The sequence below is a fragment of the Lathyrus oleraceus genome, chromosome 5 (assembly GCF_024323335.1).
Source record: "Lathyrus oleraceus cultivar Zhongwan6 chromosome 5, CAAS_Psat_ZW6_1.0, whole genome shotgun sequence".
Classification (NCBI taxonomy): Eukaryota; Viridiplantae; Streptophyta; class Magnoliopsida; order Fabales; family Fabaceae; genus Lathyrus; species Lathyrus oleraceus.
The window spans coordinates 208,141,271-208,213,359 of NC_066583.1; the positions used below are offsets into that span (position 1 = coordinate 208,141,271).

Here is a 72,089-nt window from a genome sequence, read left to right on the forward strand (position 1 = left end):
GCTGGTGAGCTCTAGTACTTTCTTCCTTTCTGCATTGAACTGAGCTTCGAAAGTATCCCTTTCCTCTCTCAACTGGGTCCATGATCTCTTCAATTCCTCAACATCGGTAGGCATATCTGGATAAGGAATGATCCGAGGAGCACCTCCTTCGACCCCGGATTCAACAATTAATGGTCCAACCGCAAGATAGGGCATGACAAGTTCACGAGCTCTTGCGCGTACCCATCTGAGATAAGGCTCCATAGGAATAGAATTTTTTGGTCCTAAAGTGCTTCTTTTCACCATGCCCCAAGCTCGTACAAACCTGTGACGGGGACCTTGAGAGTCATTGTCATAGTCAAACACTGTACCTTGAATAATCATTTCATGTGGACCATCTCTTCGGGCACAACCAAACTGACGTAGGGCTAAGGTAGGATTATAAGTAATACCTCCTCTTATTCCCATGAGTGGTACATTAGGGAATTCTCCACAACGGTCGATGAGGATAACATTTTCTCTGAGGTTAGAACACCAACGGATGTCTGAATGGGAGAGTGCCATTACCCTTTGAGACCATTTCAGATTTTGATCATTCTTCAAGACTGATTGGGGGAGGTGCGAAATAAACCACCTAGACAACAAAGGTACGCAGCACATGAGAGTCCCTTGCCTTTTCATAGTACGAGTGTGAAGGGAATGCAAAATGTCTCCAAGCAAGGTAGGCACAGGGTTATGAGTGAGGAATATCTTAATAGCATTCATGTCTATGAATTGGTCTGGATTAGGGAATAACACCAAGCCATAGATTAGCAAAGCTAGAACATCTTCAAAAGCATGGACATTCATAACTTTTAAGAATTCTCGGGCCTTATTTATCAGAAACTTGGCAAGTAAACCCTTAACTCCACTTCTTGTTACCCAATTGGTTTCAATGTCGAACTTTGTCATGTGTAAAGCTGCGGCAACTTCTTCAGACTTCGGAATCCTTTCTAAACCACTGAAAGGTGTTTGATCAAGGATAGGTATCCCAAGCAGCCTGGAAAATTCTTCTAATGTGGGTACCAACTGATAATCTGGGAATGTGAAGCAATGATGTTTAGGGTCGAAGAACTGGAATAAAACTCTCATTATATCTTCTTTGAAACCAGTAGTAACCAAATTGAGGAGGGAACCATGCTTCTTAATGAACTGAGCATGATCGGGAAGTTCTGACACTAAATTCTTGAGTTGAGGAGATATTGCTACAAGATTAATCCGGATGGTCTTCCTGGGAGCCATAACCTGTTTAACAGAGCAAAGCTAAATCCCTAAGTCCTTGAAATGGTTAGTATAATGTTATGATGTTATGATGTTATGATGTTATGATGTTATGTAAATAACAAGCACAAACAAGTCACACAACAATCATTTCTAAGTTTTAAGGCTTGCATGAGTTCCATAGGTAAGTACCCTCCCCACTAAAGTTTGGTTGGTTCAACCTGTCCTAGAATAGTAACCGGGTTCTAGAAGGATCTCCAATCATTGACCTTCCTTTAAGTCCACTTCAGTGCAACACCAAGTGGTTGACCAAAGCTTCCCTAAAGTCCAATCTCAAAGAGTGTAGTATCGAGTCTCAACCAACCCCAGTCGGAACCGAAGTCAGTTATCTCACTACTTTCTAATGGCTAGGATGAGTCAATTAGGGTTCTAAAGGTCTGGTTAATGCTTTGATGACACCACGCGAATGCCAAATTTTTCCTCAAGTGAACATGAGGAACATCAGGACATCCAAAGTGTCACATTAACCGTAGCCATCATTTTAACCATTCCAGTATACGCCGGATAGTCGCGATGATCTATTGCTACTTACCTAAGGTACACTAGATCCGGGTGTAGGATCTTTCACTCAAAAAAACCCTTAAAAGAAGGAACAATTCGAAAACATCAATGATTTTTTTAAGGTGACCTCTCTTTGTAGTCCCCAGCAGAGTCGCCAGTTCTGTCATACGGTGAACTGACTTTATGTGTTTTTGATCGCAATGTCGCGGTTAGCAAGAGTCGCCACCGACTTTTCTTTTATCCCATAAGGAAAGGTGGAAAAGAACAGGAAATACCTTAATTTAGATTCTTAGGTTCGGGAGGTACATTATACAAAGGGAAGGTGTTAGCACCCTTTGTATCCATGGTTATCCATGGGCTCTTAATTGCTCAATCATTTATGTTTTCTAGTTTGAAAGAGTGTTTAAGAAATGTGTAGGAAATGTTTTGAAAAAAAAGGAGAATTTAACTTTGTAATGATTCTTGTATGAATATATACAAAGTGACTATCTCGCTTAGTTTTGAAAGTCGTTTAGAAAAATATAACTCGGCAATGATTCTAGTGCGAATGTATGCCAAGTGGTGATTTTCTAATGGAGGTTTCGAAAGGTGTAAGGTGTAAAAAGTAGTTTTAAATTGTGAATAAGCAATTAAGAGTTATACCCATCCGAGGTCTTTCCGGGCATTTCCTATCCTTATGGGGGTAAAATTGTCCTTACTATTGAGAAGTAAGCAGTTTTATCCTTTGGATGTAAAAGGGTCATCGTAGGGTCATCGATTGGTCATTGAAGGCAACAGTTGTGAGGATACCTTAGCGTTCGAAGGGACTATCATCATTTAACCGTAGGCTATACCGAAGGGTCATCGCGGGACAAAGGCAACATTCGAGGGACTATGATGATTTAACCGAAGGGTCTTTGCTAAGGGTATCCCCATATTCGCGGGACATGACCGTAAATGCCGAAATCGTGGGGTAACAAAGAGAGGTCCAAGATCACTTATTTAAAGACAATGTGTTGTAATTACTTAGATAGCCGTAATCAATTAGGTAATTAGGTCCATATTAAAATCAATACATTAAGATCAATTAAGCCATTAGGGTGGATCTTCGCCATGAAATGAATACATTAAAATCAATTGAGTAATTCAGGGTGAATCTCCATAAGGATCTCCCACACATAAAGTGGGATACCTAGTCGGCCGTTTCCTCGGGAATATGTAAACCTTCGCACAATTCAACACACGGGTTAGAGCATCAAAGTAAAGTACAATTGAAAATTGCACTACAACACAACAGTCATAATCTCAGGCCAAATGATGCAGAATTATAATAAGTCTTGGTTAGATAGACATAAGGCATAATAGAAAAGAAACAAAGCAGCCATTGTTCCGTTCGCCTCTGCTTCGCCTGGCGAAGGCTCAGCGAATGCTCGCTACAGGCTCGCTTAGCGATGTGCTAGCGAGCGGCCACGGGTTTGGAGTTTGACAGCAGCATGACCTCCGAAAACCTGAACTTGTATGGCACTTGATTACAGGAATAGCATGGACAAACATTCATGATATTCAAGCATATTTAAATTCGCATGTGAAATCAAATTACATATTCGAAACTTCAATCATGATGCTTTATGTATATAGAGATTACCAATTAAAAGCATAAAACAATAGTGATGCGCAAACCTGCTTGCAACTAAGCTGCTAGGTTGAAGAGACTGATCGCTTTTGGTATCGGATGGAGTTGGGCGGCGGTAGCTTCGGAGCGGAGGAGCGGCCTTCAGGGTTTCTTCACTCGGAACTCTCTAAAGTAGCCTCCAGGGTTTCTGTGCCAGGGTTTCCGTCCGTCTTCCTCTGTTTTTTCCTTTCTTTTCGTGACTGAAGCTTGGCTATTTATAGTGCTCTTGTTGTGACCTAATGGGCTCAGAATGAAGCCCAGAAATTCTGATATTCGCCAGCTTCGCTAGGCGAAGGAATTGCTCGCCTAGCGAGCCAGCTAGTTTGGGCTTTTTCTGGATCTGGTGCTTCGCTGGGGCGAGTGTCATAACGAGGGGTTCGCTAGGCGAAGGAATTGCTCGCCTAGCGAGCGAGCTAGTTCGGGCCATTTTCTGGATTGGGCCTGTTGTGAGCTGGGCTTTTGTTCCTTTAATGTCAGGGCCTTGCAAAATAAGTTGGGGCGCCTCGAGGGTGTTTGGCAAGATTAATGGGCAAATTTTGGGGTATGACACATGGCGTTAGAATTGGTCCAACAAACGTTGTTGAAACCATCGACGCCACACTAGAGTCGGTGTCGGCGGCCTGGGGCGTCATTGTGTCTCCTGCCGAAGACGTTTCTCCGTGGGGTCTAGGAGACGTCATTTTTCCACTGTGCAATCACATACAACTTAACACTGTCGATGTCTCACCGGGTGTGCCAATTTGTTGGTTCGTCAACAATCTCTAGCCTTCCTATAAGAGGGTTACTTGCAGGACCGACTACAAAGTCCTGGACTTAGTGTTTGGATGTATGATTTTTTGGTAAGCAATGTTCTTAAAAGGTTTAAAAGGTGTAGACGTAACTCTTGATGAGTTAGAAACGTAGTAAAAATAAGGTAAAAGTGAAACGTATAAACGATAAAGCAAAAAAGACAAAAGATAAACTTTGTAAGATTAAATGACTTGTAATTATAAAGTGGAGACATAATACATTTTTGTGAGGAGATTGACTCTTTTCTCGTAAACGCTTTGATACTTAAAACTTTACCCCTACTGTAAATGTTCAAAATGCCACCTCTAGAATTTTACCTAACAAATACTAGCTGAAAATAACCGTCTGGAGGTTACAAAACCTTCTCATGATGCCACGCGTCGGTCCACTTCTCCCATCTTGGCAAATAACTACCCATGATCTCTTTGAGTGCCCATGTTTTCCTTCACCACTCAAAACCTTCGACTTCGATCGAGGCTTATAGGTGTCGACCTACGGACTCGTCCATCATCCTGTCGAGGAGGCTCCGACAAGTACCTTAGTCGAAATTGGCCCTCTCCCTTAGCCGAAATTGGTCAGCTAATAGCATGAAGACTGTAAAACTTGGCATGTATTACCCAAAAGTTCCCATTGTTGTTGGCGTCGGTGTTTGTGGCTAACGCGGTGTTAGAATTGGCCCCGCATACGCAGTCGAAACCGTCGGTACAGTGCTGGAACCAACACCGGTCATTTATGACAGCTATGTCTTTTGCCGAAGACGTATCTTCGTGTGGTCGAGGTGACACCATCTTGTCACTGCGTAGTTGCATATAGTTAACACCTTGTGTCCCACCAGGTGTGCCAATTTGTTTCTCGCCAATAATCTCTAGCCTTCCTATTCGAGGTTTACTTGCAGGACCGGCTAGAAGGTCCTAGACTTCGTGTTGAGTATATGACTATTTCGTTTGTAAAGTATTTGGGACATTTAAGGGTAGTGAACTAAAGGTTTCTCAAGTTCAAAATGCAGTAAAATAATGCAGTAAAGGACAAAAGCCTAGTGTAAATGAACAAAATAAACAAAGACAATTTGGTAAATTAAATGACCTGTAAATATAAGTGGAAGAAAAAATACATTTTTGTAAGGAGATGACTCTTTTCTAGTAAACACTTGGGTACTTCAAGTATACTCCTACTGCAATGCTAAAAATGCCCCTCTCTGAAATGATTATTACAACTTGCTTAAATATTAGTAGAAAATAACCGTTAGAATGTTGCAACTTTTTCCCGAGATGACACGTGTCGGCGCACTTCTCCCACGTCTGCAGGTAACTTCCCACGTTTTAGACACCCACGATCACTTTCCATCATGTAGTGTTGGCCTTCGACTTTGACTGGCTTCCTTCCATGTCGACACCGTACTCTGGTGTTCTACCACGTCAGTCCGAGTTTCCAACTGTTTCTGTGGTCGACCAAACACGCATGCCCTGGGACGAAATTTGCCAGCTAACACTAGCTTCAGAGGGATTTCTCCAAATGATGTTTATCAAAAATAGGATTATTTTGAAAACCTTTAACTGGCCATATTTATAAACCATGGCCTTTTCTACACCATAAGTAGTTGCTCATCTTGAAATTCTTCCAATACTTCCTTCTCTTGAATGATCATTTCGTTATTTATCAATTGGGACAAGTGGTAAGCTACTATATTTTCATCTTTTATTTCCACATTAAACTCTTGCAATAAGAGCGTCCATCTGATTAGTCTTGGTTTGGAATCAAGATTAATCATTAAATACTTTATACACGTATGGTCGATGTATATAACAATTTTTTAACCAATCAAGTATGGTTTAAATTTTTCTAATACATGTACTATTGCGAGCAATTTTTTCAAGTTATGGCATAATAACCTTGAGAGACATTCAAAGATTTTCTCACATAGTGTATTGCATGAAAAAGTTTAGATTTTATATGCCTAAGTACTGCACCTATTTCATAATAGTTAGCACCACACATCAATTCAAAATAAATTTCTCAATTGATGCAATTACTAATTTTTGTTTTAAATTATTAAAAGAAATAGGCAAGTTTCATCTAAAAATTAAAGACTTATATTTAATAAGCAGGTTGCTTATTGGATTTTCATTCTTTGAGAATTCTTTGATAAATCTATTATAGAATATTGTGCGGACAAAAAAACTTTTTATTCCTTTCAAATTTATAAGTGGCGATAGTTTTTCGATCACCCATACTTTTGATTTATCCACTTTTATTCCTCTAACATATATTTTGTGTTCAAGCACAATGCACTCCGTTACCATAAAATAGAATTTCTCCTAATTCAAAACCATATTGGTTTTGACACATCTTTTCAACACAGCATCTAGAAGTCATTCAAGAAGACTTCTATACATTTTTAATCATATCAGGAAAAAAAGTAGCATACATGCAATACTGGAAGGTTACAATAGCATTACATAACCCAAATGAAAATCTTTTGTAATCAAAGATTCTTAAAGGACACATGAAGGAAGTATTCTCATATTCCTCAAGGTTTACCCTTATTTTTTATAGCCAGAGTATCCATCCAAAACACAATAAAATGCAAGGCCAACTAATCTTTCCCAACATTTGGTCAATAAAGGATAATGGAAAATGGTATTTTGTTGGTGGGTTGGTTAATCCTTTTGTAGGCTATACACATTATACATCCAGTGATTGTCCAAATTTGAATAAACTATTTTTTTCATTGTGGATCATCGTTATACCTTGTTTCTTAGGGACCACTTATATAAGGTGTATCATTCGTGCCTCAAGTAACTTTACCACTTCTTTCCTAACAAACACTCTCATAGTGAGGTTCAAATTTTGGACCTATATGCTTGTACGTATAGTCAAAAAGTGATCCAAGATGGTGAAGCTTGTGAATAGCAAAATGCAGGTCAACTAGTAGTTGCTTAGTTTTGATGATGACAACAGTTGAAGTCAAGCAACTGGTGAAGATAACTCAAGTGGTCAAATATGCATAAGATGGTTGACCAAGCTATCATTCTAAATCAAGCTATATATTTGTTTAAAGTCAACATACTAGTTCAACGATATTCAAGTGAAGACTTAGGCTTCAAGAATTACTAACCTTTCATGGATTAACATGAAGATATTTAAAGCCTCATCAATAATACTCAAGGTCCTTTTGTGATGCTAAATTTAAAGATAATGATGCCAAGACTTGAAGCTTCGGAGCATGAAAGTGGGGAAGGCTGAAAGCTCGACTAGTTCTGTCAGTTTGAGTGACTAGTGTTTTATAAAGACACAAGGTCATTTATGGAAAAATTATGGTAGATCACACACACACACACACATACACTTGAAAAGCCTCTTATGTTTAATAAAATCACCATAAAATGTTTTTGAGGCTTGGCCAGTTGATTAGGAGAGTGTTAAATTGATTATGAGACTTTTTCTAATTTTTTTAATCAATTAGATCTTTTGCCTAATCGATTAGGTGATTCTTAATGATTGGTAACTACTATATGCAAAACATTCCATTGTAGGCCTCAACAATCAATTATTTGAGGTTCCTAATCTATTAGCCTAATCGATTAGGTGAGTTAAAAAGGCTCATGGATTGTTTCGAAATGTACAGCATGCCTTGACCTATAAATAGAGAGCTTATATATTACTTTTTCACCTTCGGAAAACGTGAAAATGTCACTTTTCATTTTTATCACCACCTCTCTATATCCCTCATATTTTCTCAACTATTTTAGATAATTTGGAAAATACTTCATTTTCAAATTCTCATTGTTTGTAATGTCGCCCGCTTCAATCTGATACCTTGCAACGTGTACGACCGTTGACTCGCTCATGTCACCAGCGAACTTAGTGAACTTGGGTACTTTCCACCCCTTGGGTAACTTTGTTTTTCGAACATATTCGGACAAAGGAGAAATGAAGTTAGGTTTGTGGAGTCTCACATTGAGGCCATTTTGAGCCAAGATCTGCTCGACCACACTTGCTATGTTATTATGCCCAACAAATTTGTTTTACTGAACATGTCGAAGGACTTGATCTGCATCCAGGTTCCTGTGAACCATCAGGGGTCGGGGATTGGCCTGAGCCACGTATTTCACTTCTTCCCTATTTAGGACCGTGTCATGTCGAGGCCCTTGATTCTGGCCTACGTTCGCCTTGACCAATCCATTTTCAGGCGTTTCTACCTACCCCACATTTGATGTTTGGGGAGTTAGTCGAGGTGGGATTTATGGTGTGCCAAAGAAATCAGATATTCACCCCATTTGGTTTGCCAATAATTTATAAGTTTGGTTTGTGTTTGTAATCAAAGGGTTGAAAATAGTTCCCATTTGTTGGGTGGGAGTGTTTACTAATTTTAGATTACTCTCGTCCATTTGCTGCCTCATAGCCATCATGGAAGTAGTATTCAAGGACGGCGTTGTCTGGGGGATATAGCATATACCTCCTGGTCGACCTATACTATTAGTGGTATATGCAGTGGCGTTTTAAGGGTTATACAATGGCGTTATTGCCACTGCATTGTCATTAAACGTTGACATGTTAGTATGCAAGTCAACCAGCATCGGTGTTGGCATGCCATAAGGGTAATCCTTATTGTTCATTGGCATAAAAAAATATAAATAATGGCTTGGTGACCGTAGGGTTAAACAAGACATTTCCTAACATAGGTGGAGGAGTTACCCCTTGTGACGGTACCGATGCGACTGGGGTGTATGACACCACCGGAGCAGTTCTCCTAACAGGTGTTGACACGACTGTGTATTCAACCATCGGTCTGACTGGTTGTTCGGCCACATTATGGAGATTGTTTTGTGCGCTAGTATTGTCTACAAAAGGATGTATCATTTTTGGTAAATACTTATCACTCCTTAAACGCATGCAAACAAGCCAGAAACGCTCATAAATACAAAACAAGTTTTATAGGAAAAATTATGAATATCTACACACACTAGAAATTTTAGATATATCTCACTAGGCGTGTCAATTTGCTTACGCTGGCATTTCGTAAACAATCGTTAGTCTCTTAATTAAATGTTACAAACAGGACCGACTAGTGAATCCTATGACACAATGTTAAAGTTCTTAAGTTATGGTTTTCTTTGAAAAAAGACACGATTTCAACTGGGTCGAAACAGTTGTAATGAAAGTGTATAGATGTAATCTCAACAGAGATAAAACAAAATATTGCAGTAAAATAAAAGTAAAAAGAATGTGTTAAATGATGTATGAATAAAAGTTACTAGACAAGAAAAGTAAATTGAATTGAAAGACTTTTGCATTAAAGTAAAAAATGGTGTTTCATGGCTCATACATTCTCTCAATCTTTTCTCTTAGCGTTGGTACTTCGAGTGTAAGTGGGATTTTGTAATGAAATGAACACACCGAATTCTACAAATGAAATTTCTATATATACTAGTAAGAAATAATTGCTTTCAACGTTCGCATCTTCAGCTTTCGCCACATAGAAGCTTGTATGCCATTCACTTTGCATTTCTTCCACGTGTCTTTTAGAATGTAATTTAAAAATAGTTATCCATATTTGAACATGATATTTGCGCGACCAAATAACCGCTTCCTCGACGTACATAATGTTGTCAAGAACCTCGTTGTCGAAATGTTTCCACAACATTTCCAAAAAATACTAAGTTTCAATTTCTCTCCTCCTGAGACTCCAAACTGCATACATGTCAACAAAAGTCAACATGTCTCTATCCTTGACCTGTTTGTTGAGGTATTTTCCCTAGTCAAAAATTCCAGCTAACACTAGTATGGAAGAGTGATCTTCATCATCGAAGAAATGATCGCTCAGCTGAGTGGGAGAAATGAATTTATCGTAAAAGGATTTTGTACTCTTTTTCCTTCACTAGATTTTTTCCCACTGGAGTTTTTTTCTAGTAAGCTTTTAACGAGGCATATCTTAAACGAACATCCCAAATAATTTTCTTTCTTATTTGCAATAATTTGTATTTATTAGAATCGAGGCAGTTCGTCATCAAAAATGTTTTACTCTTTTTCCTTCACTAGAAGTTTTTCATTGAATTTTTACTAGTAAGATTTTAATGAGACATATTTTGGATGGACAATCAATAGGGAGTGTTATAAATTATATGATTGTAGATGTCCATAAATGGGAATTGGATCCTCTCCAGTTTTATATATTATGTCATCTTTCATGTTCCTAATCTAATGGCTGAAAAATTATAAAGAATAATTTATTAAAAAAATACATTTATGAAGAGAGAAATCAATTATACTATCACTTTTGAGATTTCTAATAAATATATTTTTTTAATAAATTATTTCTTATAATTTTTCCGCCATTAAATTTGAAACAGAAGAGATAACAGAATATATAAAATATGAGAGGATCTAATTCCCCATAAATGAGTGGATTCATTGATTTTTCATTCATTACATATGTCTTATAAATAAGACTTATATATATTTAAAAAAACCTTATATATATATATATATATATATATATATATATATATATATATATATATATATATATATATATTCAAACACTATTATAGATAAATAAATAAATATTACTTTTATGTTAATTAAAATTTTTAATTAAACACAATTAATTCTCTATATTTTATATAAAATATATATCAAATAAATTTAATTGCCTTTTTTAATATTTAGTAGAACAACTCACTTAACACTATATATTGTATAAAAACCGAATGCTCTCGAAAAATTATAAAGACTAATTTTTTAAATAAAATATAATAACTAGTAATATACTACCTCCATTTTTTATTATAAGTCGCTTTGGGAAAATATTTTGTACCATAATATAAGTTGTTTTATAATATCAATGAGTCATTAATGTTATTTTTCCTATTATACCCTTAAATATTTATTATTCTCTCTTCTTTCAATTATATCAATTTATCTTTCCAATATCATTAATGAAAGATAATTTTGTAAAATCCTTCATAATTTCTTTTTTTTATACCACAATTATTATATTTCTTAATATGTATGAAAAGTTAAAAACGAGTTATAATAAAAAACGGGAGGAAATATATTACTCAGCGTTAAATAACTCAACCAAATGACATACTACTAAAAAGATACAGCTAACTAGTTGACTGAATTAATAATTTGTCAGATTTTATTTCTCAAGTAGTAAACATTATCGTGTGTCTTAAAAAACCTCATTTAATAATGTTTGAAATTGGGAGCGACGAGTGAGATAATGAAACTGTGAGACAGCACGTTGAAATATTTTGCTTTGTCCGAAAAAGGACACGTGGTGATCATCGAAGCCATCACATAGAAGACTCTTGGTTAAATTTAAACAAACTAATTTTTCATTTCAAACTCTAATCTATCTATCTCCCATTCTTGAAATTCTAAACATTTTCACATTCATTTCTTCGTTCATTCATTCACACTCAATTCAAGAAAACAATGGCAAGCACGCCGGTGAGAAAGCCACACACCAACACCTCCGATCTACTCACTTGGTCCGAAGTTCCTCCTCCGTCTGACTCCTCCGCCACCGTCTCCGCCGCCCGCTCTCGTCAGGTTACTATTTATTCTCATTCACATTCTTTCTTTCTTTTTTCTTCCAAACTCTCTATGTTTTAATCATTAATTCAATGCATTTAAATCTCAGCCTTCTGATAGAATTAGCAAGGTTCTCAATAGCGACCAGCTCTCCGATGAAGAAGCTCTCACTCTCTCCAAAAGGTACATCAATCAATATCAGATCCGATCTTTCTTTCGTTCTTTCTTTTTTTCCTTTTTTTTTCAACGCTCTTTGATCTGATTAATTCATGCATCTTTTTCCGCATAGATCTGTTTCTTAATTTGTAATTCCGGTAAACTTGTTATTTTATTTATTTCGCTTCATTTTGAACAAATTTCGTTAGTAACATTTGTTTTATGAAATTAAGAAAAAGAAGAAGAAAAAAATTGATGCATGAGCTTGAAATGGAGCACTTATTTTGCGTCTCAAACCTGATTTATGAATTATTGAGTTCAACCTACATTTCTGTTATTAATCTATATTTATGTATGATTGGATGCGATGAATGTTAATTATAGGTAGTGGTTTTCAGGAACATTAGTTTTGTTTTACGTCATGGAAATGTTGAATCTAAGCTAGGAGGAAATGGTTGATTTTCAAATGTTCAATTTTTTTGTTGAACTTATCTTTGTTTCCATTTGGTGCTTTCAGCAAGCCATGTTCAGGGTATAAAATGAAAGAGATGAGTGGAAATGGTATATTTTCGGACAATGCTGATGATTCTGCATCCGAACCTGGTTCTGTAAATTCAAATAACAGAACTAGCATACGCACATATCAGGTTTACTTCACTAATCTACTTGATTTTGGAACCAATTTGAAACCTTATATGAGCATTTCTGAAACATCAAATTGAGCTTCATTCTGATTACAATGTTTTTGTTTTCTTTTGTTTGTCTTGTGATTGCATTGCATCTCAGCAAGCAATAAATGGAGTAAGTCAGATATCGTTCAGCACCGATGAAAGTGTTAGTCCTAAAAGGCCTACCTCTCTACCTGAGGTAGCAAAGCAGCGTGAACTGAGTGGGACCTTGCAAACTGACTTAGACGCAAAGACTCAGAAGCAAACATCGAATGCCAAAACCAAGGAGCTCACTGGAAACGATATATTTGGCCCTCCTCCTGAAATTGTGCCCCGTTCCATGGCCGCTGCGCGGACTTTAGAATCGAAGGGTAGTATGGATATGGGAGAACCTCTTCCTAGAAATCTGCGAACATCGGTGAAAGTTTCTAATGTAAGTGTCTTCTATTCTAGGCATGAAAGTAATGAGTATTTGTCTATCATTTTATATTGGATGAATGTATGGCTGAAGAATTGTTTGTTTTTGTAATACATTCTCTTAAGAGATTTCTAATTGGTTATCGATGTAGACTGAGCTAGGCTTCTGTGTTATTTCTGGGCTAGTAACTTCTACAAGAATCTTATTGGTGATGAATTTTGACCCGACAATCCATCAATGTTACCTCACACTTACCTAGAATGCAAAATTTATCAAATGTAGATCAATTTGTTTATTTTTTCGAGGTGGGAGTTGGGGGGTAAGAATTTATTTAAGATACAACTCAGAGTTGTACTAGAGATAATCATAATACAGTTGCAGCACTTGAGGGTAAATCATGTGGATCTTCAAAATTTATTTTGCCTCTTATTTCTGTTTCTGAACATGTGCCTGTCAAATTGAATTGAAGCCAAACTCCACATGCATTGCATCCAAAAGGTCCATCAGTTTGCTACATTGTCTTTAAAGTTTCTATGATGGTATTGTTCTTTCCTCATCCTGCAGAGTCCCAACTGCATAATTAGCTCAACATTTCATTAACTTTCCCAATTTGTGATAAAACTCATTTCCTCATCATTTCATTTCGCCTTATTTATGACTCGATTTTGGCATTGCTTTTCCTGTATTTGTAGCCTGCGGGTGGGCAAAGTAATATCTTATTTGGTGAATCACCTGTTGAGAAGACATCGAAGAAGATACACGACCAGAAGTTTGCGGAGCTATCAGGAAATAATATTTTCCATGGAGATGTTCCTGCAGGATCAGTAGAAAAATCACTGAGCAGGGCAAAGCTGAGAGAAATAAGTGGTAGTGACATATTTGCCGATGGAAAGCCAGAAATCAAAGAACCTGTTAAAGGTGCCCGCAAACCCCCTGGTGGAGACAGCAGCATTGCATTGCTTTAAAGTAAATTTATGTAAAAACTTAGTCCCTTTGACATAGGCATTCTATAATTCTGTTTGAACTCCCCATGTTTTTCAGTAGAAGGCTCTAAGTGTGTTCGGTTTCAGCATATTATTCAACTATGAACATGTTTCTTAACACGTAGAAGATGATAACAAGATTTCTGAACTGGACTATTTTCTAGCTTTCCCTCAGGGGAGTCATGTAACATATACTGCATTTTTGTTAGCCATAGCCATAAAAAAAGACAAACGACTTCACTGGGGATCGAACCCAGAATCTCTGGTTCCGTAGACCAGCGCCTTATCCATTGGGCCATGAAGTCCTGATGATTTTATAGTTTATTTAATTCACATAAAATTAATAAACTTAAAATCGCAATTAATTAAAATTTAATTACAAATGAGCTAGTCTTGAATCCTGACGAGTGAACAATTTACATTTGTTTTTTTTATCTTGAACTGTTACATTTATTTTTTTTATCTTGAACTGTTACATTTATTTTTTACTAATACAATACTAATCATGGTTTAAACTGTATATATCATAAAATTGAATAATATGGGGTTTTAATGATTTTTTTTATATAAAGATTGTACTATTTTTATGTTTTAATATAAGGTCTGAGATGGTTCTCTAATCTTGTAGGAAATTCTTGATTTATTTTCCTATTGTCTCCCATAAATTAAGAATGCAAATTTATCATTACGAACACTTTCTTCAACATGTAAAACTACTTAATATAGGCAACTTGTTTTTCTATCACCATTCATTTTTAAGAACTAATTCTTGTCCACAAGATAAAACTAAATTTTCAAAATTTTCTTTAACCATATTGCTTACTGGTTCTTAATATATATTTTGTGTTTGTTGTAGAAAGCATGAAAACTTGTTTTCCCTTGTATCCTTAAACGACCATCCTCACTTTGACGAGATCAATTTTTTCATTGGGTTTGTACTTAGTATTGTATACTCTTTTCACTGCTGTAGACTTTTTGTTTGTTGGTAAATCTTTCGACTCTCATCTTTATTCCTCTCAATTTCATTGATTTATTCATCCATGATTTTTATCTAATTTCATTGCTTGAGGTTTATTTAAAATTCATTGGTTCAAAAATATACAATTGTTGTGATATAATCTAACTATCTCTAGTATAAAAGTTAGAATTGTTATTAGTTTGTTACTCCATACTCAAATAAACTACTTGGAGTATATATGTTGAATAGTCTATGGTTTCAATTAATTCAATTCACTAATACATTTTCATATCTTTTCACTCTTGATTATTTCTTTCTCTCAACCAAGTGCAGTTGTGTTTGTATTAATAAATTGATATACAGGGTTTTTTGTTTTGTGGCGAATATTTTTTTCAACTCTAAGACGGTGACTTGCAGTTGTTTCAACGATGAATGGAAGCAATGACATTACACACGTTCTCTTCCGATTCTTGATGGAAAGAATTGGGACAGTTGGATAACTCAAAGAGTTAGTTCTCTGACACAAGCTTCTTAAATCACATGACAGGTCATAGGTCATGGTTGATCAAATTTGATGAGCCAAAGAGAAGTAACATCAGACTTGTTGATACCAGAGCACCGTAGGTAGAAAGAGCAGGGAACATGGTAATTACAATAAGCAATTGTTTGTCAGCAATAGTTGAAGATGAACTATATGTGCCAGGCATGAAGTGTAATTTATTGAGTGTTGGTCAGCTTATTGAGAAAGGATTCTTAGTAACAATGAAGAATGAGGCCCTTGAACTTTTTGATCCAACCAATAAACTAGTCTTAAGGTCTCCTTTGTCAAATAATAGGACCTTCAAGACTCTAATAAGCTTGACAGAAGTTTAATGATTATTGGTTGAGGTTAAAGACAAACAAAGTTGGTTCTGGCATATGAGATTCGTTTATTTTGACATAAGAAATGGTGTTTGGTAAACTATCAATGCCTGAGAAATTGTGTGAAGTTTGCTTGGTGGGAAAGAAATCCATGAATGCTTTCAAGTCTTACTTGCCTATGAGGTCAACAGGAATTCTTAAGGTAGTGCACTCAGATGATTGTGGTCCTTTTGAATATCATATCATTGGTGGAAACATATATTTTCTTTCATTTTTGGATGAGTATGACAATAAACTTTGGGTGTGTTTGATCAAGCATAAAATGGTCTTTGAAATTTTCAAAATATTTAAGTGGTTTGTTGAAAATCAGAGTGAAAAGAAGATCAAGGTGCTCAAAAGAAGATCAAGGTGCTCAGAACAGATAAATATTTGAAAAAATTTGTGCACAACATGACATTGTTCATTAAGTAGCAACTTCTTATACCCCTCAACACAATGATATAGTTGAGAGAATGAATGAAAGTATCATATATATGTATGTTGAAGCAAAAGAGCATGCGTAACTCTTTGAGGGAAAAAGCAGTCACAATTGTTGCTTATGTGTTGAATAGATGTCCTATAAGGAAACTTAAGAACAAGGTTCTAGAAGAAGTGTGGAGTGGCAAGAAATGATCAGTGAATCGCTTTAAAGTATTTAGCTCAATTTGTTACAAATATGTACCTCATGCTAGAAGAAAAAAGTTAGATGACAAAAGTGAGATTATGATTCTTATTGGTTACCACGAGACTGGAGTTTGTAAATTGTTCAATCTAATCAATAAGATCATAATTAGTAGAGACATCATTATTGATGAAAAGGATGCATGGAACTGGACATCAAATGGTACAAGTAGTAAACCTTTGTTGAACTTAGGATTGGAAGAAGAAAAAGAAGAAGAAGAGAATGAGGAGGAGGAGGAGGAGGAGAAGAAGAAAAAGGAGAAGGAGAAGAAGAAGAAGAAGAAGAAGAAGAAGAAGTCCTGACGGATCTCGGGCTTTTTAGGGTCGGTACAAAAAAGTCATAATGTTGTAATATAGACTCAAAAATTACTACCCGAACTCGACCATATGCGAGCTTTAGACCACCCGACACTACGCCAAAAACTGGAATAGACAGCGCACCTTAAAGGGTGCTTTATTACAAAGGCGCTCTCTAAAGTGAAGCGAAAAAATAAGGAGCAATAGACAGCGCACTTTAGAGGGCGCTTTTGTAATAAAGCGCCCTCTAAGGTGAAGCGAAAAAATAAGGAGGAGATAGAGGGACAACAATACATGGCGCTTTTTAGAAAGCGCCCTCTAAGGTTACCCTTAGAGGGCGCTTTTAATAAAGCGCTGTTATAAGTCCATGTGTATTTCCAGCTTATAAAGCGCTTCTGGAAAGCCTTAGAGAGCGCTTCCATAAGCGCCCTCTTAGGCCCCCTTTAGAGGGCGTTTTTTTTTCCACAAGCGCCCTCTAAGGTCCCCTTTAGTAAACATTAAAATTATAACATACTGCGTGTTTTGTTATTTCACTCTCTGTTATTTTCGTTCTTTTTCACGTTAGGGTTCTAAGGCATTCTCCTTCCACCTCTGTTAGATCTACGACGTTTCCTCCTTCTACCAATCAAAGGTACACGATGCATACATTATTACTTGCACTATTGCTTTGTTTTAGCTTTGCCCCATTTCAGTTTTATGTTATTGTTGTCTATGCTACGTTTGTTTCGACCTGTAAAGTTTCAATATTCATAGTCATTTAAATAGTTTGGGTTTATTAGGCAATTGACGGTTGGTTTTTAGTGACCATGATAGCGCATGCAATGGGACTACATTACCCAGTAGTTAGGGTTATACGACCTATGAACATCTGATTTTGTGTCAACACCAGTATCATTAGAAACCTAGGTCCGAATGTGTTTGAATTCTTCATTAACAGCCAACCAGTACATAGCGTAGCTAGTAACTTAAGAAGTTTAGGTATGGATGTTATTTGATAGAGTAAATGGAGACATGAATGCCCTGCACAGAGTATCTTCTGAAATTGGTTTCTCTTCTGAAATTGTTTTTTGTTTATTCTAATTAGTAATGGATAATACATGGATGTCTTCCAATCGATTGTCGAGAGAGTACGAGAATGGGGTATCAGAACTCGTTAAGTTTGCCGTTGCGCACGCCGAAGACCCCAGTAGAATGATATGTCCTTGCTTGGGTTGTTGTTATGGGAAATGGGTTGACGCAGTTCAGTTGACATCGCATCTAATGAGGCATGGAATTGATCGAAGTTATACATGTTGGAATTTGCATGGTGAGAAAAGTAACGAGAATGTTGAACCGGGGGATAGTACGACCTATGCCTCAAACTATAGTGGCGCAGATACATACGATTGTGATCGAGTTGAAGAGATTGCAGAAGCACTTGAAGGAGATCTTAAGGATTGTCCCGAAATGTTTGAGAGGTTGGTAAGTGATGCAGAGAAACCTTTGTATGATGGTTGCACTAAATTCACAAGATTGTCTGCGGTATTAAAGTTGTACAACTTAAAGGCGGGCAATGGATGGTCGGATAAAAGTTTCACAGAGTTATTAGCCCTTTTGAAAGATATGCTTCCTGAGGATAATGTTCTTCCCAATCGAACATATGAGACCAAAAGATGTTGTGCTCTATTGGCATGAGCTATGATAAGATACATGCATGTCCAAACGATTGCGTTTTGTTTCGAAATGAGTATGCATCGTTAAATGAGTGTCCTAAATACGGTGTCTCGCGATATAAGAACAAGTTGTCTCCAGCAAAAGTCTTGTGGTATTTTCCTGTTATTCCGAGATTTAGACGCATGTTTCGTAGTGAAACCGATTCAAGACACTTGACCTGGAATGCAGATGAAAGAATTATAGATGGAAAGTATCGACATCCGGCAGATTCACCACAGTGGTTGAAAATTGATAATGATTATCCTGAATTTGGAGAAGAATCAAGAAACCTTCGCTTGGCATTATCTACTGATGGAATGAACCCACACGGTATCCAGAGTATCTCACACAGTACATGGCCTGTGATTATTATGATTTATAACCTACCTCCATGGCTATGTATGAAGCGTAAGTACATGATGTTGTCTATGTTGATTTCTGGACCTAAACAACCAGGGAATGACATAGACGTGTACTTGAAGCCCTTAATCGAAGATTTAAAGATTTTGTGGGAGACCGGTGTGGAGGTTTATGATGGATATAGGAAAGAAAGTTTCAACTTGAGGGCGATGTTGTTTGGCATAATTAATGATTTTCCAGCATACGGAAATCTATCAGGGTATAGCATAAAAGGTCAATGTGCGTGTCCTATTTGTGAAGATAAAACAGATTGGAAGCGCTTGGAGTTTGGTCAGAAGAATGTCTTTCTCGGTCATCGGAGATTCTTAAATTCAAATCATCACTACCGTGGATGGAGAAAGGCGTTCAATGGAGAGACAGAACAAGGCAGAGCTCCACCTATATTGACGGGTGATCAAATTTTTGAAAAGGTGAAAGATTTGGATACTCAGTTTGGCAAGCCTTTTGCCCACACACTTGTCAAAAGTGGGTGGAAGAAGAGATCAGTTTTTTTTAATTGCCGTATTGGAAGTCCTTGTATGTGAGACATTTTCTTGATGTTATGCATATTGAAAAAAATGTATTTGAAAGTGTTATTGGCACGTTACTCAATATACAAGGAAAGTCTAAGGATGGCCTTAAGGCAAGAAAGGACTTGATAGCGATGGGAATAAGAACTGAATTAGGACCCTTGAAGAAAGGAAAACGAACATATCTACCGCCTGCTGCTTATACTCTATCTAGAAAGGAGAAAAAAACATTGTGTAAGTTTCTAAGTGAAGTTAAAGTTCCAGAAGGGTACTCTTCAGATATTAGAAGACTTGTGTCTATGAAAGACCTCAAGTTAAAGAGTTTAAAGACCCATGATTGCCATGTTATAATGGAACATTTTCTCCCAATAGGTATACGTTCTATTCTTCCAGAAAAAGTAAGAAGCTCTATAACTAAGTTGTGTTCTTTCTTCAAGTCAATTTGCAGTAAGGTGATCAATCCTGCGATCTTACCAATGTTGCAAAAAGAAATCGTTATTACTTTGTGTGAGCTTGAAATGTTTTTTCCTCCATCATTTTTTGACATAATGGTACATCTAGTTGTTCATCTTGTGAAAGAGACACAATTGTGTGGACCAGCTTATATGAGATGGATGTACCCTGTTGAACGTTATATGAAAATATTAAAAGGGTACGTGAAGAACCGAAGTCGACCAGAAGGTTGTATGGTTGAAAGATACATTGTTGAAGAAGCGATTGAGTTTTGTACTGAATATTTGTCTAATGTTCAGTCAATCGGACTCCCCAAGTCTCAGCTTGTCGAAAAGAAAGAAGGAAAAAATCTAATTGGAAATAAAATCGTGGCAGTATCAAGGGTCGAACGGGATCAAGTGCATTTGTATGTTCTGCACAATGAGAATGAGGTTGAGCCGTATGTTGAAATTCACAAGGATGTTCTCCGAGGTTTAAATCCCAATAGAAATGAAAATTGGATAGTACGAGAGCACAATCGATGTTTTATACCTTGGTTTAAGGATCATATTTATTCAAAGTATTATTGAGATCCCGTTTCAATAACAGAAAGGTTGAGATGCTTAGCATATGGTCCAAGTTTCCATGTTTTTTCTTATAGCGCATACGCGATTAATGGATACACATTTTATACCAAAGAACAAGATGATAAAAGTACTATGCAGAATAGTGGTGTCACCGTGGTAGCTGAAGCAATGCACATATCAAGTGTGAAGGACTTAAACCCCAAATTTGCAAATCTGTCGTATTTTGGTGTTATCGAGCGCATTTGGGTGTTTGATTATGAGAAGTTTCAGATTCCTATATTTGGTTGCAAGTGGGTTGAAAATAATAACGGCATTCGAATGGATAAGTCAGGATTTTTGCAAGTGGATCTTAATAGGGTGGGATACAAAGATGAGTCTTTTATTCTAGCCTCTCAAGCTAGACAAGTGTTCTATGTCAATGATCCGAAAAGTACGAAATGGTCTATAGTTCTTTTTTCCAACAAAGTAATTGATGAAAACACTGGAGATCAAGGTGATATTGATGTTGAGATTGAATCGTTTACCAGAAATGATCAAGATGAGAATATTATATCAAATGATTCATATATTAGAAATGATCATAATGAGGGTATTTGGATCAATCCAACCGTCCGTGTTGTTAAGAGACATGTAGAACATATTCCAACCAAGAAAAGAAAGAGAACTTAGTGAAAAAGGTACAGGTCAAATGATTTTAATTGTTTTCTTTATTACAGGTAAAATGACTTTTATGATTTTAATTGTTTTTACATTTGTCATCTGATTTTAATTGTTTTCTTTATTACAGGTAAAATGGCTATTATGAAGTCAATCATTCGTGCAAGGGGCAAGGGATACTTGAAAGTATCAATTGATATTTGTTTAGATGGAGATGTTCCATTGTCGTCAAGCCTCATTCGCGTAGATGATGATGCTGGATATTTGAAAGTATCCCTCTACGACAATGGAACATGTCCATCTAAACAAATATCAATTCTATCTTCAAAAGATAAGGGACCAAAAATATAAGGGGATTACGCAGCAAATCGAGTCAGTTGCATCAAAAAAAAAGGTATAAACACAATTATATGATATTTATGCATAGAAAATGTTAATTCTTGATCTTATACATCACCTAACTAATTTTATGATATTTTAGGTTCATGCTATTGATATTGAACAAAAAGAGGTTGTTGCTAAGAAGACTGCTGCTAGCAAAAAAAACATACATCTCAGAGATGCTTTTGCTACTTAGTTTTATTTCTTTTTAAGTTATGAATTGGTTGTATATTTAGAATCTTTAGAAGTTAAACGATTATATATCAGTGGATTGTTGTATATGTATGGATTGTTGTATATAAGGCTTGTTGAATGCAATGTGTGAAAAAGGGCTTCAAATTATACAGTTTTGGGTGTACTGCTTCAATATACAGGTTGTCTACAATAAATAAATAAATATAGCGCTTTTTAAAAAAAAAAATTAAATAACCACCCACTTTAGAGGGCGCTTCCCAAAATAAGCGCCCTCTAAACCCTTTAAATTTCCACTTTAGAGGGCGCTTTCCAGTAAAAGCGCCCTCTAAGCCCTTAAAAGTTTCCACTTTAGAGGGCGCTTTCCAGTAAAAGCGCCCTCTAAACCCTTAAATGTTTCCACTTTAGAGGGCGCTTTCTTTAAAAAGTGCCCTCTAAAGTGGCCCTTAAAGGGCTTAAAGAGCCACTTTAGACAGCGCTTTCACCAGGAAAAAAAGCGCTGTCTTTACCTATGTCAGCGCCAGATTAGAGGGCGCTTTAAAGCGCTGTTATGGGCCAAAAAAAGCGCCCTCTTTTCCCTTATTTGGCGTAGGGTCGACGAGGCTTCTTTTTAAAATTATTTTTTATACAAAAGTTAAAATAAAAACTTCATAATATTTATTATAAATACAATAAAAAAATTATATTATTTTAAACATAATATATTTTTAAGTACTATATTATTTTTTATAAATATTATAATATATTTTTAAATATAATACATATCTAAATTGTATATGATAATAATCAAATATTTATAATAAAAGAAACTAATAGAATAAGAGAAGATTGTGAATTAAAAACAAATAAATATCAAGGTGCTCAGAACAGATAAATATTTGAAAAAATTTGTGCACAACATGGCATTGTTCATGAAGTAGCAACTTCTTATACCCCTCAACACAATGATATAGTTGAGAGAATGAATGAAAGTATCATATATATGTATGTTGAAGCAAAAGAGCATGCGTAACTCTTTGAGGGAAAAAGCAGTCACAATTGTTGCTTATGTGTTGAACAGATGTCCTATAAGGAAACTTAAGAACAAGGTTCTAGAAGAAGTGTGGAGTGGCAAGAAATGATCAGTGAATCGCTTTAAAGTATTTAGCTCAATTTGTTACAAATATGTACCTCATGCTAGAAGAAAAAAGTTAGATGACAAAAGTGAGATTATGATTCTTATTGGTTACCACGAGACTGGAGTTTGTAAATTGTTCAATCTAATCAATAAGATCATAATTAGTAGAGACATCATTATTGATGAAAATGATGCATGGAACTGGACATCAAATGGTACAAGTAGTAAACCTTTGTTGAACTTAGGATTGGAAGAAAAAAAAGAAGAAGAAGAGAAGGAGGAGGAGGAGGAGGAGAAGAAGAAGGGGAAGGAGAAGAAGAAGAAGAAGAAGAAGAAGAAGAAGAAGAAGAAGTCCTGATGGATCTCGGGCTTTTTAGGGTCGGTGCAAAAAAGTCATAATGTTGTAATATAGACTCAAAAATTACTACCCGAACTCGACCATATGCGGGCTTTAGACCACCCGGCCCTAAAGAGGCTTCTTTTTAAAATTATTTTTTATACAAAAGTTAAAATAAAAACTTCATAATATTTATTATAAATACAATAAAAAAATTATATTATTTTAAACATAATACATTTTTAAGTACTATATTATTTTTTATAAATATTATAATATGTTTTTAAATATAATTCATATCTAAATTGTATATGATAATAATCAAATATTTATAATAAAAGAAACTAATAGAATAAGAGAAGATTGTGAATTAAAAATAAAACAATTGAATATAAATTTGATTATATTAATGTATAATATTTAAAAGATAAAGATTGAATAGAATAGAGATAAAATTTAGTGAGATGAAAAAATTCAATGTGTTATTTTAGAATGAGACAACATAAGTATTAATATAATTTTTTAAAATTTATATTTATGTGGGCCTATCAGACTACCCGCGGCTCATACGGAGTAGATTGCTTTTTAGGGACGGATTAAAAAAGTCCTGAAAAAATAAGGGCTCTAATTTTAAAGGCCTATGCCCTATGAATTTTCGGACTTGACAGACCGGCCCATATCGACTAACCTATTTTGACGGATCTACATATTTCCCATCATTTTTTTACAAGATGGGGAAACCCTAGTATTACGTTGAACCACTTTTCCTGAAATCATATTTGATTTATGATAAGGAGACTCAAATCAATCTCAATGCATATTCTTGCAAATTTATCACAAAACACATCAATCGTTCAAATGTCGACTTTCACATGGCAAATCCACAATTGCTCCTAAATCAAATAGAACACTTTTGTCATAGTATTCCATGTGTAGTCCTAATATTCACACTCAAACAAATGTGTGAACTATACTCTCGGATGTTGGATCAAAGTTTGGCAAACATTCACAAATCAGCAAGTAATAATCGAAGACCATCCAAGGTCCTTCACAAAAAAAATTCCCAGTCTTCGTATAAGTAAAACTTCACGTTGTAGTATTTATGTTCTATATCAATTATATCAATACCAAGAGGGTTTCCAAGTTGCCTTAAGTTTATCCATCATCAAGAGGTAACCATTCGTCTTTCTCAAAAGTTTGATAATCACAACCTCCCGCAATGGTTTTCACAACCCTTTCATTATCATTTTATCCAAGAAATACTTATGTCACAAGCGATTTCACTCTTGTAACACTATTTTGAAAATATTATTCTCCAACAAATTCATCTTCTTCAGCATTGGAAGAGGATTTTGACCTCCCGTGATCTTGTAAAAAAAAGAAATCATGTGTAATATTATATAGTGATTTATGTATTTTTGTCGAGAACTCCATAAGCCCCAGAAGAGCATTTGTTGAGATATGTTATAAAAAATTTATAATAGCTCTCAGATACTCAAGAGATTGTGATGAAGAATAAGAGTATATAACACATAAGTAACAATTTTTTTAGATTCCTCGTTCAACAAGAAAAAAACTCATTCTTTCCCTAAAATTTGAATGTTCGTATTATTTTTGAGTTTACGAAAGACGTGTTGTTGCATTTAAAGAAGGAAATAACTCATTTTTCTCACACATATGATTATAGCTAGTATCCAAATACCAAATATTTTCTTCTTCTAAAAATATATTTGCTTGCTAAAAGTAAATTGTGTAGATTATCGGAAGACTCGCTAGTATTTTGATACAAACTCTCTACCACGTTTGTGTATGCAATTGATGACTTATGTCCCAAATTTCCATAATAAAAAAAAATTATAAAGCATTCTCTCCTAAGTCTAGTTATTTCTTCCTCTATCGAGGTTTGTAGATTCAAAACTACTTCCACATCTTTCTTGATTTGTTTTTGTGAGACAATTGCTTTTCATTTGTAGAAATTGCAACATCGTCTTTCTAAAAAGTTACCTCAAACTTTACCTATAAAATTTCATTTTCCATCAATGTTGAAATTTATACAACTCCTACATCTTCTCATTTTATTAGATTCACCTACATTGTTGAAATTCAAACGAACTCTTTAGAACTTTTTAAATATTTTGTTAATACTAATTTAACAACTTCGTTATTATTAGAGTGTTGTGTCTGTGAGACTCAAATACCAAGGTCATTAATAAATTTCATCGACATCGTACTTATAATGTACACTCCACGAAAAAAAATAGTTTTCTTCAATTTCTAAACTAGACATTTTATACTTTTCTAAACTATACATTTTATATTGTAGTTTGGATTTTTAGACTTTCTCTTCTATTTTATGTTACAATTCAATATCACTCACATTTCTGTAATAATCTTGGCATTCTCTACTCTTACTCTTTTATGTTGACAATTTAAGGCATTCTCTACTCTTTATGTTGACAATTTAAGGCATTTTCTACTCTTTTATCTTGACAATTTAAGGCATTTTCTACTCTTTTATCTTGACAATTTAAATATAAATCACACTTCTATGATAGCCTTAACATTTTTTAATTTGGCAAAAGTTAAATAACTGATTTCTTAATAAATTTGTGATAGTGTCATTGGTCCCTTCTACAAGTACAGAGGGACTTCAACAACTTGTTGTAATATGAGTTCCACAAAACTAAATTTGTTGTCATCAAACAAACATACAAAAGCATGACTTTATCCATGCTTTTTATTCTTCATACCTATGTAATAAATTTCTTCTCATAAGCCAAAAAGAAAAAGAAAAAAAATGACTTTTATTACATTGAACGCAGGCCCAATGGATAAAGTCCAAAACAATGTCCTAGCTCAATAAAAAAAATACGACTTCACTGGGGATCGAACCCAGAATCTCTGGTTCCGTAGACCAGCGCCTTATCCATTGGGCCATGAAGTCTAATTGTGATAGAAATTTAACACTTTACATTACTAAACAAGACTAGTAGTTCACAATAGCAGATTCTTCAACTTTAACCATGGCGTAGAATTGTATGTCAAGTGACCCGGTCAACCTACCTGCCCGACTTTCTGCTCTGCACCGGCATAGTTTCCCCAACAAAGAACACACACCACCATTACTTAGTATCTTGTCTCTTTACCTTGTCGGATAACAATCAAACTAAATATGAAAAAGAAACAATCTTTGCGAAACAAAGCCACCCACTTTGTATCTCTCCTTCTCAACCCCATCTCTGATCCTGATTCTCACCAACATCCTCCATCTTCTTCTTCTGTAAGTTCTCTTTTTCATTTTTATTTATTTATTTCAAACTGAATTTAATCCTTAGCTCCAACTGTACATGTTTTTCTAGATATGTCTTAGGTTCATGTTTTTTTAGATATGTCTTAGGTTGTTTTTGCCATTTTGTTTTCAAACTAAAATTATTGTTTCTTATCAGGAAGAAATAGGTGAGCTTAAAATAAGTGATGAAGAGGGTAATAATAACAATCATGATTTAGTTGATGGACCTGATACTTCGTCCTTCACTGCCTTTCTCTATTCTTTTATGTCTTCTTCAAACTCTAAAGAGAATGCTAACTCAAATGGACTGAAAAATGATGATAAAGGTAAGAATAGCCCTTTAACTGATTCATCTCTGAAGGATAATGGTGGGAGGAAAAGTTTGTTTTCTAGAAGTAAGCAATCAGTTGGTAGTGCTATTCGCCGAGCTGCCAGAATCGGTGGATTTCGCAATCACAATCGAAAGGATAATAATGATAATGATCTTGAAGTGAAACATCAAGATATGAGGAAAGAATCATTGCCTGTGTCTTTGGATGATTTGCCACGAATTTCTGAACCTTCAGTTCTTGTTTCCGAAAGTATGAGGAATGTTCTCTATGCTTCTCTTCCACCTCTTATGCATGGAAGGAAATGGTTGTTGCTATACAGGTATCATCTGAAGATGAAGATTCAGTGCTATTTATGATTAATTTTATTAATTGATAGGATCATTTCTTTAGCAATTTCAATTCATTTTATGTAGCACTTGGAGGAATGGTATATCACTTTCGACTCTTTACCGTAGAAGCGCGATATGGCCTGGATTGAGTTTGTTGGTACAACTTAATTATCCTCAAGTCTATGCTGTCTAACTTTAAGGCCATATCTTGATAATTCCAATGCTTCAATATGGATTGGCACATTCTTCTTTTTTTTTCTAATCATTTTGTTCTTTAAGCTGTTAGGTCAATTTCATTCGTTTCTCAATCATGAATGTGAGTGATTCCATTCTATAGGTTGTTGGAGATAAAAAAGGAGCAGTATTTGGAAGCTTGGTTGAAACACCTCTCAGACCATCCAACAAGAGGAAATACCAGGTCATGCCGAAACTCATTTATTCTATATTCCTAATGATTATCGTATAGACCAGTAGTGTTTTCTGGATAATCATGCAATGATGCTCCTTGTTATTTTATCTTGTTGACAGTAGATTTTGTACAGGGAACAAACAGTACTTTTGTTTTCACAAATATCTCAGGTTATCCTATCATATATAGTCCAACAGGTATGCACCTACTTCTACTTGAGTTTAGATTCAATAGAGTAATTTTTTGAGATTCAGCATCAGCATGAGGCTAGCTTGAGTTTTAATGTACAAAAATATGTGATACTAAAACAATTCATGTCTGGCTTGGTTTGGTTTGGACTTTCAAATGCTGCTTCTCTTGACTAGCTAATAATCTAACAACACAAAAACTGCAGGCGTTAACCGTTATTTCACACTTTGCAACACTGACTACCTAGCTATTGGCGGAGGAGGTCATTTTGCTCTTTATCTAGACAGTGATCTGTAAGGACTTTGTACTTTTATTGTGATCCCTTTAATATTTCATCGAAAAAATTTCACCCTGATTTTGTTATTTTAAAGATTGAATGGCTCAAGTTCGGTATCTGAAACTTTCGGGAATCCTTGCCTTGCAAATTCTCAGGACTTTGAAGTCAAGGAAGTAGAGGTACACAATAAGCTTCCTTCCCTCTCCTCACAGACACACAAACACTCAGTGCTTCGCTTTATCTTTATCTGTTTGTTCCAAATACAAGCTGGTTGTTAAGTTCATGATCCATGCAGTTATGGGGCTTTGTACAGACTTCAAGATATGAAGAAGTGCTTGCATTAAGCAGAACTGAGGCACCAGGGATCTGTCGGTGGTGAACGACTCTGAACATTTACGTAAAGAACAATGTAGTGGCAACTGAGAAAGTTTCATGTACAATGTACTGATAACTGATAAAGTTTCATGTTTCCAACTGTGTTTTAATTAACAAACGTGTCTGTAAATATTTATAAAGCCTGTAAATTTTGCAATATTTATACAGCCCTATAAATTTTGCAATTTCAATAATGATGGAGAGCCAAAAAAAGAAATATTTGTGATGGGAAAATTTAAGCATTGAGCCATGTTAAAAGCCAACTTTTAAGTATCTCATAAAAGCAAACCATAACATTATTACATTATTAGCATGTTGTAAAGCTCTAAAACCTTAACCTTAAAGTTTGGTTGTCCGTTATACTAGGTTCGTGAAAAATGAAAACAACTCCAACTCTCTTTACATTTTTTAAAGTTTACTTAACAACACCATGGCCTTCAGAGGGATCCATTTTCGGGCTCGGCTATTTTGGTATCTGCTGCATCCTTGTATGCATCTGAATGAACCCCAAGCGCTGCACGACCAGAAGGATCCAGATTTTTGGACCATGCTGCATCCCATTCCACAGCTTTTGCAGTACTGCATGCCACACTAGGACCTCCTGGAACTGTTAACCTCGCAGCACTCTGTTTAAATGAAATGGTTCAACAGTCAAGTGGTTTGGCATCGTTGAAATTCGTAAACAAGTACATGTTCTGATGAAAAATGTATTATTATTATTTTTTTATTTTTTTATAAATGTAAAAAAAAAAGGTAAAAGATTCACCTTTGGAAATAACTTCTCAAAAATTGTCCTATAGTAGTATCCCTCTTTTGTGGTAGGAGTGTTTTCAGGGTAAACAAAGTTGGCATGCTTCAACATTGCATCTGTGACCTAGTCATTTATCAAGATATAGAAGGACAGAAACAAGGATGATGTCAGTGAATTCTATAAAATTAGTTATTCAATTCGATGTACGGATTATAACCTACTTGAGCACTAGCATGGTCCTTCAAACCATCAATCCAACTGTATCCGACACCATCACTGAACTGTTCCTTCTGTCTGTACAGTATGTGCTGGAAAAAATACAAGAACAATATTATTTTATAAATTCTTTAAGACTTAGGAATGAGCATAATGGAGAAGTTGATACAAACCTTTGGCAAATATGGATTCTCATCGTCATCAAATGCATTGCGCACTACCCATTTCTCTATCCTTTTAAGATCAGGCCTTATCTGAGCAAATTGTCATTAATTTCACAAGGTGATTAAAATATGATACAAGACGAATCTTAAGATCAGGCCTTATCTGAGCAATTTTTCATAAATTTCACAAGGTGATTAAAGCATGATACAAGAAGAATCTTTAAGATCAAGCCTTATCTGAGCAATTTGTCATAAATTTCACGAGGTGATTAAAACATGATGCAACAAGAATCATGATACATGATCATCAAAAGAAGAAAAGTTGAACATTTAAACTAAAGCAAAAAAGTTAAAATGACATTGAAATTTATTTTACAGCAACTTAACATTAATCTCAATGAACAATGCATGCACCCAATTGGAACTGTTATGCTGCATGACAAGACATGATGAACAATAGGAGAACAAAAAAAAGTAAAGGTAAAGTGTAAAGTACCAATTTCCACTCAGGATCGATGGCCATGGCAGTGCTGATGAAGTCTTTATCCAAGAATGGTACACGTGCCTCTATACCCCAAGCGGAAGTTGATTTATTGGCTCTAAGGCAATCATAAAGATGAAGTGCTTTAATCTGTCAAATCATCAAAACAACCAAAAACATGAATAAACAGGTAAAAAAAGTAATCAAAATATGGGACATAATGGTTATGGTATATTACTTTTCGACATGTTTCTTCATGAAGCTCTTCCTTGTTAGGTGCCTTATGGAAATACAGGTAACCCCCAAATATTTCATCTGAACCTTCTCCGGAAAGAACCATTTTCACTCCCAATGATTTGATTTTCCTAGACATGAGAAACATTGGAGTACTTGCTCTCACAGTTGTCACATCATATGTTTCAGTATGGTAAATGACTTCCTCAAGTGCATCTATACCTTCCTGATACAGCCAAAATTAAATATTACCCGAGTTAGCAATAAGAATCTCATCTGCACAAGGTAAAAAATGATGAGAAAATATGTGAGACGGTTACCTGAACCGTGAAATGAAGTTCGTGGTGACGAGTGCCAAGATAATCTGCTACCTCTTTTGCAGCTTTCAAATCCGGAGAACCCTGAATGATGGAAAAATCATGCCATAAAGCATATGAATGCTAATATACGGCTAGACCTGAACGGTGGATAATACAACTCATTTTCACCAAAAACAGGAAATAAGTCTGACCTTTAAACCAATGCAGAAAGTATGTAACTGTGATCCCCACTGACGAGCAGCATCAGATTGAGCCAAATATCGATTGGCCACCGCAGCAACAAGTGATGAGTCCAATCCTCCAGACAAAAGAACTCCAAAAGGGACATCAGTCATGAGTCTTTTAACTACAGCCTGCATGATATCACAGTTAAAATAAGTAAATAGTTAAAAGGGGTGTCAGTAAGGTTATCAGTTAGTCTGTGGCTCAAGTACATCAAAAGAAGTCACTATATGTAAAAGGAAAACCGGTGTTGTCAATCGTGGATAGCGAAAAATAGATGTCTGTTCAAATTCCGCTATGCAACAGTGCTATAGCAGCACTCTAATCCCCATTTGACAACACTTTACATTAAGTAGACAAATAGTGTATTGCAAAACAATAGTAATCTGTTCAAATTCTGCTATACTACAGTGCCGCTATTTAACAAAGCAGAGTAGAACCGTGACGGAAGTCAATGGATAAGACAGTAATAGCTTACCCTCTCAAAAGTCTCACGCAAAATCGTTGGATCATAGGGTGTTGATGGAATTTGCTCCGAGAACCATGTTGGATTGTACCACCTTCTTAATCCTCCTGCAAATACAACAAATTTTAACAGGATAGGTAAATGTCTATAATATGTTAGTGTAAAATTTAGACCATAAAAGGAGAAACAAATTGGAAATTGAATTACAAGATTAATCATTAACATAATATAGAATAAATGACATTATCTATACCCTGTTTGCTGGAATATATATGCCCCGGAGGAAAACATATTAATCTCTCACAGTCATCAACCAGAGCCTTCATTTCAGATGCAAACCATATTGATCCTGCAAATAAATCAGCACTTCAATCGATAATATATCTACTTCGATCATTTGATAAAGATGCAAGAACAACAAGCATGCCAAGCTACCGCAAAATAAAAAAGCCATTCACATGCCCAAGTGAATATGTTCCACAGCACAAGAAGCATTGAATGACATAACAAAGTAATCCTTATGTTTATACATATATGTAGCAGAATATTCATCCATAATTTATAAGAAATCAGTTTATGCTATTAGTGTTCAATTAAATAGTAAATTGTTGACACAAACAGGGTCCAAGATGAAAATGTAAAATGCTACAAGAAGAAGAAAAAGGAAGATATATAGTATACCATCATGGCCCCAACCCAAGTAAAGAGGGGTAATTCCAATAGCATCACGAGCAGCAATAAAACTTTTATCTTTAGTGTCAAGTAGCACAAATGAGAACATCCCATCCAGCATATCAACAAACTCTTCACCATGTTCTTCATACTAATATAATAATAACTAGTCAGAATAAATAAATAAATAAATAAATAAATAAACAAAAAAAACTTAAATCCTTCATAATTCATGTGAAAAAAAAATATAGTAAAATGATAACAGAAAACGAAACTCATTCCAAAAACTTACAAGATGAGCAATGACTTCACAATCACTACCAGTTCTAAATTGATGAGAAGTCAGATTCTGTTTCAACTTCTTGTGGTTGTAGATCTCCCCATTTACCTAAAACATCAATAAAAAAATTGTTTCACTTTAACCTAACTACTTCTAAAGTTACATGTTAGCTACAAAAATAGGTGCATGCAAAGGAATGTAGTAATATTCTGTAATGAAACATTGAATTTCAAAGAATAAAAAAGAATATACATATAGATAGATAGAAAAACACATACTGTGACGATAACGGTTTTGTCTTCGTTGTAAAGAGGTTGATCTCCAGAAGTAGGGTCAACAATGGCGAGGCGTTGATGAGCAAGGTAACAATCTTGATGAGAATGCAAACCACTCCAATCAGGGCCTCTGTGTTTCAATCTGCGAGAGAGTTCGATGATGCGGGCGCGTTTGGAGATAGAGTTGTCGACTACGCCCAATACTGCTAAGATTCCGCACATGGCGGCTGCAAAGAACAAAACAAGGTCGAATCTGAGGAAATTAATATTTTATAAAGAAAAGTAGTACTAGTAAATGGGATACTGTTTAAGAATTTATATACTCGTTTTCAGGCACGCTTTTAAATAAAAGGAAATGTTTGATTAAAAAAATTGAATGATCCACGTTGGTCGGTGATGTTAAAAAAAACATTTCATTTTAGTCTTAAGAAACTGAGTCTTTAAACAAACTATATATAATCTAGAAACTTTTCGAGAATTTTTTTAATCACACTAAGACTTCATAATCATCATGTAAAATTATTGAAATGATTTTAATTTTTAAAAATGCATCTTTGAACATGTTTATTTATAAATGAACGTTAAAATGTTTTGAAGATATATCTCAAACCATTTTAAACAATCAATACAAATAATTCATAAGTCATTTATATTTGAAATATATCGAAAATGCATATTCGTGGATATTTCGGAGATACATCTCCAGAATGTATCAGAACAGATATTTAATGTTATAAGTTGTTTATCGGTGTTCATATGAAGTATAATATATGGTCGGAAAAAATTGAGGAACATAATAATAAAATACTACTATTGTATGTCGAAAATAAAATAGCAATACATGTCAAAAATATCGTAAGTTGAGATCCAAAAAGTAGTAAGACCCTCAAAATAAAGTACAAACTATAGTACTACAACAAAATAATAAGAGACTACTAATGTGTGTCTGACAACCTCTCATCTACCTCCCCTGTCATCAATCCCCCTATACTTTGGTGATGTCTCCGGTACAACAATGCCTCATGTGCCTCCGCCATGATGTCATGTAGGACTCGCCTGACACCAAACCCATCAGGGAAGACATCATCATCAATGTCTGCCCGCGCAATCTCTAATATGCGATAACACATAGGCAAGACATCAGCATTATGATCTAGTTGATCTTGTTCCTCCTCTAGTATCTCCTGATGAGCTAGTATCGGTGAATCTTCTAGAGCAGCGTGCACCATGTATGCATGTGACACCCTGAATAACCATCTGATGTACCCTTCGACGTAGCTATAGTCACTCTCAGATATGGTATCTCGTGTCTTCTCTGGTACCAAATGACTCTCATAATCATCGAACATATCCTTTATATGTCTACGTGTCAAGGCAGGATGAGAAGAGACGACAGGCTGTCTGGGAATGGTCTGAGTGTAGTCGAACTTCCGCATGACACGCTCGGGCAGATGAGGAGCAGTAAGATGCGATCTGCAGACCAACCATCCAAAGTATATCACTATCTCGTCAAATGGTCGTGTATGACAACGATCAATGTAGTTGTTGAAGTGCATGTCATTAGCAACCAAACAGTCAATATACTTTAAAAGGATCGTCTGTGGTTCCCCCTGGGTGGGATAAAAGCAGTAGCACGCGACATAAGCTTGGTGTACTTATGCACATTCGCCCAGCTAGCGATGCGCGGGAAGTGCTAGAGGATCCAAGCCTGAAATAAAAAAGTTTGAAACACACGAATCATCAGCAATGGGTATGCAAATATGAAGTGAAAATGACAAAAAAACATTCAAAGATCAGGAATTATTACCACTAGTGGTGTCATGCTTCCTGTGACATGTTTCGTCTTCCACAAATAGCCATCTCTCAACTTCGAATACAAGTAGACCAAGCATGTCTCCCCCTAGTTGTACTCATGAGTCCATTGTAGACCTATGAAGTACTATAGGTAGACGACGTCAGTATAAGTGGCACTCTTGTCCATACGAATCAAAGTGCCAACCAAAAACATCATGTATGCTCTCAATGCATACGATTTATGGATCGCCACCTACTCAGCATCACCATAAGCCTGCTCTGCTATATGGATCTCAATCGCATAGATGTTCCTCAGGAACTCAAATTTAGCATGAGCACCCCTGGTTCTATCCACCTCTTTCATCGCCTTCTCTAGATCATCCCTCAGATACTCTACCATCATCTCGATTGCCTCGTCTTTGGTAATCCTCACATGATTGAGGAATCTCCCCCTAATCGAAAGATGTAACAAACACGAGATATCGTCTAGTGTGATAGACATCTCACCATGCGGGAGATAAAACGACAAGGTCTTAGAGTGTCATCTCTTCACAAATGCATTAAGCATCTCGTGGTTGACTAGAGTGTAACTGATCGTACACAAGTCCTTTAAGCAAGATAAGGTCAGAACCGACTGAAACCAATCCTCATTCGACTAAGGCAATGCATCAATCTTCCTTATGTGGTTAACAAACTTCTAGGGACCACACTCCTGAAATTTGTCAGAAATAATCAATATCAGGAATAATCAATGTAAAAAATTATCAATGTTAGAAATTATCAATGTCAGCAATTAAAATTTAGGTTAAAAAAAATACAACTAATGATACCTATATGTCCCAAATATGTATAGTAGTAAGTAAGGACAAATCAATTGAACCTCCTCCAAAAGCCTATGGCTTGACATTTGCAATGGTCTCACCCTCCATAGGTGGCACTAGATCAGCAACATCATTGGTGGGAGGTGGGACTGAAACAGTAGCATCATCCATAAGAGGTGGCACTGGTGAATCCTAGCGCATGCGGAGGGATGGGGGAAGTGACGCGTCAGATGGTGAATCTCGTCTCCTACGGGAATAAGAATGTGAAGTAATTTAAGAAGAAGCACGAGCCCCAAAGGTAGACAGCTCTGCCTAACGAGATGTACCTGGAGCATCCAGAACCTACTGGCTCTGCTCCCACCGAACAGATGCATGTTGAGCAACCCTGTCGTGCCTCAGTATATCATGTATGTAAGCTATTATGCATGTAAGTTAAAGTAAGGCATACCATTATTGCACACAAACAACACATACAAGCAAGAATATATATATATATATATATATATATATATATATATATATATATATATATATATATATATATATATATATATATATATATATATATATATATATATATATATATATATATATATATAAGAAAAATTTGGAGATGCATCTCCGGAATTTCTTTTAATATATGAAACGCTGAACAATTCTGGAGATGCATCTCCGGAATGTTCTGCAACTCAGAAGTTGCGTCAATGACGAATGTACCACATGCAAGTTGAAAAAAATATGTTATGATCATCATTTTCAGCCAACAAACAACTTATATACTATGTCAAAATTATGTTACATGCGATTTCTACACTTTCTAACCCTAATCATTAATTTCTACTCATTTACATTAAAACTCAAATATTATCGAAAACTCGAAAAAGTTACTTGAAATTGTAGCAGTTACTCCTCAGCACAATGTCTCGACCTTGAGTTCAGTCTGCTGCACATATTTCGATGGTGGAGATACATAATTGGTCCTATGAAAACCAACGTTAAGGCTATTTTTGGACCAAAATATGTTCGACCATGTTAGTTATATTATTTCCCCCCAAAGTTGTTTTGTTGGACGTTCCTAAGCACTTGGTCGACATTCTGGTCTCTTTGCACCATAATTATCTCTCGGCCATTTTGGGTTTGGTTGCCTTCGATTAATCTCGATGGAAGTTGTTCGACAAGCACCTGATTATTAGGTAATGGTACAGTTGGCGCTTGAGGCGCACCAAAAAAGTCAACAATTCTACCCATCGGTGGGCAAACTGCTTATAACTTTGGGTTGTGTTCTGAGTTAATGGATGAAACACATTACTTATTTGTTGCATTAACATGTTCACCATCTCGTGAATACTTTCATCCATTTGTTTCCTCGTGAACATAAGAGAGTTTGTATCAAGCCTAACATTCCTGGAGGAACATATCAAAATCCTCCTCTTGGTTGTACCATTCGGCCAGAGTTGCTTATGGTAGATCCTGACGCCAAATGTGGATTTATGGGTGACATCATTGCCGCATCATTCTGCAAACGTCGTAGCTTGAACTTGCAAACCTACCATCATGGCAGTTGACATTCCATATGGGTAATCTCTAGTGACTGGAGGTAGTGTAAAACTTGGAACATAAGGGGCGTAGAAGTTCCCTACAACAGCCAGAATAACCATGGGGGTAGTTAGGATATTCTCTACTAGTGGTAACGAGACTACCACTTTAGGTAATGATGTCGAAGTCGTTACTGGGATCAGAATTGTACATGTGACTCTAGCAGAGTTTGATGTCCATGTGGTACCAACTGTCGGTGTGACTGATGGTTCTGTGTCTGAAGTATCATTTTAGGGACGAAAAGTACTTTTTGGAGGAACCATTTCAACCAAAGTCCTACCACTCCTCAAATGCATAAACTTTCAAACATTGAAAATATTTCATGTAAAAAAACAGAAATAAAAAAGTAATGCAACACTTTCTTGCAAAAAAAAAATTTTTTTGCACAAAAAGGTCTCACTGGGCGTGTCAATTTGTTCACAGGTGTTTTTACCAAACAATCACAAGTTTAATTTGCTTGTGAGATTAACTCGAAAAATCTCTGATGCAATATGTGCAAAATAAATGTACAAGGAAAATGCATGTGAAGTGAATGTGAATGTCAGTGTGAAGATAAAATGGACAGAAACTTTAATAACGAAAAAACTTGAATCAGTGTAATAAATGAAAAGTGCAATAAATGACATTAAACGAAAAATACAGTAAAAGTAAAGTCTTTTAATTAAGAAAACATAAAGAGAACGAAAGAAAGGGACACATACTCATACATGTTACTCACAGATTACTTTGCTATTTGATTTGGGTACTCCAGTTTTATAGAGAAGTATATGAATTTTGCGATCTTAATTACAATGCACGAGCCTATTATTTATACTAAACTAAAGATAATTGTCTCCGACAGTTTATTCCTAAAAAATTGACACGTATTAACGTAAGACTTAGTCTTTTGAAGCACTGTCACATTGTCAAAACTTGCAAACTGCTAAAAACCATTATCTCACGTAACTGCTCCAAGCATATAATTGACCGCTTGTCGAAGGTAGTCTGTGAAGAACAAATGTTGAGATGATCTTTCAAGTCTTTGGATTCCAAAATCTTCTAAGTCTTTGACGTCTGACGAATGCTTCGACCTCGACATGTTGTCGAAGATCAGTTAGATATACTCTTGAAATTCTTGCAAACTATGTTCAAGATCTGGTCTTGAGACTTTTCCAAAGCATGTCCAACATGCTAGTCAAAACACTTCAGTCGATGTGTTTGTTACTGTCAAAGCTTGTCAGTAAATGCTAACACTTATTATTTTCTCAACGTAGTCCTCTTTGTTGACTTTTCTCCAACTTGAAATTCCATGCTAACACGAGAAGCATTGCAGTACATGAGGTGGCGCCGAAACAGGGGTTCCGAGGCCAAATTCGTCATATGCAGTAGTTTATAGTATTTGTATTTTTGATTTATTCTCTGTTGTATTTTATTTTAATTTATTTTGACTTCATCGTGTTCTCGGATTTATTAATTTATATATGTCATTTTCTATATATTCGTTGTATGGTCTAATTTAACATATTATACCTTTACTATATTGTCAATTTCATTTGAGCACCACTAAAACAAACTTAATATTTACTAACCTAGTCTGAATACGAAGATGCATTTTTAAAACAATCTATGATAAAAAGAGGTGTTTCATATACGAATGTATGAGTGTAAATTAAATTATTCTAAAAATGTATCCTCGGATTAAGATTTATAAAATATATTGAGTATGACTCAGTTTTAACGTTTTGATCGGTACATCCGAAATTACATCTCCGAAATTTGAAAGATAATTTTAAATTTTCATAGAATGTTTTTCCATCACATAGTATGACTCAGTTTTGACTGTTTTGTCTAGAACTACAACACCAGATCACTTTGAAAATGATGAATGGTTTAGTGGATGGTTTACCAGGACCAATCGACTCTAAACATTGAATCTGGTTACAACAATGATAAGTTGAGATTCGTGATTCTTTGCTACATGGTATTGTAATCCAATACTTCTATTAAGTTGAGCTCTACTGTGTACATGTGATTGTACAGCATAATAAAAAAACACACAGTTCATGTCATTTTCACCATAATTTTTATAAAGTAAAGAAACAAAAATTAACAAAATAGTTACACTCAAATTATATCCAACTTGTTGCCGTATGGCAAACTGAAATTTCATCCTGAATAACATCCAACTTGTACAAAAAAAAAAAAACAGAGCCAGTGACAAATTACTCCAATCTTGAACGTATTTTAATTTTATAAGTCTCTTCAAGATTTAACAGTTAATCAAAAAATCATTTAGCAGAGAAAAGCAAGAACTTTGGCATTCAAACAAAAGGAAGCAATGCAAAGCAAGCTTTTTTCCGAAAATTGGTAAGGATAAAAGAAAAGAAACGGAAGATTATTACACATTTGCATTTGACATTGTTGTACAAAAGAAGAACTATGGATCTCTGAAATATGAACCAGTTCTTTAACTTTTTTAGTTTAGTTCCAAACCAGGGTCCATGCTACAGAATCCAGACTCCACTCGACACCTGAGAATTTATTAACTAAGAGAGCATATGTCTTGCAAAACAGCATACATAAATCAATGTTTAGATTACATCAAAACACAAACCACAGTGACATCTTTTCTACTACTTGGTTGCAGGTTGATTTCCAAACTTCCTCTCCTCTGGTTTAGTGAATGGGTCCTGGAAAGTACAATAGAAGAAGTTTAATCTCAAGCAACAATATTTTGAAAAAAATAAAGCAATGATATCAGTGGATAGGAGAAACTAACAAAGAAAATCTTGCACACTTCAACGGGTCAAAGATTCAGATACCAACACGACACTTCTTAAATTCGGATTGAGTCAAACTCGGTCTTACAAAATCAACTTCTTAAAATTTTAATTTGACCTAATTCAATTCTACAAAAATAGGTTTGACCTAACTCAATCATACGAAAGTGTCTTGTAAATTTAATTTTAGGTCATATCTCATCGATCGTGAGCCTCTTATAATACTCGCTTATGACCAAGTGACTCTAGCGGCACATAACAAGTGGCCCAACAGATCTAGACCCATCAGCTTATTACAAACCAATTCTGTAGGGTTGGATTAGACACATCACAAATTTAAGAACACTCACCGGTCACCACAAAACAGTAGAACACACATGCTACATCTAATATAGGAGCTCAATGACCCCAAGGGTGCAAAGGAATGAAGAAATTTGAATTCAAGTCCTTGCATTGGACATTCATAACTAAGGTAGACAAAACTTTCAAAAGAAAAGGATAGAATTGAACAACATAAAATCAAGAACTAAATCAAACACGGTTCTTTTTGTATAATCAACAAGACCTAAAATTTCAGTTTCATTCAAAAACCATGGCAAAAAAATTCACTATATAATCAATAGCAGACAACATAATGAAAACTACCCAAATTACACAAAAGTCTCTAAATCCCTCCCCACTATCCCAAATGAAATTGATTAAATTCCTGAAAACCCAGATCATAAATCAGCATTTAAATCCATAAAAACCAATCCTTTTCGACAAATATATAACGGGAGTGGATTAACAGCACAAAAGGAGTCGGAAAGAAGGGAGAGAAAGGGAATTACATTCTTGACCAAGATGAAGTTAGCGACGGCGACTGTAGCAACTACGCCAGCGAGGATAGCCGTCGGACCTGTAAGGAGACTCCACTTCCGATAGATCATCTTTTTCTTCTTCTTAATTCTTCCTCCGATTTCGTTCTATTCCCCAAATGAAATTGAATTGGGGCTTTTGTTGTTCTATTTTATTTGTCTGACCCAAAATATTTGTATTTAGAAATTAAGTAAAATATTTCTCAATTATTCTTTAGTTATTAATTAATTAGAAATGACTAAAGTGATGCAACACGTTGCTTTCAATATTTTTTTTTTTTTTATTTTATTAGTTATTTATTAAAAACTAATTTTTTCCATTAATTTTTATATTTATTTAATTTTATTTATTATTGTCTACCCACTAACTACATTAACATAAATAATTTCTCAAGTTGCTTTTAGTAATTTTGTATTTTTATTTTATTTATTTTATTAGTTATTTATTGTAAACTAATTTTGCCCATTAACTTTTATATTTATTTAATTTTATTTATTATAATTCAGTCTTATATATAAAAATTATTAAATCTCTTAAATAATTTTTGGAACCAAAACTAAGGTTATTTTAGTAATTTTGTATTTATATTTTATTTATTTTATTATTTATTTATTAAAAATTAATTTTTTTTCACTAACTTTTATATTTATTTAATTTTATTTATGAGTTTAATTGAAATACACTGACAGTGTAAAAGGATTTTACACCGTCAGTTAATCATAGACGTTGGATATTAAAAGAAGTTTGACTTTTATTTTAAAAATCTATAAAATAATACAAACGGACGATGGTGATAAATCGACGGTGTAAAATTTTTTATACTAAAAATGTATAATAATTAATCTCTTTATTTATTATAATTCATCCACTAACTACATTAATTTAAATAATTTCTCAATTATTCTTTAGTTATTAATTAACTAGAAATGGCTAACTTAACTATCTACTAAATAAATTAATTAATTAAAAATGTTTCTCACTCCAATGATTCCATTAGCTTAACTCATAAAATAAAAACCACCTATTATATTTATTTTACTATATTAAAACCAACCATAACTCACTAAGGCGGTTAATATAATTGATTTTGATAGAAAATTCTTTTTCCAATAAAAAGCATCTGTAATTACTTAATTTCAATAAATTAGTTACATAAAAAATTAATTGAAAATACCATCTATCATATTTATTCTAATATATATATATATATATATATAGAGATATTAATTACTATACACTGTCAGTGTAAAAAGTTTTACACCGTCGGTTCATCACCATCACCCGTTTGTATTATTTTATAGATTTTTAAAATAAAAGTCAAACTTCTTTTAATATCCAGTGTCTATAATTAACTGATGGTGTAAAACCATTTTACACTGACAGTGTATTTCAATTAATCTCATATATATATATATATATATATATATATATATATATATATATATATTATATATATATATATATATATATATATATATATATATATATATATATATATATATATATATATATATATATATATATATATATATATATATATATATATATATATATATATATATATATATATAAATAAGTGACAAACAAAATGAAAGAGTTTTTTGTTATTAAATAAATTGGTTTGCACTTTTTTATTTGCTCATGCCATGAATTCTTATTAATGTGCTTTTCCAGACATAAATAGGTATTTAAGCAAAAGAATAAAAAAATGATAAGAAGTTGTACCAATATTTTCAATAATCTTAATTGTAATTAGGGATTGACGGGTCTCTAACAATCACACACCTATCCATTTTGTTGTTCATCTTTACTTTTTATTGATGTTTAATATGTTAGATTAATATATAAATTGATCTTATATTTTTGATAACAAAAGATAACAAAATCAATAAAATAAAATATGGAAATAGAATTAAAAGTTTTATCTTCAACCATTGTTGCATTGTTGCATTGTTGTGAGTGCATTGTCTTTGATTTTTCCAAGCTTTTGCTCTCTCAATATAGATGGTGTATTTCTTTTTGTTATGAGAGAAAGCTTTGGGGACCAAAGACTATTTATAGGTTTGATTCTACAATCAAGAATTTAAAGTCATTAAAACTCATTACCACTCAATTAAATGGTCATATCAATTTACATTAAAACCAAAATAAATCATACCATTTTCAGAACCAAAATCCCAAAACTATGGACCACATTAAATTGGTTTTTTTATTATTAATACTTATTATAATAAAAATAAGAAACAGTTACATTCATCCACTTAGTCCATAGAACTGATTATTGGCATAAATGAATCATGGAAAACTTACTCAAGAAATAAATATGTGAATCATAGAGATAGTCCCTCTTAAAGCTAGTAGTCTCATCTATGTATTACAACATGTCTATTTTCAGTACTAATGTGATTAATAACTACTATTTTATCTTTAACTCTTTATCTAATGGCTAAATACTTTATGTCGATGTGCTTGCTTCGACTTCCACTTTTATTGTTCTTAGCCATAAAGACAGCTGCTGAATTATCGCAAAAAATCTTCAGAGATTTAGAAACAGAATCCATGATTCTAAGCCCAGAAATAAAACTCTTAAGCCACACACCATGAGAAGTAGTCTCAAAACAAGAGACAAACTCGGCTTCCATAGTAGAAGTATCAACCAACGTTTGCTTAGTACTTCTCCATGAAATAGCTCCATCAGCCATCATAAAAATATATCCTGATGTTGATTTGCGAGAATCAACACAACCAGCAAAGTCGGAGTCTGAATAGCCGATCACATCAAGATTGTCCGTCTGCCTATACATTAGCATGTAATCTTTTGTTCCTTTAAGATATCTCAACACCTTCTTTGCAGCTTTCCAATGATCCATACCTGGATTACTCGGATATCTTCCTAAGATTCCAACAGCAAATGCAATGTTGGGCCTTGTGCATACTTAAGCATACATAAGACTTCCAACAACAGAAGCATATGGAATGTTCTTCATTTGTTCCCGCTCAAAATCATTCTTAGGGCATTGATTCAAATTAAATCTATCGCCCTTGACAATGGGTGCAACACTTGGTGAACAATCTTTCATTCTAAATCTCTCTAAAAATTTATTGATGTAGGTTTCTTGTGATAGACCCAAAATTCCTCGAAGTCTATCTCTGTGGATCTTAATGCCAATTACATAAGATGCCTCACCCATATCCTTCATATCAAAGTTTTTAGAGAGGAATTGTTTCACCTCATGTAGAAAACCTTTATCATTGGTTGCAAGTAGTATGTCATCCACATACAAAATGAGAAAACAAATTTTACTCCCAGTGACCTTCTGGTATATACATTGATCCATGGGATTTTTAATAAACCCAAATGAAGATATAGTTTCATGGAATTTAAGATACCATTGACGAGAGGCTTGTTTTAAACCATATATGAATCTCTTAAGCTTGCAAACCAATTGCTCACCACTATTAGAAGAGAAACCTTCAGGTTGTTTCATATAAACCTCCTCCTCTAAATCACCATTAAGAAAGGCTATTTTCACATCCATTTGATGCAACTCAAGGTCAAAATGTGCAACTAATGCCAAGATGACACGAAGAGAATCTTTCTTAGATACAGGAGAAAAAGTATCAATGTAATCGATTCCTTCCTTTTGAGTAAATCCCTTAGCAACGAGTCTGGCCTTGTATCTCTCAATGTTGCCTAATGAATCTTTCTTGGTTTTAAAGACCCATTTACAACCAATGGCATTTGCCCCATTAGGTAACTCTACAAGATCCCATATGTCATTGTTTTTCATGGAATTCATTTCATCATTCATGGCATCATACCACAAATTTGACTCTTTGCAACTCATGGCTTGTCTAAAGCTCTCAGGATCATTCTCAACTCTAATATTATAGTCAGATTCTTGTAGATACATAATGTAATCATTAGGAATAACTTATTTTCTTGTCCTAGTAGATCTTTTTAATATTTGATCAATATTTTCTTGTGGATCTTGCTGTTAAACTAATTGTTCATCATCTTGATGACCAACTTGATTTACTGGATCATCAGTAGCTTATGGAGTCTCGATGATTGGTTGATCAACATCCATTTGAACTTGAGGGATGTTGTAAATAGTAATCAATCTATTACTTGAAATGGAAGGGTCATACTCTATATGATCATGCACAGAAATTGAATTTTTGATTTGATCGCTCCCACTAGTCAAATGATTTTCAAGAAACTTTGCATTTCTTGACTCCACAATCCTAGTTGTATGAGATGGACAGTAAAATCTATAACCTTTAGACCTTTCGGCATATCCAATGAAATACCCACTAATGGTCCTCGGATCTAGTTTCTTTTCTTGTGGGTTATAAATCCTCACCTCAGACGGACATCCCCAAACGCGCATATGTCGTAAACTCGGCTTCCATCCTTTAAATAACTCAAATGGTGTCTTTGGGACAGCCTTGGATGAAATCCGAATTAGAATATACACAGCCGTCTTTAGTGGTTCTTTCTTGATATCACCTTGCGGTGGTATTTTGAATTTCCCTTTCTGATTGGCTTGTGACTTGTCAATTTTGAAAGCTTTGTTCTTCCCGCGAGTGCTTGTCAGCAATGCACTCTCACTTTGTTCCATTATAAGCCTTTCTTCTTCCTGAACACACATGGTCATTAATTCATTGATTGACCATTTGTCTTTATGTGTATTGTAGGAGATCTTGAAAGGCTCATACTCAGACGGAAGAAAGTTCAGAATATAGTGCACCAGGAAGGAGTCAGACATATCAACCTCAAGTTTCTTAAGTTGAGCTGAAATGTCACGCATTTTCATTATGTGCTCACGCACACCTTTCACACTGGTGAGTCGGTAGGAGGAAAATTTCATAATTAATGTGCTTGTCAAAGCCTTTTCAGAAGTGACGAACTGATCGTCAATGACTTTCAGCAAATCACAGACATTCTCATGCTGATCGACAGAACCACGTATTCCACCTGTGATCCTAGTCTTAATGAACATCACACTGAGCCGGTTGGATCTCTCTCACCGCTCATATAGTGTGATTGCAGCTGGAGTACTTTCATCTGTAATTGCAGGTGGTTCGTCTTTCCTAATAGTATAATCTATGTCCATCCATCCTAGATGGAGGGGAATTCTTTCCTTCCACACCTTATAGTTATCTCCTTTGAGCTCGGGAATATCACATCGGATATCAGAAAAATTAGCAGGTTGAGAAGCTAAAAAGATAAACAAAATTGATGTCAAAATTTGAGGCATAAATATTATCCAAATTGTATGTATTATCAATATAAACATACCATAAAATAAATCTTGCAACATAAAAATTACCTGTGGGCTAAATTTTAATGTAATAAGATTTAAAAAAAATTGCGATAGATTTTTCAAACCTCACACTTTACGTGCATGATATAATTTTGTTTTTCTATCCAAAATTAATACTTTATGATAAAACTATCAAATTATGTACCCATTCATAATTCCTGTTGGCAAGTTATGAAAATATTTTGACATTTTATCCCAATTAATCATATAAATATGATAAAATTCATTATATCACGTATAATTAATTATAATTTTATGTCTAATAATTTATGTGATCTCAAAACTTTAAAAAAATAATCTCAATTAATTGTTTTTCATGAGTTATTTTCTAAAATTCTCATTTTTGAAATATAAGAGGAATATGATACCTAACATTCATTTAAACTATTGTGTTTATAATTTTATCATTTGTTGTAAAATTATTTAAATCCTTGGTTAAGAAAAGGCTTAAATTTCATTGTAACAACAGCAATCACAATTCAATAAGAACAGTATGAAACATTATAAATAAAACTTATTTTGATTTTATTTGTCAATTGTTTGATTGTTATGTATGTCAAAAATTATATATAATCACATAATATAAAATAAAACAGATATACAATCAAGCATACTTAAAAAGCGGACAGAAAAATATGTTAGTGTGTGTTTTTCCACTGATAAAACAGTAAAACATAAAGTATAAGCAAATAAAGGAGAAATTTCATAACAGTTTCATATTGCATGATACCCATTATTCTCCTTGGCAAATTTTGTATAAAGTATGTTCTTTAAATAAGAAAGCAAGAGCTTTAAGTCAATCCTTGTAGATTTGTGGCTACGTCCTAAAAATATTGCATGCTTTTCAAACTCTATTTCAAAAATAAAATCAATGTGTGTGCACTTTTCAAACTCTATTTCAAAAATAAAATCAATGTGTGTGCTCATATCAAAATAATTTTGGTTAAGCCAACAAAGCTACAATGACAAGAATTCGTTCCAAGAATTTTACTTTCCAGATAGATACTTAAGAGTATAAATCACCTAAGAGTTCACAAAGCTTAAACAATCTTCATCTTTCAAGATCTAATACTAAGTAGTAGTAAACCATTTGGCTACAACAGATTTTTCACCTACAACATATTACTATTGACAATAAACTAGTTAACATAGTATCTAATTTTAAATTGGGCTTTACAAACAATGGCTTCTTCGCAGAATGCGCAGCAACAATGATTTTTCACTATTAGCGTCGTGCCATGCTCTCACCAAGGTCTTCCTATCCCGGTAAGCCTGCGCGTTAACTCAATATCCTTTTTCACTGAGATAGCCAAAAAAAATCAAATAACAGATATTAGTAAGGTAGGTGTGCTAAAAATTACTATTCGTGAGGGAAAGTTATAATAAGCAACTTATTCGCAGGAATAAAATGATCTTCCGCAAAATATCCACTATACTAGATAAACAAACAACTACACCGCTGCAATTTTCCTCTTTCTGGCTGTAGAATATTGTTTGAGAATAATATGTCGTTGACGAAAAGAAAATTAGAGGAAAGAAATAGAAAATTGAATCAACTTACTAAGGGTAACACGCTTTGCATGAAGTGTACAGAGCCATCCAGCTTCAAACATTCGAACTAGACAATCCTCAGCTGCCTACAGGATTTTCAACAAAGGATTTTCATTTTTAAGAGCTAGTTAAGATAATAGCACACGAATTAAGAATTGCAATTAATATAAAATTCTTCATTAAATTCTTACTATTCCCTTTTCCTCTTTAACCAATTCTTCTCACACTCTTCTTCCCTTCCAATTATCAGAATTATACGGCAGAGAGAAAAGAGTGATGAGTGTGAAAATAATGTGTATTGTGTTCTAATCACTAGAGCTAAAGCCCATCTATATATCAAGGAGCAATGTTTAAAATAGTAACAGAATCTGATATAATTTGTGTACAGAATCAGATATAATTTCTGACAAGCACCTATCTGTCACTTAGCTATTGAACTTAGATTATCACAGTATAGAAGTGGATACAGAAGCTATATCATAATGTTTGAGTCAAAGGGATCTTGGTAGTTACATGGGGTAGATTTATATCCAGTTTATTTGTTTTCTGACTTCCGGTTTTATCTCTAATTCTTTGTATTTTAATTTCTAATTGTGACAAATTGATTAGCATATCTTCCTACCTCAATTCTACCTTGAATTGTGAGGATAAGATCATATTTTCTTCTCCCAAAACTACATATAGGAAAACAAATAAGAAACACCTGTACACTCACTACAAACACTAAATTAAATTAAACTAAACAAATTCAAAATCCATAAAATACACAATCCATAACTCAAAACTTAACAACTTAAGATAAAGTATTAACAAGAAATTAACAACTTCAAATATGCAAAACACGAAAAGCAAATTCTTGAACAAGTGCTGAGACATAAACACTAAAATTAAGTAGTCAAATTCTAGACATCTAATCAATCATCAACAAAGTATTCGCTAATCCCACCAATCTTACAAGCAATATCGTCAACCCTGCTACCAGATTGTGATTCTGCCTATGAATAAGATAACATAGCTTGTAAGATCACAATTTTAACTATCTTGCCTGCCAGCCATATCACTTCTCTCATATTTGATATTTTCCCAAAAATGTCACCTCAGCTCTTGTAAACCTTGTCGAAATGAGCTTGCTCACAACCATTAACCCGCATACTACATCCATGAGCAATAGTAAGTAGTAGCTTATTCCTACAATCTCCAAACACTAATATCCTCTAACAAGACACTCAAAGAGTTAAAAGAGACCTATTTAGCATACTACCATTGCTCTTCGATCACTTCAAAAACTTGACCACCTTCAAGAATCATACACCCTATCTTTAACTCCCACTCATATCAACATTTTTCCACATCTCACAAACAACTCTTTAATTATTTTCACATGTACTTCAAGAAGCTATGTGAAACGTGAACATTGAAAAATTTCACTGAGGCTAAATTGCTAGCTCTAGAGAAGAATCAAGCATTGGTCCCCCCGTTCTCTTCCACAGGTTAAGAGAGCAATAGGCTATAAATGGTTGTTCCATGGAACCATTGGAAGATCCAGTGTGAAGCTTTTGCTATAGGATTTAACCAAACAACTAGATATTTACTTGGAGATTTTCAGGTCATTGGTGAAAATGGCTACTGTTAGGGTACTGACCGATTATGAAAGTGATGAGAATTGTGAAGCAAAGCTCCTGTGGAAGGAGCTCTGATAGGATGAGGAAGATAAGCATAAAGGAAAACGCTTTTAACAGATGGAGAGTTCCTTCTTGGAGAAAATTTGATTGCAAGTGCTGTAAGAATGTCTTTTCAGATACAAGGGAAGTTAAGGGTATAACTCATTACAATCATGCAACTGCCATGACTGAACATCAACTAACTAGAACTGTGTTAACCAACCCATCTATCGTTCAGGCGTGCCTGTGACCAAAAAAGTATAATGAAGTTTCCATTCTTAAATATTCTTAAAATGATTCTACATCAATAAATCAGTTTTTCCTCTTTTATTATCAAGTCCCCTTTTCACAACTTAGGTGGAAAAGTTCTGGGACATCGAAACAAAGTGCAAAGTTTAAACCCCGGAATTTACTCCATTTTTGTCTTTCTACGGTTACGTGCCAAGTATGCATATAGAATTCCTAATGATCCATGAATAATAATCGCGTGATTCTTTATGATTTAAAACATATAGTAGAGCTTTCAAAGAAAGTCTTTATCTCTTGGATGTTGGTCAATGCTTGTTAAGAAACAGAAATAACAAGTTACTTTATATCACAATTCTACTGCATTAGGAATAAAAATCTCAATCTTTGATAATCAATGCATAGTTTGTAAAATCTCAATCTTCAATACTCTTGAACTAATTATATAACCATATAAGAATGCACATAAAGTAATTAGAATCAAATGAATAACTATACTAAATAACAAAATTTTAATATGTCAAGAGCAAATAAATTGAAACAATGTCTATGTGGGAGAAGTTAAAACTAACTTTAGCCAAAACTAAAATGAATATGAAAAAAGACACCTACCTCTTGAAGTGATAGCAACGCTTCAGGCGTCCAGCGTGTAACCAATGAAGATACTTGATTTGTAATTTCCCTGACCTGCAAAATCATCGTTGTAGTCGCAATTTCACAATATTTTATAGCTTAGTAATAGTAAAACCTAATTCACACAATATTACAAATACTTCTAACATTTAGACTTACGCATCTTACAAACGGAGCATATGGTATAAGTAATTGGAAAGTTTTTTGCAATTTCTTGATCTCACGAAGCGCTACGGTTCCAGGTTTATTACGTCTTTTCTTCCTTTCCTGATTCTCACGGGCTGCATAATTTTTAAGTGATTAAACAAAGAATCAACTGATAAAGAAAATATAACAGTAAATTTGCAAAATTGAAGAGGAATTAATGGATGAGCGTTTTGGAGGATGACGAAGAAGGGTATTTTTTTTGAATTTGGAACTTACCGTGACGTGGTGTTTGTTTAACTCTCGCCATTTGATTCTGCTGCACGCAATGAACTTGAAGCAACCGCGAATTTCAGATTTTGCTTTTTTTTTAGCTTTTTAGCTTTAAGTTTGTGTACACAGAGAGCGACTTTGTTTTGTTTTATGTCTGAATATTAGAGAAAGGATGGAGAGCTATAACGGTTACTTTGAAGGGCTAGTTTGGTCATTACGAAGGCAAAAACTAAAAGTGTAAACAACTTCCGCTAAAAACACTTTTTCTATATGTATTAAAAAAATAATTTTTTTATAGTTTGAAAAAAATAAAATAACATTACTAATTTAAATCAAGTTTTTATTTTTAAACTTCTGATATAACATAGTTGAATGATAAACTTTTATTAGGCGATGGTATATAATTATAGTATCAGTTTACTATCTTTAAACTTAAATTTAATTTATACTTTTAGAAAAACATTTGTTCCGAAATTATTTTTATCACTATTATTAATATTTTACTACATTATCGTATTTTATTTAATTTTTATAAATAAATTTGATAATATTATACTATTTTAAAGTTTGAAATTGTTATTATTGTTTAAAATGTCTTAATATAGTTAATTTAAAATCTTAAATTAGTCTAATAAAAAATAAAAGTATTAATTTAATCTTAGGTAACAAACAAAGTACTATCGGTTAGTCCTAACAAAAACAAAACAAATATTATATTGGTTCCTTGAAAAAACAACATTTTCTATGTGAGAGAAAATGTATAAGTTTTTAATTTAATTTTTTTTAAGGACTAGATTGTCTTTCAATTATTTTTAAAGGTAATGCTAAGGCCCAAGCTAAAAACCAAATGAATAAATATTATTTAATAAAATTATCAAATTAATTTTTTAATTATCTTTTATAGTAAAATTTTATTATAAATAATACAAATTAACATTATTTTTTTAAATATTTAAATATCTCACTTAAATCATGTGTACTATTACATGACACCTTGATTCCCAAGCCATGGTTAAAAAATGAGAGGAAAAAATAATTGTAAAAAACTAATTTCTTTTTCTTTAAAAACTAAATTGGACTCCGAAATATTTGTAAGGAGCAAAGTAGATTTTCACTCTAAAATAATAAACAAAGCCAAATATTAAATGTTTTTTATTTATAAATAAAATATAATATAATAATATTAAAATATTTTTTTATTCACTTTTTAATAGATTAAATATATTTTCTTTTGTTTATGGATAAAGTGACAATGACTTTGTAAGATCTCATAATAAGAATGAGTGTAAATTTGCAGGGCTAATGAAAAATAAGTCAAGGAGTTTTACAAAATCTTTAAATGATTATCAAAGAAATTCGGGACAATTCATAAACCTTAAAAAATCAGCTATGATATTCAAAAATAAAGTCAAGAAGAGTATAAAGAATTGTTTTGCTAACTATTTTGCTATTAGGACAGTGGATAAGATTCGTAATTATCTTGGTCTCCCAACCAAAATAGGAAAATCTAAAAGACATGTTTTTCAATTTCTTATGGTACAAAACCAGAAGTATAGTAAATGGGTGGAAAGAAAAGTATATCTCATATGCAGGAAAAAAATCCGAATAAAAGCGGTTGCGCAAGCCATTCTAACCTATGCCACGAGTGTTTTTAAGATTCCTAAGGCTACATGTCAAGATATAGATCGGATTATCAGAGATTATTGGTGGCCACAATGAGAGTCACAAAGGTATGTGTTGGAAGAGTTGACATAAGGTTTTTCAAACTAAGGAAAGGGGTGGCCTAGGGTTCGGAATTATGGAATTGTTCAATAAAACGCTACTAACAAAACAACTGCGGAAACTCGTGATCAACAAAGAGTCTTTGTTGCATAAGTGCCTTAAAACAAAGTACATTCCTAATAACAATATTTTGGATACTAGACAAACTCGAAAGGACAACTATGTTTGACAAAGTATTATCAAAACAAATGACAATATTCTAAATGGGTGTTGTTGGAGGATAAGAGATGGTAGGAACATTAAGATGTGGACGGATCAACGGATCCCGTATCAAGGATGGTTTAAAGTCCTAACTTGGAAACCATTGGATTCCAATGCGTTTTGGGTTATGGACCTACTTGAGGAAGGGGTCCAAAAATGGAACATCCCTCATATTGAAAAAACCTTCAACCCATATGACAAAGATGGGATCATTTAAATCCCTCTAGATGACAATAAGGAGGACACCCTTATGTGGATGGCTAGTAGGCAACGAATATATACTATCAAAACTGATTATTATTGGTGTCATACCCCTAAATTTTCCCTCCCATCTTTATTTTTCATCTGACTTTTGGATTGTGATTCATCTACATATGCATTAGTATCATAGTACATTCATCCTACCATTTGCATTAAGCATCTTTGATTTATAGATTCTTGTCACTTATGGTTGACAAGAAACCAGGGTTTTTGACAGAAATCAAGTTTAAGGATCTTTGGTGGTGCACTTAAGTTAAAAAGATAAAACCCTAATTTGCTGACTTTTTGGCATTTGTGGATCATGTGTGTTGTATTTTGGTTTTAGGGTTTGATCAAGGCTTGCAGGGATTATAGTGATCATGTGTGTTAGACTTCCAATGGATTCAGTGGCCATACATTTAGTTCTTCAGTCCATTCATTGAGATTCATGCATTTCAAGTTTGGTTTACACAAGATTTATTCAAAAGTCACATAATTTGGAGGAGAATTCATTTGGGAATTAAACCATAGATTCATACCATTTTTCATTCATATAGCTCATTCAGAAATCCAATTACAAAGTCATTTTCATTTACAAACCTACACAAGTTATACATTTTCAAATATCCAAGCCATCACAAATCATTACACAAAATCCAAAATTACACAAAAAATACAACTTTAACTTGCAGTTGATTTTGGTCAAATGTTGACTTTTTGATCAACCAATTGACCAAAGTCAACTACATACCCTAACCGTGACCCTAAACCTAAACTTCTCTGTGATATTCACTCATCCATCTTCTTGATTGGCTTTGTATCCAAGTTTTCTTCATGGTCAAGTAACCCATGTTATATTTCTTCATATGACAACCTTGCCAAGACATTGTCCTAACATCCATGTAGCAAATGGAAGTGGATTAGTATCGTGCACAAAATCTAAAACAACCATTCAAGTCATGAAAACATAATCCGTACACACATACACATAAGCATACCATATCATTTAGATTAACCTCTACCATCATTCCAAACCAACACCAATTACAAATAATTCACTAAATCAAAGTGCAAAGCATAGAATTTGAAAGGTTTACCTGGTTTTCTTTTTCCTCCAGTCTTCTATCTTCATCAGCATCTTCATCTTCATCTTCAGTCGCTCCAACAGTATTCAAGGAAAGCCTCCTCCTTGTAGGTAGATCCTTCAAATCTTCACTTCCTTGCTCCAATATTGTTACCATGATGTAGTGCTTGAGTAGGAAAGTGAAACCCCTAAGGTTTAAGTTCGGATTAGTGGACCAAGGTGATTTAATTTTGGATTTAGGAATTAGGGTTCTAATCTTTGTTTTAAGGATAAGGGACTTAAGTGATTTTTAGTAGAAATTGATACAAGAAGTGGAAATAGGAAAATGAGGTGGTCCTAATGGTGGTGGTTATGGATAAGGTTGGGTTGCTCCGCCGCCTCCGGCGCGACGAAGCGATTTCCGATGAGGAAGTATGTATGAGAGAAAGAGAGTGACTGAACATGTGAGTTTAGAATGAAGAATTTGATCCTTCTCTCACTTTGCATTGCATTGTGGGCCTTTGTGAGGCCTCAGGCCCAAATTTATGTTGCATACACCCCCAGGTTCACTTTGACACCCAAAACCTGAGCATATTTCTTTGCATTGGGCTTTTGATCCTAAGCCCATACAGAATTACTTTTTACACCCTACAAGGCGCTTGAACCCCATGGTTCTCCTCCTTTATTTTCTTATGCTTTCTTTTTTATTCTTTAATATTTTTAATTCCAAATTTCCTAGTTGTTTTAATACATGTTTTATATCATGAAAATTAGGAAAGTAAATAATGTGATTTAATGAATTTGAGCATTAATTTTTAGGATTAACTATTTTAATTGGATTGTAATCAAAATGTTGCTAACTTTCTAGGATTTGCTTTATAGTTAGTTTCTAATCAATGTGCATGCCATGCTCCTTAGATTTTAGGCTCCTTTAGAATTAGGATCATGATTTTTGTTTTTCCTTAGAATTTTGGTTTAGAAACCCTTATGCCCGATTTTCATCTGATTTATTCCTAATTGATTAAGTTGATCAAAGTCTTCTTTGATAAACTAAATCCCTTGACATGTGCCTATTCCCTCAGTCTAATCAAGTGATCAGAAGTCTCTTGATCACTTGATAATACTCATCCCCTGTATTGAAGCTGCAGTGGATCTTTCAAGACCAACAACTCAAGACTTCACAATCAAGTCAATACAAGTCAAACAAAACATTACAGACAGACTAGAGACTGGACTATTGTTCAAAGCATAACAAAAAGAATATTCTTTAACACTTGTCAATCGTGATGAGAATTACACGTCATAAGCCTTAAGTAATGGAGAAGGATGAGAGGAAATTTTTCCTATCCTTGTCTAGAGTACCTCTGCGTACGGGACGTGGTCCATAGTTATTCAGAGTATTCGCATTCGTTCATAGAATTTAGTGTAATTTAAACCAAATGATTGACAAGTCTACTTCCTCACAAGTAGCATATCAACACTACACTTCAACATTGCACCATTGCCTAATCAATTATACTTTTTTTCTTTAGACCAAATAGTATACTCATTCGACTTCCATACCTTCTTAGGATTACGTACCTCATGGTCAAATACCCATTTTTGAATCATAAACTCTTTTCTTTCTTGGTTGTCTTGTCAGACCTCATGCTTAGACAAATTCATTATTCATGTATTATTTACCTTGTCAGACCTTGTGCTTAGGTAAAACTCCATTCATGCATGTTTGACTTGTTAGACCTTGTGCTTAGATAAACCATTTTCTTTCTTAGTTGCCTTGTTAGACCTCGTGCTTAAGCAAATTTATTCTTCATGCATTGTTTACCTTCTCAGACCTTGTGCTTAGGTAAACGCTTTCTTCATGCATGTTTGTTTTGTCAGACCTTGTGCATAGACAATATGGTTATTATGCTAGCACTCAAAGAGGTTGGTTTAGTCGACATTGCAGCGACCGTGCTTATCACAATGCTATTATAGGGTTTTTCTCCATTATTGTTTATGGGAATAACCATCCTCTTGGCGTATCTCCTTATAAAATTCCTTACTTCTCTCTTTGTTATTCTACCACTTCTTATGCACACTCATAAATGAGAAGTTAATGAAAATAAATGATATTTTTTCGAAATAAAATCAATAACTCACACAAAAATGGTCCCACCGGATGTGCCAATTTGTCTATTGATAAATTTAGTAAAAGAATAAGTTTCTATTAATACTTAAGGGAACAAACTCGAAAATCTCCCCCAACATATTTATGTGAGTTTAAACCTTTGAACACCAAGTTATGATTGAAATCTAAAACACAATGTGAAGATAACAATGTGAAATTTTGACAAGACTTGAAATTTAAAAGATTTTGAAGACAAAGATAACTGAAATCGAAATGTAAAAATAAAGATAAAATGATAAATGATCGAAATCTAAATGAATGCGAAAAAATGCTTGAATGCAAAAGTGCTTGAAATTTATAAATATGAAACGCATACATACATTTTCTTCACCCGTTTGTCAATTACATAAATACTTTGAGTATGTAGAAATATGAGTACAATTGCAAACTCTTATAATGTAAACAAACGTCCCTTTATATACTAATCTAAAATAACCACCTACAAACGGTCGACTAAACAAATCACGACACGTTTTACTTCCATGCATGCGTTATCTTTCACGAGCCTCCACGTGTTTTTGAGTAACCACCCGTTCTAATTCATTTCCCGCTAGTTCAACCAACCCAAATAACCAACTTAGAGCATTTGAAATTTTTACTAAGTTCACAGATGCTACCAACACTCCTCGACCTTCAGCAGCTTCGACCACACTTGCCACAACATCGTTTCGACATGTTCAATAGCTTCCATCATGACATATTTATTCTTACTTGCCATTTATAGTCAGGTCGAAAAGTCCAAGGTAACAATAACACACATTCCCTCGCACAAACGATTTTAATTGTTCCCTCTATATAAGGAAGAAAACACGTAATTATAATTATTCATATCTATTCTCACTCTCACTTTACTCTTCTTCTCTCAATGACTTGAACATTGAAGTATCAATCTTACAAATCAATCCCCATTCAACCGCACAAGATCCTACTCCACCCATTCAAAATCTCATCTCACAATGTAATAAATTATTGTATAATGTCATTGTAATTTTTTTTACAGAATCAATTTATCACATTATCCATTTATGTTATTCTATAAACTATTAAAATAAAAGTTAACATTTTCTCAATATCCACATTATTTAATTATCCGACGGAATAAAATCATAAAATCCTTTTATATCGTGGAAGAAGCTAATGTAGGCTGAAATAGGGGTAAAATTGACATTCCCTAAATACAAAAACAAAAAACAAGAGAATTGCGAGGGTTGTTCATTTCTGCGTGAGTGAAGTCGTGAGAGAAACTGAGAAGTGCAGAGAAGAGAATCATGGGAAGCAGATTAGGAAGAAGAGTGGTACACTTCGCAAACCTACCAATCAAGCTTCTCATGCCAACTTCATTCACCAACATCCAAGAAATCGCCCTCAAAACCATCCCTTCAGCTTCCAAGATCGAGATCAAACGCGTTCTGGAATCCCTCTACGGCTTCGAGGTTGAAAAAGTTCGAACATTGAACATGGACGGAAAGAAGAAGAAACGCGGCGGCATCTTGATCGCAAAACCTGATTACAAGAAGGCTTACGTAACCCTAAAAAATCCGCTTTCAATTAACCCTGATCTTTACCCGATCCGAGTCATTGAAGAGGATAAGAAGAACTTGAATAAACAGGCTATGGCTAGCGTCGTCGAGGAAGCACCGAGCAAATCACACTGGCTCGATGAGAACAAGGAGGCTCATCGGTTCAAGCCCCAAAACGGTTATAACCGGGGACGGTTTGGCAGTTCTGGTTCAAACCGAGGTTCTGGCTCGAACCAGGGACGATTTGATAGTTCCGGTTTGAATAGGGGACGGTTTGATCTTCCCGGTTCAAACAGGTCTGATGGTTCTGCTGCCAAGTTTCCCTGGACTAACATGAGGTCTGGTAGGAGTACTGCTACTAGGTAGTTTTTTTTTTTCTTATGTTGGGTTTTGTATGATGAAATTTGGTGGTTTTATTGGATTTTTGTTGTTTAGTGATGAAAGTGCTCTTTTTGATTCAATAATTTTTGAGATAAAACATTTGAGCACCAACTGTTTGTATTATTTACCGAGCGAGTAGCAGGTATTAGTATTATGCAAGCTGTTATTAAATTGAGAAAACATGTTCAACTGAATTGGGAAACAAATACATAGCTGTTATGAAACGTTCATCAAGATTTTATTGGTATTTAGTAAATCAGTCAATAACTCTAGATTTTGCTTGTTCTAATACATAGCTGTTATGACACATAGCTGTTTAATGGCTTGAATTTTGATTAGAAATCTGCCGGGGAGTAAATCAGGGTGGGAAATTAGTTGTATCACTCATATGCTTCTCTCATTGATTGTGTTAGAAGGTTCATATAGTTCTACCTTGAATTGCAGTAAAAAGAAAAAGAAGCTCTAACTTGAATCTTAACCTTTAGTCACCCTTTGATAGATGAGAATGCTTATGCAATGTGCATATTGTTTGTAAAAGATGGGGCTTCATTGGATTTTGCCTTGAAGATTTGGAGTCAGTTTTCTTCTAACTGTATGTCACTAATCATTTGTTGGTATAGGCCACAATTTTAAATTAAGTCCAGCAATCAATTTGTGTCTGTAATGTTTAGGATTTTGGATATTGATGTCTCTTCATTTGCAACTGCATCAACAGCGTTTGTTTACTGTTTTTGAAAATATCAATGATTGCAATGCAGAAACAACTGCGGTTGCAGTTACAATCTAAAACCATGCTATTGGGATTTGGTAACTTTAGTTTATCAGGTCATTCTCCAATTCTGGTTTTGTACCCGTTGTTTATCATCCTCCTATTTAGACTCTATCCTGATGAATGCTTTGGATTGACGCTCGACTTTTCGTATACGCATTGCAAGTTGAAATGTTAACTATGTAGTTATGCTATTATCTTGGTTACATTTTCAAGTTATGCTCGATGTGTTTTTAATGTCCATGGTGGTCTGTTTTCTTTGTTTAGAGTTGTTTAATTTTTGTGCTGGCTACTTCTCCTGTGTAGCTTTCTTTATGAGATATTAACTGGGTTTTAAAGAATGACATGTGGTTTTAACTACCATCTGATGCCATCATGCTGTTTTAGTGTATATATTTTATTTCAACTTTGGTTGATGCAAATTGATTCTGTAAGCAGTATATATGCACTATGTCAACTAGTTTCTCTTAGTTGTTTCACATAAATCAAGTTACTAAAAACTCACTTTGGAATTATCAGTTATTATGTAGAATCTCTTCCCACAATTAAACCACGTCACAGAAAAGAAATGATTTTTTTGACTCTAACATCTCCATTTTTCTAGTGTTTTAACAATTCAATTGATTTTTCGGTAGTGAATATAAGCTATCCAAATTCCTCCATTAGCTCTTGAGATATTTAAAAGAGAATCGAAGACACATTACTACAATATGTGATTAAAATTATGAAAAATGCTAACAAGTACTCTTGAGATATTTAAAAGAGAATCGGAGACACATTACTACCATATGTGATTAAAATTATGAATAATGCTTACCAAGTGCTCTTAACATATTTAAAAGAGAATCGTGGACACATTTGTGATTAAAATTATGAAAAATGTTTAACAAGTGCTCTTATTAACACACACATACAGTACATCGTTGGATATCAATCTTTTATTGTAGAAATTTAAAATGTACTTCCTTCCTCCTTATGTACGACTAAAAAAGTGTTTTAAAATGTATGATTTATTTTAATTTTTAATATTTTTTTTTAATTCTATCATCTAATTAATATTATTTTTATTATTCTTAATATGTGATAAGAGGTGTTTTACTAACAATATCTTTCTTTTTATTTTATTTTTTTCTAATCAATATTAAATGGTCAATTAGATCACTCATTATAATACAAAGAGAGTAAAAGAGATGCATAACACATTAACTTTTACAAACAAGATTTAAAATTTAACTGAAGCTAAATCAAAATTATAAAATGATTAGCAAACTTTCGGGACAAATAATTTTCATTTTACACAATTTCAACTATTTTTTTTTCAAGTAGCATAGTGATTAGAATTCATCTTTTAAAGGTGAACAAATTGGATGTCGCATATTTGAGTCCGCGATCCTGCATTTGATGTCCACGTACAACTATCAACTGAGCTGACTTAATGAGACTTAAAAACACATAATAACACACTATTGTAATCACATAATTACATTGGATAAATATTGGAGAATGCTCTTTCCACCTTATGGACACATTTATTTTCACCATTTCTCATATCAAATTGAAGAGATACCTTTTTTACGTTAAAATTTAGTCTGAAGATGCATCTCCGTATGTATTAAAAGTGTGTCAGAAAACTCATCTATGTAAACACCATTTATTAAAAAATATGTTGGTGGTCCGAAGATCCATCTCTAGATGCTTTTCTTTCATAACCCGTGCCATAACCATTCCCTCTTCCTCTTCTTCATTTTCTAAAGGCTCTCAAAAAAAGAACATTCCACCTCTCCCTCTCTCAACCATTAAAACATCTCTTCATTGCATTGAAGCATCATCAGGGTTCTTTCTTCTTCTTTCCACTATCTCATAACATTGAATCATCGTATTCTCATCAATCAATTCCATTATGGTAAGTTTTCAAATTTTATTTTCTCTTTGTGTCTTGATTTGTAGCTAGTTTTTTAGGATAAATTAGTTGTTTTAGGCACTTTAGGTAGTAATGTAAACGAACTTGGTAGGTTAGAACAACATGCACTGGTTTTTTGTAATTGTTAAGGTAGAAAATGAGTTGCTGCAATGGGAGCAAAATCGTCGTTTTGTTCGGAGATGCATCTCCGTATTTGCTCTGCATTGTTTTAGAAAATGCATATTTGGATTGGACTCAATCAAAAATTAGGACATTTTGTGAATTTCTCTGGGCATGCTGTTGATATTTGTCTCTATTTTATAATACAGGTGAAGCCGCGTCGGTACGACGTGAGAGGGCCACAACGAGGATCACAAGGCCATGAGTTACTGATAACTCGTTTGATGCTACATCTACTTTGTACGCTTGACCGTCTGGTTCTAGTAGCCGACTCTCTTGGGCATCTCATGCATATGATGTAGCAAAACCTGAGGATTTTGAGGCCACTATTGACCCTGAAGTCCATGAAACCTATGAGGAAGTCGATCAAGATGCACCATTAAATAGTTATCCAGGAGGGTCATATAACACCTCCTTACTTTAAAATTATGCAGAGCTTGCTGCTAGGCATGTCTGGAATAGAGAGGTATATTTATTCTCTTTTGCAGTACATATGTTGTAAACTAATTAAATTTATATTGATTATGTTTTTTTTCCAGGAGCGTGATTGTTTGAAAATGATTAACCACAGCAGGAAGATACTGGTGTTGCCAAAATCCACTGATTGTTGGTTCGGTGATGTTATCCGTTATTCCGGTATTGCCGATTTATGTTCATCTACATACGTGACTACAAACCACAACATGCATGCGACTTTTGTAGAGAGGTGACACTCAAAGACGTCATCTTCCCACATACCTATAAGCGAGATGACCATCACTTTGGATGACGTTTCATGCCCCATGCATCTTTCCATCACGGGGAAATTACTGGACCACGGGAGGATCGGGCGAGAGGAAGGGGTCAATTTATTGGTCACCCTATTTGGGGCTGAACCTGGTAGAGCGTCGGAGAAGGAAGCTCACGCTATAGGTGCTCATGCACGGTTTAAATTTTTGAAAAATATTTATGATGCTCATGTGAAGGGGGCTACAGATTCCGTAGGCGATGACGTGTAGGTTGTGTTGGTGTAAGCCCTACAGGTCAATACTTTTGGTAGTTGTATCGAATTATTTATTGATAATAAAAGGCTTTTTCTTTATTATGTTTGTTTAATAAAGTCCCTAGAATAGTTAGTCGGTTTAATGTATCAAGTGTGACTTAATCATGAGATCCCATTAAATATAAGGACACTATTCTTAAAGTATCCGTAGTCGAGCTTTGTTGTAAAGTGGGATAACATTAAAACATTAAGACTATTATGTATATAGACTGATGATCACATCTCATGGATCATGGATAAGGAGTTATCAAGTCTTAAACATAGGTATGAATATTAAGAGTAATATTTATACTGGATTGACCCGCTATGAGAATACTATATAGAATGTTATGCAAAGTGTCATAAGTTATTCTCATGGTGATAGTGGTGTATACCACCCTTCGACCTGAAACCACTATGGACCCTAGATGTAGAGTAGAGTGCCTTATTGCTGATCAAACATTGTTCATAACTGGATGACCATAAAGACAGTTGATGGGTACTCCAAGAAGCATGTTGAGGGTCATGAGTGACCTAGATGGAATTTGTCCATCCTGCGTAATAGGATAAATGTCTACGGGCCCAATATTGAACTGGACAAGGATGACACGGTCTATGCCTTGTGTTCAATATAGACATATGGGCAAAAGGGTAATTATACACATAAGTATTACCATAAAAGGATTTGTCATATCACATGACACTTTCGTGTCTTGGGTAGCAGTGGTGTGTTGCTAGATACCGCTCACTGTTTATTATGTTAAATACGTGATTTAATATAATTGCTAATGTCGCGAAAACCTACAGGGTCACGCACAAAAGGACGGATTGATGAGAGATATAGTAACTAAGGAACACCGTAAGGTACGATGCACTTAAGTGAATTGTAGAACATCGTAAGGTACAATGTACTTAAGTAGAATACGAAATATGGTAAGGTACCACACGCTTAAGTGATTTTGGCATATCATAAGATATGGGCCACATACACTTAAGTAGGCTTTTTAGCTTACAACCCACACAAGTGGTTCTATAAATAGAACCCTTGTGCAGAAGCATTTGTGCAGTTGTAATTTAGTTTATCTCTCTCTCTCTCTCACTCAAAGCCTTCATTCATAGCATCTAGCACTGAGATTGAAGGAATCTGTTCGTGTGGACTGAGTAGAGGCGTTGTCACCATTCAACGCTGTAAGACCCCAAATTTGTCCCTAAGATCCCTCATGGCATCATATCATTTCATTGCATAGCCTCAAGGATCATTGGACACCTTGCTTCCTTCTCTGTGGGTAGGATCTCTTTTGAGAGTGGTTCTTGATCACCAAGCATTGCTTGCATTTGTATATCATTGCTTTTCTTTTAATCACTAACAAAAAATGTACAAAAATATGTCATCTAACATTTGTCTTGCAGCTTAAGCAGTCAACAGGTCAAGGCAATTCAAGTGAATCCTTTGTGCAAGAGATGAAGTTTCCATTGAGATGTGGATCATGTGATCATTATATGGAGCTAATATGAGCTATAGGTTCATTTTGGAGCAAATTCCCCAAGTGGTTGAAGCTCAAGTTCATCAGAACATGTTCAGGTTATCTAAGGGCCAATGCAGTCAACTGAAAGTCAACTGAAGGCTTTGAGTGTGAGAATTGAGTTTCTTCATCTCATTCATGTCCAAACAATGCTTATTCATCATGTCAAACATCTATGTTGAAGAATTTGAGGTCAAGTCAAAAGTTTCCCAAAATGGAAAGTGACCTATAATTTCAAGTTTCCAAAAATGAAAAGTTTTTGGCCCAACTTCAACTCAACTTTCCAACATCAAAGAAGCTTAAAATGAATTTTTGTCCAACATGAAAGTTGAATATCTCTCTCTCCCATTTCCAAAAAGTCCAAGATCATGAGCATATGATGAATGGTTGAGGAGATATGATCAAATCATTACCAAGTGTGCATGGAACTTCAAAAGGCCATAACTTTTGATTCATAACTCCAAATTTAGTGCCTCTTCTTACATTTTTCTTCTCATGACATGAACTTTCCAAATCATTCATCATATTGCTTGAAATTGCATCATATGATCATTTGCATATTCATGCTTATTTTGGAGGGAAAATGGCAAATTTGAAATTGGTGCATCATGGGAACAAATCACCATTGCCATTGTGTTCATTAGAAGTTTTTAAGTGAAATGGATCAGGCACATGGCACTGTTCACGTGGGATTGCTCTATGCACCACCAAATTTCAAATTTTGCCAAAACACCTTATTTTTGCTAATCACCATTAACCAAGCTTAATTAACATTTTCAGTGTGATTAAGACATGATATAAATACAAAATCCTAACAGAATTTGGGGGATTTTTCACCATTTCTAGATCTCAAACTCAAGTTCCCTCCATTTTTTCTCTCAACCAAAACTTGAAAAATCTCCACATAACCTTGCAATTTTCTTCCATATTCTTGTTCTATGGTGTTGATTTAGTATAGATCAAGCATTGGATCATCAAATTTGGACCAGAATCGTGCTGTGCAAGTTCAAGAACACAAACATGGAAGTTCAAACCTGAGCTGGATCTGAGCAATTTCGAGCTTCAATTCACACCTCAAGCTTCATAATATCAATATAGGATTGGATTTGCAGCTTGTCAGGCCTTGAATCGTGCATTTTCAGGAACTGCTCTTCAAGAGGTAGGTCTCTCGAATCTCACAATTCTCAAATCCATTGCCATGTTAGTGTAGATCATTGAATGCTGAGCATGCTGATGAAAATTTCGTGTGAAATGGACGTTTATTGAATGAGATATGCTTGATTAAAGTTTTGTATGTCAAACTTATTTTGTTCGATTCTCTTGATTGATGATGATTTAGGCTTAAATATTGGTTGATCTGTGATCTACATGTTGTAACGGTTCGAATGGTATAAAGTTTGACAAAATCTGGAAAAATTTTCATGAGTGAGTACTGTACTCCGCCGTCTTCGCGAGGAAGACGGTTGTTTCAGCCCAAGGAACCACCGTCTGGTTCATGCTGATGTGGCTAGGGCTTGGTCCCATTCATTGTCCACGTGAGCGCCATGCTAGCGAAACGATTGGCTCTGGTTCGTTGACTTCGCCACGCATACACTTGACTGGCTGACTGAGCGCCAAGTCATTTAATGAAACTGCACCGTTTTTGGCTAGCATCACTTCGATTCCAGGCGCTATCATTTTGGAATTGTTTAATTCAGCGCGCCTCATTTGAATCTGAACATGGTTCGATTCCAGCATATGCAACTTTTTCAAATCTCCTCCACATTTAACCTTTCCCTCCATTTCATGTACATGATCATTTTAATTCAAATATTTCTTTTCCAAACTTCAAAAATTCATAATAAATGGAAAAATGATCCAATTAATTCCAGGTTTTTTGCTACATGATCATGTGATTGTCATCTATTTTTTGATGCAAATTTCTGGAATTGTGCCTGGCTGGATTTTGAATTGTGTTAGACTATGTGAACATGTGTGCATATGTGACATTGCTCCATTCTTTCCATTGTGAAATGCTTGATATTAATCCAAATGCCATGAAATTTTGCATGATGTTTCTTAACATGTTGATAGATGTTTGAGGCTTGATTGTGCATTTTTCTCATTTGCCATTTCTGTTTTATACACATGATTGCATGGTGTGACAATGTGTGTCACACAATTTGATGATCAACTTGTGCATTTTCATTTCCATATCAAATGAGCTTCCCTGTTTATGATTTTTGGTATGATGTTTGTATTGGACATGTTGTATGCTCACAAAAATTTTCATATTTTTTTGAATCATTTCTGTTTTGATTTGGAAGTTTCATTCTTAATGTCCAAATGTATGCTTTGAATTTGCCTTTGACTTCCCTTGCTTATTATATGCCCTTGCTTAATGATTTTGACTTGGTCCTTTTTAGGACATGTTCATGATTGATTAAAGATGATTCATGTTGAGTTTTAGCTTCTGTTTTGGATTTTTTCTTCACCTTTGACCCTAGGCTTTGCCTTAGGGGTTTGAACTCACATTTTGAGTTGTGCATTTCAGGTTTTCAAGCAATTAGCCACATTGGTTGATATGATCTCATCACTTGAGATACAAGTTATTTTGGTTGATTAACCTTGCTGTTTTGTAGGTCTTGTGGATGGTGAATCAATTTAGTTGCTTGCACCTTATGCCTTGCACCATTGTTGTCTGATAATTGGTTGTCTGACTGTTGTTGATTGTTTAGTCTGTCTGAATGTAAATATTGACTGGTTTAGCTTTTCTTACAGGTACTTTAGCCGCTTTAACTCATTATTTGAGTTGCTTTGCTTTGCTTGTGGTTGGCATACCACTTAGGTAAATTCCTACTCTCCATGTAGTCTGGAAGACCTGTCATGTTATTTTGGCAGGCACCTGTCTGAAGCCCTCCTTAAGAGGCCATGTTCTTGTTTGTTTATATTTGTGCCTTGTACTTCAAAGACCTCCTAAGTGAAGAGGCAATTGGCAGATAGAAGGGATGTGCAATCCATCCCCTGCTACTCAGTTGTGTCTTTCATCTTGCTCACACCATGTGTTGATGCACTTTGAATAAAAACCCAAAATCTTGTATATAGAATCAGTCATTGTGGAATAGAGTTCCTCATTCTGGACTCCCACACCTTCTATTGATTCAAGCTCACCCAGGCCCGGGTTAAGAGCTATGAGGCATAACCCTCATCTCCATTTCATCTGCTCACCCTAACTCTCAATGTTAGAGGTTAAGAGCCTGACTACCCATTCCAGTATTTGGCTTGTTTGTCAAGGTCGATATGACCCCTTGACTAAAGCCCAACCTTGCTTGAGCCCCTTGCTTGTGTATAGTGTGTGATAATTGACTGCTTGGTTGCCTATTTGTCCATCTGTGCATAATTGTTTGTGTGTGCCTCTGTGCATTGTTTTCATCTTTGAGCATTACTTGTATATCATTTCATGATCATTGTTCATACTTTGTGACATTTTGTTTTGTCCATTGAGGAGTCTATTGTAAGTCCAGTTATTGGCATTTGTTTCCTGTGATCTGGTAGGAGTTGGAACTAAGACCATTGATTGGCACTCCATTTCCTTGGAGTCGAGTGTAAGACCATTTATTGGCAACTTGTTTCCTCTTGCTTATTGCATTTGTTTTCTTTGATTTGTGAGGCTAGTGTAAGTCCATTGATTGGCACCTGGTTTCCATGTTTTCTTTGCTTTATGAGGCTAGTGTAAGTCCATTGATTGGCATCTGGTTTCCTTTTATTTTGGCTATTTCTGATACATTGTTTATATGTTAACTGCTTTGTGTTGCCTAAATTCCAAAGGAACTTCCTTGGATCATTTCTATGATCTTGAGAAAGCAACTCCTATCCTGTAGCCTTAACCCTCACCCTTTTGTGCTTGATCTTTGAACCTTGTTTTCATCCTTAACCCAAAACCAGAAAACTTTTGTGCAAACATTCTCACTTGTTTTCAAAACTAGAAACCTAGGCCTTAAGCCTTTGATTTTCAAAATCCATTTTCATTAATACTCATTGTGAATAAACTTTAATGTCAACTTTGACTTCATTTTGTGAATAATCCTAATTGGTTAATTTCACTCACTCAATTGCTTTTGTGGCCTTTGTCCACTTCTTGATATGTTTTCATGCATTAGCTATAGATCTGAATTATCATAGTGGTTGATGTAAATCTCACCACATCCTTAGTGATTGAATTGTAAGACTTCTATGCTTATTATAGGGTTAACCCCTCACTAGCGTGTTGAAGCTGTTCTCACATGGTGGATTGTTGGTTCAGGTTGAGTTTTCTCCCGTTGATAATGTAAGACCGTAAAGGCTTTTGTTTAAAATCAATCCACTCATTGTTTGGAAATCTTTTAGCCGAACTACGGCATTTTTATCCTTATCTTTCATGAAAGGTACGTAGGCAATGGGTTTCATCCATCCAAACACAAAAATAACTAACTTGTACATTCTTTCTCTCATCCCTTCAATCAATGTTTACACAAAAATATTTCATAAACAAATAATTGATACAACAAGTTGTGAAAAGAGGTTCCCTTAGAGTACTAAGGATGTTGTGGGTGCCTAACACCTTCCCACAACATAATTACCCCCTTACCCAGATCTCTGACCTTTTATTAGTTTTTTATGCGTAAAACTTCTTAGGCTTTTGTTCGCTTTCTAGCCATTCCTTTGGATAAATAGAAGTGCGGTGGCGACTCTATCTTTGTATGCTTTGCTTTTGATTTAATCAATAAATCATAAAGTGACGAATACACCGCTACAAACGTTCGTGATCGCTCCGTAGATATGCATAAAGGGTTTCAATCGCCATAAGAGGGAACGATTCTATCAATGATCATGCCCATTCGTAAGGACACTAAAGGAGAAAATTTTAAATTTCGTTGCGTTTTGGATCGCTCTTCCCCTTTAGTGGTATCAGAGCCACTTATGAAACCATGCATCTGATAGCTATTTATTTTTTGTATTTTATGTATTAATACGATTAAAAGACATAATGAATCAAAGAATAAACGAGTAATTAAATTTGACATCATGTGTGTATGATTTGGATGATTGATGTTGACTATACTTCGGAATCCGATGTTAGTATGGTGAAGCAGCGATACATCGATCGTCCATAGGTTACACAATTGAGATCGATCAAGTTATATATATATATATATATATATATATATATATATATATATATATATATATATATATATATATATATATATATATATATATATATATATATATATATATATATATATATATATGATATAAGTAATTCTGATGTAAAATACGGTATATATGATATAATGTTTATGTTTCGTTCATTCAAACACTTAATGGTTGTTTTCCTTTGAGCAATCAATGGTCATTTGCTTCTTGATCCGACATTAGTATGGTGAAGCAATGATGTGTTGATCAATCATACTGAATTAATAATCAAGGTGTGTTTGAGGTCTGAAATTGGTGCATTAGGGTTCATGACGGTACAAGGGTTATGATGTCAAAGAGTTATGCGATTAGGGTTGTGACTGTGCAAGAGTTGTGCTTTAAAGTATCAAGTGTTGATGCGAAAAACGATGTCGATTTCAAATGAATTGTTCATTAATTAACAGAATTAATAAATAATAATAATGTGTTTATTTAATTAACAGAATTTAAAAATAATAGTAATGTGATCGGTTGCCGAAATTTAATTTGGTTTATTTAATTAACAGAATTTAAATTAATAATAATAATGTGTTTATTATTATTGTCAAGGAACTTAAGGGGTTTATTTGCAAAATTTTCAGATATGGAAAGACAAAAAAGGCATACAAAGAAGTACAACTTCCGACAGCCCGATCTGAAAGAGTTAAGGAATCTGACATCTTATGTATTAGATCCCTTGGGTTTCAAAGCTCGTTATGGGAAGCTTCTGCCTCTGCTGACTACTCAGGTTGATGAAGGGTTGATGGGCACCTTGGTGCAGTTCTATGATTCTCTGTATCACTGCTTCACTTTTCCAGACTTTCAGCTATTGCCTACCCTTGAGGAGTATGCTCATCTTGTGGGTATTCCTATTCTGGATCAGTTGTCGTTCAGTGGCTTGGAGAGTATTCCTACTTCTCAAGAGATAGCTGACATGTTGCACATAGATGAATCCTTGGTTAAAGCTCATATGACTACCAAAGGTGGAATTCAAGGTCTCCCTTCTGAGTTCCTCGTCGCTCAAGCTACCGTTTATGGGAAGGCCATGAGTGAGGATGCCTTTGAGGCCATATTTGTGCTTCTCATCTATGGATTGGTATTGTTCCCCAACATCGACAAATTTGTGGATGTGAATGCTATTAGGATCTTCTCTGCTCTTAATCCCGTTCCGACTCTGTTGGGTGATACCTATGTCTCTTTGCACCTGAGGAATGCAAAGGGTGGTGGCGCTATTGTGTGCTGTTTGCCTCTGTTGTATAAGTGGTTTATTTCTCACTTACCTCAGACGGTTGCTTTCAAGGAGAACAAGGGATGTCTACGGTGGTCTACGAGACTCATGTCTCTCACTAATGATGATATCTCTTGGTATGATCGTGCATATGATGGTGTCCAGATTATTGATTCTTGTGGTGAATTCTCCAATGTGCCTCTTCTTGGTACATGTGGTGGAATTAGCTACAACCCTATCTTAGCACGTCGTCAGCTTGGGTTCCCCCTAAAGGATAAACCTAATAACATTCTGTTAGAAGGTGTGTTCTTTCAGGAGGGTAAAGATCCCCAAGGCCTGATGTAACACCCTTCTAAAATACCTCAAATATTTAATTAAATAACAAATATAAATCAATCAGAGTAATTATGCAGTTAAGGGTGTCACACGATCATTTCACACCATTCACCATAATAACTGTCATGCTCTTTTATTAATTCAAAACATAAAGCATTTGCATAATACGCAGCGGATAGAGATCAAATCGATCATTCAAAAACATGTAACACATTACATGTAAAATTATTCAACAAGGTAAAACATCCCGTCCCGATGTTACATCTATCAGAGCATGACCCACTAAGGAGACTACACTAGACTCCAAGCACTAGCTTCTACTCAATCACTGCTCGTTACCTGAAAACATAGTTGTAAGGGTGAGTTCCTCAATCGATATAATAAGCATTATAAAATATCATGTAATGCTAAGTAAATAACACATCAATCACCCTAATCATATCACACATTCAGTAACGGCACATCAACTCAAATATTGTACTCAATACCAACACAATTCATACTCATACTCAATGCCAACACAAACACACGTATAATATTGGAATACATCCATTCATATTATACGCCATACATACATTATGCAATGAGACTCCATGCATGCGGTACCGACTATTCGTGAACATCTAGTTCACCTCACCGATCAAATCCAGATACGGCTACCAAGCTCACTAGTCCCACTCATTTGAGACCTAGTGACTCACTCACTAATTCCTCACCATGGGAATTAGCTACCACCCCAAGGGCCATGCTATGCACGCTAATCACCTAGCATGCAATCATCAACAACAATCTACAATGATTTACTCACTAATTCCTCACCATGGGAATTAGCTACCACCATAAAGGCCACAATATGCATGCTAATTCACCTAGCAATGCAACATCATCAACAACAATCCACAATGGACATATGCTCACACTCTAAGCCATAAAACAGTCCATTCACCAACACATGCATAATATATACATTCACAACATTATGCATATTTTCACACATCATCAGCATATTTATCACATAATCATATCATGTCATGCCAATTAATCCAACACAGTATTAGCACACTCTACTAATACCTATTCTACTCAAAACAACGGGAAATAATCCCTACTATATCACACACCGATATAGGCCAATCACCAATTATGTTCACAACATTAAAATATCAATTTTTCCAATTTCCAACAGTGTTAACCGGTTAACGCCCTGGGTTAACCGGTTAACGCAACACAGAACACGCTTTCTGGCAAAACTCAACAGTGTTAACCGGTTAACGCCCTGGGTTAACCGGTTAACGCAGACAGAACAGCAATATTTTCACAACTCACAACAGTGTTAACCGGTTAACACCCTGGGTTAACCGGTTAACGCAAGCAAAACAGCAATACCTCACAATTCCTAACAGTGTTAACCGGTTAACACCCTGGGTTAACCGGTTAACGCAAGACAGAAAGTTGTTCCTGCGCTAACACGAAGCAGAATGCAGAATTCTCCGCATTTTCCGCCGTTGGAGGACTTCCGGACCTCCGATTCCTATTCCGTAAAAAGCTATACGTTCGGGAATTCACAACTCACACAATTACAGATTCAATCACAGCTTTAACACAACTTATCTAACACAATTTTTCAGCATTCAACATCCCAACTAGGGTCAATTCAACGGTTTATCACTACCATTACATGTTAACCCATAATACCCATTAAACGACGATAAACCCCCCTTACCTGAGTTAATCCGGCAATCTTTAAGCTTCAAGCTTTTCCGTTCTTCAACCTTCTTCCTCTTGCTCTGTCTCTTTGCCCTTTTTCCTCTTTTCAGCCGCTTCTCTGCTTTTCACGTGAAAACCCTCTTTACCAATTGGAACTTTTTTTCTTATTTCCAACTTATATATATTTTCCAATAATTATTATTCCAATAATAATAATAATAATAATCCAAAAATTCCAATTATTTAATTAAATTAATAAATATAATATTAACTTAAATTAAATAATTATCTTATTTTTATCGGGGTGTTACAACTCTCCCCCACTAAAAGAGTTTTCGTCCTCGAAAACATACCTCAAGCGAATAACTCCGGATAAGACTCCTTCATCTGACTCTCAAGTTCCCAAGTCACATTGCCACCTGCTGGTCCTCCCCAAGCTACCTTCACCAAGGCAATCTCTTTACCCCGCAACTGCTTCAACTCTCGATCCTCGATCCTCATAGGTGATGTTTCAACAGTCAGGTTATCTCTCACCTGTACATCATCTACTTGGACTACATGCGACGGATCATGAATGTACCTCCTCAACTGAGACACATGAAAAACCTCATGCAAATTCGCAAGCGACGGCGGTAAAGCGATACGATAAGCTACCTCCCTTATCCTCTCCAAAATCTGATAAGGACCAATAAATCGAGGTGTCAACTTCCTCGACTTCAAAGCTCGACCAACACCAGTTATCGGAGTAACACGAAGAAACA

General features: G+C 34.8%; 6 protein-coding genes, 1 long non-coding RNA gene and 2 other non-coding genes across 10 annotated transcripts; 3 read left to right on the top strand and 6 right to left on the bottom strand.

The window, feature by feature from the left end:
• The first annotated feature begins 11,454 nt into the window (after nt 1–11,454).
• Nucleotides 11,455–14,163, top strand: LOC127082910 (uncharacterized). Its single transcript, XM_051023135.1, has 5 exons — nt 11,455–11,800; nt 11,892–11,965; nt 12,456–12,585; nt 12,725–13,039; nt 13,717–14,163. The coding sequence occupies exons 1-5, from the start codon at nt 11,684–11,686 to the stop codon at nt 13,987–13,989; spliced, it is 909 nt and encodes a 302-aa protein (XP_050879092.1). The 5' UTR covers nt 11,455–11,683; the 3' UTR covers nt 13,990–14,163.
• A 76-nt stretch (nt 14,164–14,239) lies between these two features.
• On the bottom strand, nt 14,240–14,312 carry TRNAR-ACG (transfer RNA arginine (anticodon ACG)). The gene has a single exon. It is a non-coding gene; the product is annotated as a tRNA-Arg (tRNA).
• An 11,726-nt stretch (nt 14,313–26,038) lies between these two features.
• TRNAR-ACG (transfer RNA arginine (anticodon ACG)) lies at nt 26,039–26,111 on the bottom strand. The gene has a single exon. It is a non-coding gene; the product is annotated as a tRNA-Arg (tRNA).
• On the top strand, nt 26,070–28,561 carry LOC127082915 (uncharacterized). Of its 2 annotated transcripts, none has more exons than XM_051023139.1 (8): nt 26,070–26,447; nt 26,614–27,107; nt 27,202–27,274; nt 27,455–27,535; nt 27,660–27,723; nt 27,921–28,008; nt 28,087–28,171; nt 28,288–28,561. In XM_051023139.1, the coding sequence occupies exons 1-8, from the start codon at nt 26,340–26,342 to the stop codon at nt 28,369–28,371; spliced, it is 1,077 nt and encodes a 358-aa protein (XP_050879096.1). In that variant the 5' UTR covers nt 26,070–26,339; the 3' UTR covers nt 28,372–28,561. The 2 variants fall into 2 exon arrangements, with proteins under 2 accessions (XP_050879096.1, XP_050879097.1); XM_051023140.1 differs by having other exon boundaries at nt 28,306–28,561.
• A 58-nt stretch (nt 28,562–28,619) lies between these two features.
• Nucleotides 28,620–32,744, bottom strand: LOC127082914 (asparagine synthetase [glutamine-hydrolyzing] 3). The gene is made up of 13 exons (XM_051023138.1): nt 32,452–32,744; nt 32,186–32,281; nt 31,903–32,044; nt 31,475–31,570; nt 31,234–31,328; nt 30,725–30,886; nt 30,534–30,614; nt 30,218–30,439; nt 29,995–30,129; nt 29,508–29,588; nt 29,340–29,426; nt 29,134–29,241; nt 28,620–28,993 (listed from the first exon to the last, which is right to left on the bottom strand). Exons 1-13 carry the CDS (start codon nt 32,668–32,670, stop codon nt 28,805–28,807), a joined length of 1,713 nt encoding a protein of 570 aa, XP_050879095.1. The 5' UTR covers nt 32,671–32,744; the 3' UTR covers nt 28,620–28,804.
• A 639-nt stretch (nt 32,745–33,383) lies between these two features.
• On the bottom strand, nt 33,384–34,004 carry LOC127079748 (uncharacterized). Its single transcript, XM_051020119.1, has one exon. The coding sequence runs from the start codon at nt 34,002–34,004 to the stop codon at nt 33,384–33,386; it is 621 nt and encodes a 206-aa protein (XP_050876076.1).
• Nucleotides 34,005–39,012: 5,008 nt separating this feature from the next.
• On the bottom strand, nt 39,013–40,491 carry LOC127082916 (uncharacterized). The gene is made up of 2 exons (XR_007788259.1): nt 40,249–40,491; nt 39,013–39,328 (listed from the first exon to the last, which is right to left on the bottom strand). It is a non-coding gene; the product is annotated as an uncharacterized LOC127082916 (long non-coding RNA).
• A 6,078-nt stretch (nt 40,492–46,569) lies between these two features.
• On the bottom strand, nt 46,570–50,282 carry LOC127082917 (histone H3-like centromeric protein CENH3). Its single transcript, XM_051023142.1, has 5 exons — nt 50,121–50,282; nt 49,857–49,978; nt 49,677–49,751; nt 47,168–47,243; nt 46,570–46,906 (listed from the first exon to the last, which is right to left on the bottom strand). Exons 1-5 carry the CDS (start codon nt 50,149–50,151, stop codon nt 46,851–46,853), a joined length of 360 nt encoding a protein of 119 aa, XP_050879099.1. The 5' UTR covers nt 50,152–50,282; the 3' UTR covers nt 46,570–46,850.
• Nucleotides 50,283–56,726: 6,444 nt separating this feature from the next.
• LOC127082918 (uncharacterized) lies at nt 56,727–57,705 on the top strand. The gene has a single exon (XM_051023143.1). It carries the CDS (start codon nt 56,839–56,841, stop codon nt 57,454–57,456), a length of 618 nt encoding a protein of 205 aa, XP_050879100.1. The 5' UTR covers nt 56,727–56,838; the 3' UTR covers nt 57,457–57,705.
• The last annotated feature ends 14,384 nt before the right edge of the window (nt 57,706–72,089 follow it).

Coding starts and splice junctions, on each gene's coding strand:
- LOC127082910 (XM_051023135.1), top strand. CDS start 11,684: ATGGCAAGCACGCCGGTGAGAAAGCCACACACCAACACCTCCGATCTA. Junction 11,801..11,891: donor CCGCCGCCCGCTCTCGTCAG/GTTACTATTTAT, acceptor TTTAAATCTCAG/CCTTCTGATAGAATTAGCAA. Junction 12,586..12,724: donor CTAGCATACGCACATATCAG/GTTTACTTCACT, acceptor ATTGCATCTCAG/CAAGCAATAAATGGAGTAAG.
- LOC127082915 (XM_051023139.1), top strand. CDS start 26,340: ATGAAAAAGAAACAATCTTTGCGAAACAAAGCCACCCACTTTGTATCT. Junction 26,448..26,613: donor ATCCTCCATCTTCTTCTTCT/GTAAGTTCTCTT, acceptor GTTTCTTATCAG/GAAGAAATAGGTGAGCTTAA. Junction 27,536..27,659: donor CCAACAAGAGGAAATACCAG/GTCATGCCGAAA, acceptor GATTTTGTACAG/GGAACAAACAGTACTTTTGT.
- LOC127082917 (XM_051023142.1), bottom strand. CDS start 50,151: ATGGCGAGAGTTAAACAAACACCACGTCACG. Junction 49,752..49,856: donor ATGCTCCGTTTGTAAGATGC/GTAAGTCTAAAT, acceptor ATGATTTTGCAG/GTCAGGGAAATTACAAATCA. Junction 47,244..49,676: donor CGTTGCTATCACTTCAAGAG/GTAGGTGTCTTT, acceptor AAAATCCTGTAG/GCAGCTGAGGATTGTCTAGT.
- LOC127082914 (XM_051023138.1), bottom strand. CDS start 32,670: ATGTGCGGAATCTTAGCAGTATTGGGCGTAGTCGACAACTCTATCTCC. Junction 30,615..30,724: donor CTTTCTGCATTGGTTTAAAG/GTCAGACTTATT, acceptor TCCATCATTCAG/GGTTCTCCGGATTTGAAAGC. Junction 28,994..29,133: donor TTGAGAAGTTATTTCCAAAG/GTGAATCTTTTA, acceptor TCATTTAAACAG/AGTGCTGCGAGGTTAACAGT.
- LOC127079748 (XM_051020119.1), bottom strand. CDS start 34,004: ATGCACTTCAACAACTACATTGATCGTTGTCATACACGACCATTTGAC.
- LOC127082918 (XM_051023143.1), top strand. CDS start 56,839: ATGGGAAGCAGATTAGGAAGAAGAGTGGTACACTTCGCAAACCTACCA.